The sequence below is a fragment of the Xyrauchen texanus genome, chromosome 39 (assembly GCF_025860055.1).
Source record: "Xyrauchen texanus isolate HMW12.3.18 chromosome 39, RBS_HiC_50CHRs, whole genome shotgun sequence".
NCBI classification, from domain to species: domain Eukaryota; kingdom Metazoa; phylum Chordata; class Actinopteri; order Cypriniformes; family Catostomidae; genus Xyrauchen; species Xyrauchen texanus.
The window spans coordinates 11,719,891-11,791,979 of NC_068314.1; the positions used below are offsets into that span (position 1 = coordinate 11,719,891).

The 72,089-nt window shown below is 41.8% G+C and overlaps 1 protein-coding gene across 2 annotated transcripts; it reads left to right on the forward strand.

The window, feature by feature from the left end:
* The first annotated feature begins 27,370 nt into the window (after positions 1-27,370).
* Positions 27,371-54,055, forward strand: LOC127632428 (heterogeneous nuclear ribonucleoprotein A1-like). 2 transcript variants are annotated; one of them, XM_052111013.1, is made up of 11 exons: positions 27,371-27,466; positions 28,170-28,292; positions 28,610-28,756; positions 39,061-39,271; positions 43,690-43,782; positions 43,942-43,992; positions 48,363-48,431; positions 48,528-48,677; positions 52,817-52,942; positions 53,142-53,244; positions 53,659-54,055. In XM_052111013.1, the coding sequence occupies exons 1-10, from the start codon at positions 27,455-27,457 to the stop codon at positions 53,234-53,236; spliced, it is 1,077 nt and encodes a 358-aa protein (XP_051966973.1). In that variant the 5' UTR covers positions 27,371-27,454; the 3' UTR covers positions 53,237-53,244; positions 53,659-54,055. The 2 variants fall into 2 exon arrangements, with proteins under 2 accessions (XP_051966973.1, XP_051966976.1); XM_052111016.1 differs by lacking the exon at positions 53,142-53,244.
* The last annotated feature ends 18,034 nt before the right edge of the window (positions 54,056-72,089 follow it).

Below are 72,089 nucleotides of genomic sequence, written 5' to 3' on the forward strand. Positions count from 1 at the left end.
TAAAGGTGAATGAAAATGGATGAATTGACTATAGGAGTTCCGTACAATGTCCTGTTTATGTGTGTGTGTGTGTGTTGAATCGGCCTCACCGGTTGTTATGTTATGAAACCGGGAGCTCGTTGTGAAGCAGCGCTGTTCTGTGAAGAAATCCAAGGGTGAAAAATCAACAAAAAAGTTAATCCCACAATGTCTTCTCGGTCACAGTCTGTAACAGCCTATGGTGGAGGTTTTTCGCGCGATCGATCGCTTATCCCCTTGAGCATCAACGTGTCGCCCCGAACGCTGGTTTCCCGGCTCCTTTTAAACGGAAGAAAAAGTCATACAGCTGATTTGGATTGACGTCACAGGGAATTCCCTGGAGCGACGCGACACAACTCTCGCTTGAGTAAACCGGGAACTCAAACACATAACCAGGCAATAAACACAGGTAGAATAATTAGAACATAGCAGCTGTCTTATAAGCATAATTAGAGTAATTAACAGCTATATAAATATTCATCCCTTATGTGGCTGCGCTACATAATCCCCCCACAGCCAGCGGCATATGAGGAGAGCGTCCATAATAGCGCTTCAGGTTTACCACATTTAATACATCGGTTCTTTGTGGGTTGCCCCAGCACACAGTGTAATTTATTGGCCCTGTTTTACTTTTTATTTCAGCTGGACCCTCCCACTTGGGCGCTAGCTTGGCAGAGAACTTGTTTGAGGAACTAGAGAGAGGATGGGTTTTAATCCATACCAGGTCACCCATTTGAAACTGCGCATTTTTCTACGGTAATTATAATACCTAGCTTGTTTGGCTTGGCACATCCTCATTCTATTTCTCACTTCCGCCATCATGATGTTTTGTCGTTCTACCAGGGAATATGCAGCTTGATCAGGTGAAAGTGGTTGGTGGAGAAGACGTTCCAGTGGTCCGAGAATTTGCCTCCCCAGCATGAGCTCTGTAGGTGTCTTTCCGGTGGTTTCTTGCTGGGCGGTGTTAATGGCATAGCGGAATTCAGGTAGCCACTGGTCCCAGGACTGATGTTGTTGTCCCACATAGGCAGCAATCATAGTTTTTACGGTTGGGTTGATTCTTTCTGTTAGGTTTGCCTGTGGGTGATAACTCGTGGTGAGTTTCTGAACACATCCCCATGTTTTGCACAGATCGCCCAGAAGGCTGGAAGTGAATTGGGGGCCCCTATAGGACACCAGGTATTTGGGTACCCCCCATCATGTGAATATCTCCTCCCGAAATATTTTCACTATTTTCTGGGTCTTGCTGTCTCGAAAAGGGAACATTTCCACCCACTTAGTGAAATAATCCACAATGACAAGGAGGAACGTGTTCTGTTTTTTACTGTTGGGGAAAGGTCCCATAAGGTCCACCCCTAACGTGTGTCCAGGTTCTGTGATCAATGTGCTCTGCATCAATCCCGATGGTTTGGTATTGCTGGGCTTGTATTTCTGGCATATCTCACAGGTTTTAATGTATTGGCAGACGTCCTTCCGGACGGACGGCCACCATGCCACGTCTAGGATCTTCAGCAGAGTTTTCAACCATCCGAGATGACCTCCAAGTGGATTATCATGATAGTAATGCATGAAATCAGATGTTAAGGATTGTGGTACTACCAGTTGATATTTCACTCCTTGTTTTTTTATGGGAACTTTGCGGTACCACACCCCTTAGAGGTCTTCAAAGGTGATGGGTTGGTCTTTGACTGCTCGAGGGTTCATGTTAGACTGCAGGTGAGAGATGGTATCATCCAAACTTTGAGCTTTTATTATTTCTTCCAGAGAGTGAGGTAATGTAGACGCATTGTGTGAAGATATGGACAGGCAAGGAGCATCATCAGCAACAGGTTCCTCCAGGACCCGGGACAAAGTGTCAGGTCCCTGATTGAGGCAACCTTTCCTGTGATGGACCTTAAAGTTGAACTTTTGCAGGCGGAGTGTCCAGCGGGTAAGGCGTGAGGAGGTTTTAGGGCTGTTGAACGCCCATGCAAGGGCCGCATGATCAATGAAGTCATCGAAGGTTCTTCCCTCCAGGTAATGTCTCCACTTTTCAACAGCCCAAACCACTGCTAGACATTCCTTTTCAGAAGTGCTGTAATTTTTCTCTGCTCCAGTTAGGGTCTGTGATGCATATGCTACCACCTTTTCTCCCTCCTCTGAATGCTGAGTGAGGATGGCACCCATTCCTACCTCACCTGCATCCGTATGAACCTGGAAGGGTTGGTTAATGTCAGGTTGTATCAACACTGGTGAGTTTTGTAAAGCTTGTTTAAGTGCATCCATACTAGATTGACACTCTGGCGTCCACTCCCACTTAACTCCTTTCTTTTTGAGGTGGTTCAATGGAGCAGCAATGTCAGCGAAGTGGGAAATAAACTTATGATACCACCCTGCCAGTCCCAGAAATCGTTGCAAGGCTTTCAGATCTTGCGGTGGGGGGAACTCTGCAACGGCTCTGGTCTTCTCTCGGTCAATCTCCACTCCTCTCTCAGAGACTATATGGCCGAGGAATTTGAGCTGACGCTTGAAGAAGTGGCATTTCTTCATGTTCAGCGTCAGGTTGGCTTGGGTAAGTCTATGCAGAACCATGTTGAAATGTTGAATGTGTTGTTCTAGTGACTTGGAATAGATTATTATGTCGTCAATATACACAAAACAAATTGTCCCCCTCAGATCAGACAGTACTCTCTGCATCAACCGTTGGAAGGTAGCAGCGGCATTTCTGAGCCCATACGGCATTGACTTGAATTGAAATAGCCCCTTGGTTGAGATAAAAGCAGTCTTCTCTTTACTCTGGTCATCCATCTCCACCTGCCAGTACCCAGACTGCAGATCCAAGGAACTAAACCAGGAGGCTCCTTCCAGGGATTCAAGGATGTCATGAATTAATGGCATTGGGTAAGCATCTGGTACCGTCTTGCTGTTAAGCTTCCTATAATCCACGCAGAACCTATAAGAGCCATCAGGTTTGGGGACCAGGACCACAGGTGAAGAACAAGGCGAGAAGGATGGTTCAATGATATCATCTCGCAGCATCTGATCTACTTGCTCCTCAATGATCTGCTTCTTAAGAGGAGAAACTCTGTATGCTCGGGATTTGAGAGGTATGTCATCCAATAATGTGATTTTGTGTTGTACTATTGATGTCTTACCCAGGGTGTTTGAAGTGGTGCGTGGCCAGGCAGAGATCAACTTCATTAAATCCTCCTGATTGTCAGAGTCCCACGCAGTGATCTCGGTGGAAACGGACATGAGTTCGGGAAGTCTACCAGTTGAGGGTAAGGCATAGTATAAATTCAGCTTTGCAGCCATATGAGAAAGAACTGGACCAGACGGGTTGGCTGGACCTGTTGGAATCTGTGATGGCAAGAAAGGGTAATAGGTGTATCCTTTGTCAGATCTTAACCCATACCTGCCTCGTCCCATTTCCAGGACTGCTCCCGTGGCCCTCAGGAAATCCAGACCAGCAATAAGAGGAAATGCGAGGTGAGTGTCTTTTAGGATATAAGTATCCATACTGCATTTGTGGTCATGCCATTGAAACCTAATCCTTTGCAGGTCTCTGGACTGGTGAATTGTTCCGTCTGCCATAATGAACCTCTGTGGGCTGAAGGTAACAACTGATGGAATCTCACCTCTCAACTGTTTCCACAGGTTTTCTTGCATTAAAGTGTAAGTGCTACCTGTGTCTAACACTGCCTTCACTTCTTTGCCATTTACCCTTACAGGCATCACAAGGAGAGATGACACTGGATGGGGTTGAGCTAGTGTTACTCCAGCCAGGTTTTTGTTGAAGGTACGTTCAGCAGATTTTTTGTTGGTCTTTTCTTTGCTGCTCTGAGTTCCCACTTTCTGCCAGTAGTCTTTAGCTCCCATGTAGTCCTTTTCCACCATGGATCCGATTTTCACCAGGTGTTCAACAGAGTTGACTGTTCCCCTCATACACCCGGCGACTCTGGGGTTGATGTTGTTCAGTATACGATTTACTAGCTCCTCTTCAGAGATCTCTGGCTTCCATTTCAGACATAAGGCCCAGTAGTCATATGCAAAGTCCCTCAGGTGTTGTCGTGGCTGCTGAACCATCGTCCTCAGCTTTTCCTCCACTTCTGAGAGGTAATCATCTGGAAGAAAAGCAGCCATGAATGCCCTTTTGAAGGATCTCCAATCAGTTACCTTGACCTTCTCTGCCTTCCACCAGCTCAGAGCGGGTCCCTTCAGTACCATACTCAAGGTTCCTAGTAGTTCTGCACGGGGAAGGGGCCAGATCTCCAGGAAGTTCTCACATTGCTCGATGAAGTTGAGCATCTCCGCCGTCTCACAGGAGTCTCCAAAAGAAGGGAACTCGATGCGGATAGGAGGTCGGGCACAGAATGAGGATGCACCTGCCACTACAGAGGAGGTGAGCACATTAGGATGGTGAGCAAGCACCTGAGGTTGAACAACATAAGTATCATTGAGCGATTTATGAGTGGGAATTTTGTCTCTAGATACTAGAGCTGGGGTCAGTGGTTGACGGACAGTGGAAAAACGGGAGGAATCTGGTGAGTAGGCCTGTAATCTGGAGAGTGTGGGAGTGCTAGTGAGCCTCATTTTTCTCATTTGACTTTCCCATTTTGCATCTCTCCTCAGAAAACCATCTGTTACAGCCTTTTCTAATTTTTCCAGTGCCTTAACGAAATAATCCTCCAACCCTGCCAAGCTAGAGTCCACGGCTTGCCTAAAGCTTGCTTCCCTATTCAATGTACTGTCCATTGACTGTTTGAAATCTTGTTCCAAAGTATGTAATTTTTGATTTAGAGACAATAAATTACCTTTACATTGAGTCAAGTCAGCATGCATCAATTGAACCATGCCTATATTCAGTATGCTACTTTCATCATCATCATCATCATCATCATCAGATTGTTGAGTGTCAGACATGTATAATGAACTAATCATTGAAGTTATTTCCTCAGGCGGATTACGCCTGGTTACAAATGGACCTTTGGTAAAATCCACCTCTGTCTGTTCTGTATCATTTTGGACATTTACAGATTTCACAGGATTATCAATATTCTCATCAGGAACTTCCACCAAATCAACATTTGTCACATCCATATTGCAAATTGTAAAAAAAAAAAGAGAGAGAAAAGGAAAAACCCCACCCCAAACAAACACAATAATAATAATAATAAAAAATATGTAACGCTCAGCCTAGATTATAGGAGATGATACACAAAAAAATACAGTCTTGACCCTAAGTATGTATGGTGATGGGAAGTTTATAAAAAAAATAAGGCTAGGAAGACAACAATTCGATTTAAACCCAAGGTGTATTTACAATAAGTAGAAGAAAAAAACATCAAAGTGAATCCAGAAATATATATATATATACAAATGTACAAAAGACAAACAAGAAAGCAAGAAAAAAGATAAATACTAAAGGTGAATGAAAATGGATGAATTGACTACAGGAGTCCCGTACAATGTCCTGTTTATGTGTGTGTGTGTGTGTGTTGAATCGGCCTCACCGGTTGTTATGTTATGAAACCGGGAGCTCGTTGTGAGGCAGCGCTGTTCTGTGAAGAAATCCAAGGGTGAAAAATCAACAAAAAAGATAAACCCACAATGTCTTCTCGTTCACAGTTTGTAACAGCCAATGGTGGAGGTTTTTCGTGCGATCGATCGCTTATCCCCTTGAGCATCAACGTGTCGCCCCGAACGCCGGATTCCCGGCTCCTTTTAAACCAGCGTTTCTCAACGGGGGCGGTACCGCCCCCTAGGGGGCGTTTGGACAGTGTTGGGGGGCGGTGTGAACGAGGCAGCAGAGAGGGGGGCGCTCAGGCACAAATGGGGGCGTTACTCAGAGGTACTCAACAGGCGGCCTGCGCAAAAATCTTTTCAGCTCTTCTCCTTAGCCTATGTCTTCGTCTTGCTCGGATTACTGCTGCCACTTCACCAGGAGGATATGCCAGGAGAGCCACTTCCTAAGTTACACATGCTTTTAAGAGGCGGAGAATTTTCAGCGCAAAATAGAGGCGCGCGCTTTCACCGGCTTTTTCTGTACATAACGCGGAATACATAATTAGGTGCATAATTAGTGCTCAGGGCTCACACTAATGACCGTAATTAATAAAAAAAAAGTGGCTGTTTTTGGCGTCGTTTTTTCTTCGGTTCAGTTCAGGTGGCCGAGCTGTTGTCGTCTTTGTTCGTCATTTGAAATCAAATGACCGTTTGTAGGCTATTCAAATTTGAAGCCTAGTATATATTGCCTAATTGAGTGCGTGAACAACCGCTGCTTTTTCATTGGCCATTTAGGTTAGTTACGTTATTGTTCACGTGATTTGTTCATCTTAAAAAAATGTGTGTGAGCCTGAATTTGTTTGAATTTCTAAACACATTTGCAATACCTTTCAAACAATCCATGTGTTTTTTCATTTTTTTCCAAACACAATATTACTCAACTTGAGGCTTTTACATGTAGTTTAAATACAATAAGAAACTTCTGTTTCAGTTTTTTTTTTTTTTTTTACCAAAAACTCAGGCTTCAGGTATCAGTGTTGCAATTGTTTGGCTGTAATAGTATTTCTGAAGTGTTTTTGTTTTTTTTAGGGGGGGGGGGGCCTTAAGAGGATCATGAAGAGGTCAGGGGGGCGTTTGTTCAAAAAGGTTGAGAACCACTGTTTTAAACGGAAGAAAAAGTCATACAGCTGATTTGGAGTGACGTCACGGGGAATTTCCTGGAGCGACGCGACAGAACTCTCGCGTGAGTAAAACGGGAACTCAAACACATAAGCGGGCAATAAACACAGGTAGAATAATTAGAACATAGCAGCTGTCTTATAAGCATAATTAGAGTAATTAACAGCTATATAAATATTCATCCCTTATGTGGCTGCGCTACACACTCAACAGTGCTACGGTATTGCGTTAGTAGATTGAGAAATGTACAGGTTGACTACTAGTTGTTCTGGCGGTCATCATTATCATCACTTATTTCAGGTGGGCATATGGTGTATGCCTGCATATGCCCTGGACTACACTACTGGTTTGAACAGGTAATTAGTTTTTTGCTAACAACCCCCATTTTGCTTCAAAATGTATCTCGAGGACCTGGCACTCATGGTCATGTGATCTTAACTGGTAAAATGACTTCCCCATGTGAGCACTGTCATGGAGTATTGAAGACACTTTTTCTCTCTCAGTAAGAAAACTCTTGAAGTCAGGGGTTCCAGATGTCAAAGGTTACACTTTATTGAGCAAAACAACGCCAGCTGTATTGTCTGGTCTTCTTATTCAAAGCTTACTTGTTTATACACTTCTGCTATCACACATTACCTCATAAGCACACCCCTCCTGTGTGTCCTCCAAGTCTGGATTGATGGTGGCGTAGTGGGCTAAAGCACATAACTGTTAATCAGATGGTCATTGGTTCGATCCCCACAGCCATCACCATTGTGTCCTTGAGCAAGGCACTTAACTCCAGGTTGCTCTGGGGGGATTGTCCCTGTAATAAGGGCTCTGTAAGTCACTTTGGATAAAAGCATCTGCTAAATGCATAAATGTAAATCTTAACCAATTAGCGTGCTTCTCCACTCTCCTTGTTTGCCACCATTATTTCACAGACTCTCTGACTTCTTTTTAATGCAGTTGGTCTATTTAAAAAAATGATCTTTTAAATTAATTTATTGTGAAAGTATTCAATAACTTGAACAATTGTCTGTGCCATTCACTGCTTTGAAGAGTACTCTCTCCCTAGTAGTTTTCTGTCATGGCTTAGTGCCCAGATTAATCTCAGCAAGGACACAAAGGCCTTACGGTCAGGGCCGGCCCGTGGCATAGGCGGAATAGGCAAATGCTAGGGGCGCCGCCCACCCCTTGGGGCGCCTTTTTTTAACAATACAACTTTAATACTACAGATCAAAAAATAAATAAATATATATATATATATATATATATATATATATATATATATATATATATATATATATATTAGCAGTTATATATATATATATATATAAGCGATCATCCCACAAAAACATAACTACATTGCTTCCCGGTCCGAGTGACGTATCAATCTACCCCCGCCCTGCTGCACTTAAAGACATCCATTACCTGTTTGATATTGTGACGGATGGCCGAATTCACAGATAAATTATCATTATGTCAAAAAGACCGAAGCCCTCTGGTGCCCAGGGAAGAAAAAAAAAGAAGAGAAGAGGAAGAAAAATGGGATAAAGATAGAGGTAATGAATGTGATGTATCTGTTTATCTATGTTGCATTATGCATAAGTTAGCAGTTAGTTCGACGATCGATGCTAGTAACGTTTGCTAATTTGAAATAGCTTATCATGACAGTTAGTTGAACTTGTGCACTATTTTATGGTATTTTTATTTGAATTGGCTAAATTAGCATTGTGTATTTTGTAGAACATTGCTACCATCTAACTGTTACTGGAAAACAAACACTTTCAAAATTAATTTTTTGAAAATGTAACTACTGTATGTAAGCTAGAGAAGTGCTCAATACAGTTTTGTGCATGAATACAGATGTAATTATTCTTGCTGTTTGTGTGTTTAATTGTAGTATTTAGTATTTGATTTGAATTCAACCTCTAATAAATGCGTGAAAAGAGCACATATGTGCGTTATAGCAACCACATCACAAATCGAGAATCCATAATATCTTTCTTTATATTTAAAACATTTTCAGACCTTCATTCCTCATAAAATTGAATTGGTGTTATCTTTTGAACTCTTGGCATGAAAACAAACATGAGGTTTCAAATGATATATAGTTTGTCAATATTACTTTAGGTTTTTATTAAGATATTATTGTTAAATTTGGAGTGCTCCTCAACTTTCCCAACATGTCCAAAGAAGAGTTGGTAGAGCACTGTCAGACCCTGAGCACAGCTTTAAGTCATGATGGACAGCCAGATATTGATGGCAGGGAACTTGTATTGGAAATGCAAAACTTTCCACATCTGCCATCAAAAAACATGACAAACATTGAGCTCCTGACTTTCCTGCACAAGAAGAAGCTGACGGAAATTTACCCCAATATGTGGGTCGCTCTGAGAATCTCTGCCACTCTACCTGTTACCGTCGCTGCTGCTGAAAGGAGCTTCTCTAAGCTCAAACTGATTAAAAACTACCTGAGATCTACAATGGCTCAAGAACATCTCAGTGGACTTTCAGTCATTAGCATAAATCATGTGGTCTCCCAACAGCTGTCTTATGATGATATCATAGATGACTTTGCTGCTAGAAAGTAAGGCTGTAGAACATTTGCTACATTTTGCATTCCAGTTTGTGTATAGTTATTTATTTTTTTGTGTATCTTTTTGTTTCTGTATTTTTTTTTCTGCAATAATCTTATAATATAAATTTATTTATATTATATTTATAATTTAGTTGTGTGTGTGTGTGCGTGTGTGTGCGTGTGCGTGTGTGTGCGTGTGTGTTTTTGTTTCCAAAATATTTTCAAAATAAAGAAAAACAAGACAAAGCTGCGCAGTTTGTTTCTGTGTGAGTGTATGAACACAATGATCAGTGGTGGAATTGTCTGTGATTCCAGGGGCACCAGGTGAAATCTTGCCTAGGGCAGCAAATTAGCCAGGGCCGGCCCTGCTTACGGTCTCATCCTTATTTTCCTGGATTAAAATAATGCTCAAATTATTCTATATAAACACTTTTTCTGTGTTTGATATATAAAAATATACTATAATATATAAAAATATATTATAGCACATACAACACAGGTGTTTTAACCTCAAATTGTGATTGAAACACATTGTCCCTTCCAGTCACAGGACAACTGACATTTAAAGAATCATGAAACAATTAGCCTTAACATGGCTCCTACAAGAAACATTGTAACTATGGCCTACAATAAAAGCGGGAACACAGCCACAACAACTGTTGTGAAGAACTGAAAATTTCTGGCAAACATTTGTGGTGAATCACAAGCTCATTGGCATGTGAAAATAATGAGTGGAAATTTGAGGCCTGTTTGTGGCACATTTTTGGCTAGTTTGCCAGAACTCTATATTTTTTGATAGTATCCAGCTGGTCATATGATCGTAACATGGCAGCCCTTTTAAAGAGACCATCTCACTGTAGAATAAAACGGTTGTTATATGGTTACTGATATGACACAATATAAGTCTAAATGCCATGTGAATGGTATGGAGGCATGGTAAATGGTCTGCACTTATAGAGTCCAGAACCTTGGGTCCAGCACTGTGCTTTCCAGCAGATAGCTGTATGCATCTCTTTTGTATCTGCCTAAAATATTACTGAGGATTGCTCTCTTCGTGTGAGCCACCGTCATTTGGTGTCATGCTCTGTTCAATCATGCTCTTCAGTGGCACAATGAGAGACACTGTGGGGTTCTTCTCCTCACATAAGACTGTGGTGGCTGTCTTCAAAGGATTTTTTAACCTTAGCGGTTTTTCGAAGCGCTTTACACTGTGATTCATTCACCCATTCACACACACACTCACACACCAATGATGGCAGAGCTGCCATGCAAGGTGCTAGGCTTGGGAGCAACTTGGGGTTCAGTGTCTTGCCCAAGGACACTTCGGCAATGTGAGTCATGTGGGCCAGGAATTGAACTGCCAACCCTGTGATTAGTGGCCAACCCACTCTACCACCTGAGCCACACCCACCCTGTGAGCAAGAGAAAGACACAGTGGGTGTGATGTCATGCCTCTGAGAGGCATTTATTGAAAATACTAAACATAAAATGTTCATAAATGGGGAAAATAGTTTCCAGGGGGGATGGTGATCAAACTAAAGGTTAACCTGGCATCCTCACGGTGAAATGGGGGAGTGTCTAATGAATGGCCCAGGCTTGAGTGGGAAGCGGCATCTTAGGCGTCCTGTCTTCCCAGGCCTGCAGATAAGAGGAGAAAGTGAACATGCCTCTAGCCCATTGCCTGAAACTCGTGCTGTGCTCCCTGGCAAAACATCTAATTCATGCCGGGGGTCTGAGGGGCAGGGTCAGTGATGGTTCTGACTCGGCCATAACCTCCTCGCTCTGCTCCTGGGCCTGCGAGGATGCCAGTGTGTGCACACGTGGAGAATAGAAGCCGGCTTCCTGAGAAGAGGCTCATTCTGCATTTTATTGGCAGTGGTGATAAGGCACAATCAGGTGTGCCTCATTCCCCCGCTGCCCAAAAGAGGCTTATTAAATGCCGCTTGTCTCTCCTGTCCACTCCCGTCATGCTCAGAGCACTATGCAAAGACACCTACAGAACCACCACATCTCTCAACTAAAATCAACCATGCCTGTGAAGAAGAATGGAATTTTCAGCATTGATTTAAACCCAACTTGGCATGTAACTCCTTGGCTTTTTTCATTGCCTGCAGTTGACATCCAGTTGATAGATAGAATAAATATTAAAGACAAATATGTTTCAAAGGAAGTAGTAGTATAACAATATTGGAGCAGGATTATTTTCACTATTTAAATAAAAAGAAGGCTCAAAAAACCCTGATTCTGGACACACATTCCCTATTTTAAATGTAGCATTGGGCGCTTCTTTTAGGAGCGGGTTGGTTTATTAGCAATAATTAATAAGTCAAGTCAATTTTATTTGTATAGCGCCTTTCACAACACACATCATTTCAAAGAAGCTTTACAGAAGATCAGGCATTAACAGATGATAAAACTGTAATATCTATAATGTTGATGAATCATCATTGTGTAATTAGATAAAATACGATTGTTTATCGTGTTTAAAAATAAGTAATTAAATAATAATTGTATTAATAACCCCAGTGAGCAAGCTGAAAGCAACTGTGGCAAGGAACACAAGACTCCATAAGATGTTGATTAATGGATAAAAATAACCTTGGAAGAAACCAGACTCACTGTGGGGGCCAGTTCCCCTCTGGCTAACATCATGAATATAATGTAAATATTACTTATGTATAGTTAAAGTTTAAAATTATTAAACTAAGTAATTGTTAAGGGTCAGTGTTTAAACATCGATTTTGTTTGAACTGTAAGATTAATGACCAATGTCTTTGAAGTCCATCCTGGATTAACTGCAGAAGTTCACATAGATGCAATTGTCCTGGTTAATTGGCTGATGAAGGCTTTTGTTGGCAATTGTTAGTCTATGCATTCCATTTCAAGATCGTAGTCCATCAATAGACCGAGGTGATGCAGGCAGAGATCAGGGATGTGAAACGCAGTTCAACCTGGCTGGTAATTTCAGTGAGGTTCGGTGTGGTCCATCCTAAATCCAAGGTTCAGACAATGGCATATGAAGTATCCCATGTCTTATGGTTGAAGTTGGCATCAGTTCATCCTCTGAAGTCCATCATAATAGACTGAAGTGATGTTTGGCTGGCACCGGCTGCATTTAGTCATCATCATTCAGTGACACGTAGCAGTGGAGTCCAACACGAAGCAGGAATGGTGCTGGATCCAGCCGGTTCTGGTGACCTCAGGATAGGAGTCCCCAGGTTGAGTCAGGGAAACAAATAAAATAATATAATCATAGATGCCATTCAATTTATTTCAGAGTTTGAATGATGATCAAAGTTTCTGGTTTCTGATTCCGGCAGACTAAACTAAAGCAGCCTAATTGTGAGTTGAAGGATAAATTAGGTGTATGCCTGGCTAAATAAATTAGTATTTAGTCTAGTCTTAAACTGAGGGAGTGTGTCTGCATCTCGAACAGTGTTAGGGAGACTATTCCATAGTTTAGGATCCAAATATGAAAAGGATCTACCTCCTTTTGTGGATTTTGATATTCTAGGAACTATTAACAGGCCAGAATTTTGCGATCGTAATGAACGTGATGGAATATAGCGTGGTAGAAGGTCATTTAAGTACTGCAGAGCTAGACCATTCAAAGCTTTGTACGTAGTTAACAGAATTGAAAAATGAATACGGAATTTAACTGGTAGCCAATGTATGATCATATTTCTTGGTTCTCGTTAGCACTCTGGCTGCTGCATTTTGAACCAATTGAAGTTTATTTATTGATCTTGCTGGACATCCTCCCAGTAATGCATTACAATAATCTAGCCTTGAGGTCATGAATGCATGAATTTGTTTTTCAGCATCAGCAACAGAGAGCATGTGCCGTAATTTAGCCATATTTCTTAGGTGGAAGAATGCTGTTCTACAAACATTGGTAATTTGATTTTCAAATGACAGATTGGTATAAAATATCACACCTAAGTTGTACGCTGTTGAAAATGATGTAACAGTACATCCATCGAGAGTAAAATTATTTTGTAGTGGCTTATTTTTAGCGTTTTTTGGGCCAATAATTAGTACCTCTGTTTTGTCAGAATTGAGTAGAAGGAAATTTCTGGCCATCAAATCTTTGGACTAAGATCTAAAAGCACTAGATATGTTTTTGGCACTGTCTTGATAACACAATGTACTTATCAAGAATGTATTCTGTAAGCAAGAGGAAACAACCCACATATGGAGGATTGAGAAAGTTCAAGGTAAAGGGTGTAACCACCCTTGTGTGACAAGAAACACATAAACCCCTTGCTTGCTTTTAATAAATCGAAGAACTGCTTTTGACATTCTGTGTCTATGTATTTCTTCCCACCGGTGAACTCATCTCTTGATCGAAGAGTGACTGCTAGGAAGGCAGAATAAAGCATCAATTGGTCCTATGTTGGTCCTTTGTTGTTTTTATGTAGCACCATGGTCCTGGAGGAACGTTGTCTCGTTTTGCTGTGTACTGTACTAACTGTATATGGTTGAAACGACAATAAAAACCACTTGACTTGACTTGAGCAGCCAAACCGTATTTTGCTAACTATCCTGGTGTCAGAAAGTGGGCTATCTCCAGACAGGTAAGATCTTTTTATAATTTATCTGCCTGTCTGTGAGATATCTATTAATCTCTATTGTAAAACAATACAAAAGTAAAAAAGTAAAACTATCTCTACGGTGGTCAGGATCCTAGAAATGATTTCAGTTTCAATAAAGCTATTACATGTAAAAATGTAGTACATTTTATGACTATATATATATATTGCTATATATATTTTTTATATGTATCTATATATTGCCATACATGGTTCATGCATCAAATAAATCAAATCACTGTATTGTCACACGACCATATACACAAGTGCAACAGTAGGTGAAAGCCTTGTGTGCAGTTCCGAGCAATATAGCAGTCATGACAGTGACGAGACATATACCAATTTACAATAAACAACATATTTACGCAACACAATTTACATATCAAATGTACACATAATTACACAATACAGTAATAATATACAATGTACAGTAAACAATACACACAATATAAAATGCACATACAATAAAAATAAAAAGTATATAACAAAAATATAGATATATATGCTGTAGTTCTATTGTTGAGAATATAATTATGACAGTCCAGTGTGAGATAATAGATTAATAAAGTGCAGTGCTGGTGTATATTGATCATGAGATATCAAGTGTTCAGAAGTCTGATTGCTTGGGGGAAGAAACTGTCATGTAGTCGGCTGGTGCGGGTCCTGATGCTGCGATACCGCCTGCCTGATGGTAGCAGTGAGAGAAGCCCATGACTCGGGTGGCTGGAGTCTCTGATGATCCTCTGAGCTTTTTTCACACACCGCCTGTTATATATGTCCTGGAGGGAGGGAAGCTCACCTCCGAATATGTTTCTGGCAGTTCGCACCACCCTTTGCAGGTCTTTGCGATTGTGGGCTGTGCTATTGCCGTACCAGGCGGTGATGCAGCTTGTCAGGATGCACTCTACAGTGCTGGTGTAGAACCATATGAGGATGTGTTGGTTCATTCCAAACTGGTGAGCCTTCTTCACAATGGTCTCAGTGTGGACGGACCATGTGAGTTCCTCAGTGATGTAGACACCGAGGAACTTGAAGCTGCTGACTCTCTCCACCGGTGCTCCATTAATGATGATGGGGCTGTGTTCTCTGTCTTTCCTCCTGAAGTCCACTACAAGCTCCTTGGTCTTGCTGATGTCGAGGGAGAGGTTGTGCTCCTGACACCAGTGTGTCAGTGTGTGCACCTCCTCTCTGTAGGCTGTTTCATCATTGTCAGTGATCAGACCTACCACCATCGTATCGTCAGCAAACTTCATGGTGGCATTGGAGCTATGTGTTACCACACAGTCATGTGTGTATAGGGAATACAGGGGTGGGCTGAGAACACAGCCCTGTCCAGTTGGGGCAGAGCTGACTGCTACCAACCACGTCCACAGGTGGCGGATAATGGACAACCCTTCAGATATGAAGGTAAGCTACGAAATAAGCTGGGGGCTCCGTGCGGTGGTCCCTAATCGAATAAGTAGCCGTGGACCAACAGCGGAGGTCTATCAGGTATGGAGGGACTAGATGAGTGGCATCACTAGATCCGCTGCAAAAACTCCATTGATGCCAATGATACTCCTCGACATGGCGAGTGCAGTCCGCCATCAACTAAGACCGCCTCCGCTGCTCTGTGGGTTGTCTTCCGTGAGCATTTCGTCTCCTCAAGACAAGGCCGTGTTGGGGACATGCAAGAGGCAGGCTCAACAGACAGAGACCTGGCAGCCCCCTGCAATTCCACCGTCCATCCGGTTGTCTAGAGTTCATCTCCTGCCACTGGAAACTGGATTCTGGAGTGAAGCTGTGGAGATAGGGTCTGCGCACCCCTCTCTTCACATTAAATCCACTCTTTGCATATGCTGTCATTTCACCGTACAAGTCCTTCGGCGACAGGGTAAATGTGACGGAGGCAGGTCTTGGATCAGACTGGAAGCCTCTAGCCTGAGCACTGCACAGAGGTGGCACAAGCGTGATGGTAGTTGTGTGGACGGGTTGGAACAGCGTCCACCTTTGGCAGCTTCTTGTGTGACTGAGCAGCCCTCTTCAGGGTCCGCACTGCTCACCCCCTGCCGGGGGAGGGTCTAGAAAAGGTGACCCAAACACTGCCTGTACCCTACACTCCTGGGCGGCCCACCGCTGTCGCCAAGGTATTCCATTACGCGGTCGAAAATATAAATATAAGTCTAAACTATTAATCTTGGCTACATGGAATGTACGCACACTTCTTGATGCGCAGAATGGAACTGACAGACCCCGCAGATGCACTGCTGTGGTTGTGAGCGAGCTTAACAAATACAACATTGACATTACAGCTTTGAGTGAGACCCGGCTCGCAGGAGAGGACTCGCTAATAGAAGTCGGGCAAGGATACACCTTCTTCTGAAAGAGACTTCAATGCCAGAGTAGGCACCAACAACATGCTCTGGTCCGGGGTAATTGGGAAACATGGATTAGGCAACATAAACAGGAATGGCCTGCGACTCCTTTCCCTCTGCTCTGAGCACAAACTGGTCATAACCAACACAACTTTCCAAATGAAAAACAAATACAAAGCATCATGGATGCACCCCAGATCCAAACATTGGCACCTACTTGACTACATTATAACCCGGCAACAAGATCTACATGAAATCTCTATCACCCGAGCAATGCCTGACTGACCCCACTGTCCTGCAGTGCCTCCCAGTGCTCCCACCTGTACATGAGCTTGATGACCCACCCAGGTTCTCCGAAGTCCTCACAGCAGTACGAAGCCTCAAGGACAATAAGTCTGCTGGTCCTGATGGAATCCCTGCAGAAGCTCTAAAGAAAGGTGGGTACTTGCGCACCAAAACCCTCCACCAACTCATCCAGATAATATGGGCACAAAAAACTGTTCCACAAGGCTGGAAAGACTCACACATTGTAACCATCCATAAGAAAAAGGGTGACAAGTCCATCTGTGGAAACAGTCGTGGCATATCCCTGCTCTCTGTGGCAGGGAAAGTATTAACGAGGGTCATGCTGTCCCGTCTTACCAAGAGCATCACAGAAAGGATACTTCCTGAGTCACAGTGTGGCTTCAGGAAGGATCGGTCCACCTCCGACATGATCTTTGTCCTGCGCCAATTGCAGGAGAAGGCCAGAGAACAAAACAAAGACCTGTTCATTGCCTTCATCGACCTGGCAAAGGCTTTTGACACCATTGACCGTCAAGTCCTTTGGGTCATTCTGGAGAAGTTTGGGGTGCCTCCAAGATTTATGTTCATCCTAAAACAGATTCACGTTGGCATGCAGGCTCGTGTGATTGTGGGTACATCTCAATCCCCCTCCTTTCCTGTGCAGGTAGGAGTGAAACAGGGGTGTGTACTGGCTCCAGTGATCTTCAACCTCTTCCTGGCAGCAGTCACCCTCCTCTCCCGCAACTCCCTCAGCCCCGACGAGGGTGTTTGCCTACAGTTTCGTCTGGACAGGAACCTCTTTAACCTTCGCCGCCTGCAAGCCATCACCAAGTGCACCGCCCTCACAATTCATGAACTGCAATATGACAATGACTGTGCCATCCTAGCCCACAGCCCTACCGCAATGCAGCACACATTGGATGTTGTATGCGCAGTGTATCAAGCTTGTGGCCTACAAGTCAACATCCAAAAGACAGAGATCATTGCACAGACCAGGGTCCCAACCCCTACACCCCCTGAATTCTACATTCATGGCACACCAGTAAAGGTTGTTCAGCACTTCTGCTACCTTGGAAGCATTCTAACACCCACCTGCCTCATAGACAACGAGATCCAGGCACGCATAAATCTCGCCTCCTCTGCCTTCGGCAGACTTCGATCTCAAGTCTTTGTTAATAAAGATCTCCGTACCTTCAACAAAGCGGCTGTCTACCAGGCAGTCTGCGTTTCTACCCTGCTGTTTGGTGCAGATGAACGGACTCCCTACCGCAGGCATATTCGGTGTCTTGAGGGTTTTTACATCAGATGCCTCCAGCGCATACTAGGAGTCACATGGAAAGACAAAATCCCCCACACGGACAGCCTACAGCGCACCAACTCCAGCAGCATGGAGGCAATCCTTGCTAGGCGGCAACTGCGATGGGTTGGACATGTTATCCGCATGCCCTCCCACCGCCTACCCCAGCAAGTCCTCTATGGGCAGATATACGCAGCCAACAGGAGACCTGGGGGTCAGAAGCGTCGCTACAAGGATCACCTCAAGGAGACCCTGAAAATCTGTGGCATCAACCCTGGAGTCCTGGAAACAACAGCTGCCAACCGTCAGGCATGGAGTTCTGCATGCGATCTGGGGGCCCAACAGATCGAATTACAGCGCGCTCAACACAGAACTGAGCTGCATCAGCGCAGACAGCAACGCGCACAGCCACAACTATATCCATACCCAGACTCAGCATTCACATGTCCATACTGCGGCAGGACATGTGGCTCCCGGATTGGGCTTCACAGCCACCTTCAATGGCACCGCCGACAGCAGCGGTTGCCTCAACATTCCAAAAATGCATCCTAGAAATGACGTCATCTTCTAAATCGATGGACTGCATAAGAGTGGGGCTCCAGTGTTGAGGGTCAGTGATCAGGAGATGTTGCTGCCCATTCTAACCACCAGACGTCTCCCTGTCAGGAAGTCCAGGATCCAGCTGCACAGCGAGCTGTTTAAGCCTAGAGCACTGGACCCATTGCAGTTTGACTATCGCAACAACCGCTCCACTGATGATGCCATTGCATCTACAAGACACACTGCTCGCTCCCATCTGGAAAAAAGGAACACATGTGTTCCTTTCGCTCTGTCCCTTGGTGCACGGAGAACCCCGCGTGTTCGATGGCCGAGTCTGGAATCTCTGCAGACATCCAGGTTTCTGTAAGGCAGATAATGCAGTAGTTTCTCGTCTCTCGTTGGAAAGAGATCTGCGCTCTCAGCTCGCAGAGCTTTTTGTCCAGAGACTGAACATTTGCCAACAGTATACTGGGTAGCGGGGGTCGATTTGTGCGATATCTTACTCTGATGAGAATGCCAGCTCTTTTTCCCCTTTTCCTTCTGCGTTTCCACGGCCGGCAGCCCAAACAAAGGGCTCTTCTGGCGTGTTGTAAACAGCGGGTCAGCATTGAGGAATTTGAAGTCCGGTTTTCGGTTATTAATTGCAGAACCAATGTCCAAATGCGTTTGTCTGTCATACAAGATAAGGCAGACAACATCCAAGACAAAAAAACAAAAAACTGTAAACAAAACAAACAATAAACTGCAGTGTTGTGTCGGAGCTCGTAACGCAGCAGCCATACTCGGCCCCATCTTGAGTTCTGCATATATATTGCAGTATATTGAAAAATATAAAAAGTAATTTTAATTTAATATATCACATTATATTTTCCAATATATTCCAATATATTTTGGTTTTCGTAAGTGGTGGCTGCAACAGCAGGGAACGACCTCCGACCTCGTGAGCACGGGCAGAGACTGGGGAAGAGGAGTCCTTTTCCTTCTCTTGCAGCCATCAGGGAGCATAGATACGGGTACGGTCGAGGCTACAGACACTGGGTCTGGGACGGTCGAGGCTACAGGCACTGGCTCTGGCTCGCTAACCGTGGCAGGCAAGGGCACAAGCTCGCTAACCGTGGTAGGCACGGGCACAAGCTCGCTAACCGTGGCAGGCATGGGCACAGGCTCGCTAACCTTGATCACTACCGCTGACTGCAGCAGGGATTCAACCATTGGACCCTGGAGAGGATGAGCCCCCCCCCCAAAAAAATAATATAAAATATGTAGAGTATGAACGGAAAATCATGAACTCATTAATTCTGAATGCAATGCACACATTTTTACAAACGGTCCTAAGACCCCCACACACTGTGACTCCCCATCTAAATCACCAGGTAGCGCCAGCGAGTCTGGGAGTTAGAATGCTTTCTTGATGTTTTTACAACCCAAAGAGCCTCTCCAGAGACACTCGTGATATCGCCATCTACACACTGAAAATCTTAGACACACACGTTCCTACCATTTAAAACCCAGAAATGGCTTCTTTTTAAGGAAATATGTTTTATTCCTGTATGCTTGGGTATTTCTGCTGTTATATCAAACTAGTTAAGATTGTTTAGTTGTGTAGTTAAACTCTGAGGGCTTATATAAAGAGTCTAAGAGTATATATTCACTTTTAAGTGTACCAAATACAAGTTTCTTGGTATCAAATTAAACCTTACGACTCACCCTAGCTGAATATATATATATATGGTTACATTAAAATGTATTCTGCTATGTTTTACCATCTTTTGAGTGATTCAAACCACATCCGGACCCTGTTGTAAATTAGGCAAATGGCGAGCCTTGACAAGACAAAGGGAACCATCTCGCGCCAAAACTGAGGAGCCTCATTGGGTCATTTCTCCCAAAGGAGGCATGACCTCCCTACCTTAAAAGTCAGGATCTGGTGTGGAATCGCTCTCTTGTCGCTTTTGTCCTCTCTTGTCCTCTTATCCTTACATCTCTCTCTTACACTTCTCTCTTGCTTTCTCTTCTGAACCTCTTCAAGTTTTCTTCAACTTCTCTTCAAACTCTCATCAGACATGTCTTTTGTTTTATTTGGCGTTTATCTCAGTCTTTTCCTTGTCTTCGGACAAAGCTCAACACTCTATGTTTTTGGAGCAGTCCGATATCCTCCGGGTAAAAGGACTCTCTCTCAGTTTCAACCGTTACTCCTAAGATGCTTTGAACTTCCTGCGAGCGATCCACGCTCGAGAAGCCCCAAGATAAATCCTCCATCTCACGGACGCAACGAAGACATTCACGCACACACGCAGTCTTGTTCAGCGACACAAAGGTCCATTTTGCAAGTATTATTCCATCTAAATTCAAATGCGTTAAAGTGTGTAATTCCCTTGCTGGCTCTTAAGGTTTAACTGTTGTAACAACTGTTGTAACCCAATTATACGCTTGATTGTCTGTGTTTGTTGGTCATAGATCAAAGCCTCTTTAATGTGCGATCTAAAGCTACGAGCTGATATTATCAAATTAAGTTAACGTGCTTTGATTAAGTAAGCTTATACTAAGAATAAACCTTCTGGAGAATTGATCAAGAGTATCGAGCAAAGTGGTTCAGTGGACGAACTGATTGGTTGCGGTATGGGTTAATTCCATTAAGGTGTTCTGAAAATTAATACAGCCTGTCTGCATATGATGTATATTCCTAATTAATTATAATTCGTTGTGTTTAATTATCTATATATATATCTGAAGCAGGCTTTTGGGCTATATAACCCCTGTTTTGGGGCAATTTAGAGTGTATTGTTATCTAGTTCAAACCGTATGATTAATCATTGATTACAATCATTAATATTAATTGTACATTCCCCAAACCTGAACCAAGAAACCCTACAAATATAATATAATCTGCTAGGGAAAGATTCCCCACCTCCGGAAGTGCTGTGGGTCTGAGAAAATTTAAACCCATACTGTAAATTGACTTGAAAGTATAAATCCGATATGGAGGTGTAGCAGCGCTTTGGTAGAATTTTGTAGAATATTCAAGGAGGGGAAGATCCTGCCTGAAAAGCTTAATTAATAACCTTGTTGGCTCCATGCTCAGTGACGTGCTCGCTGAGGTGAAGCTCTGTAGGAGAGGAGGATAAGTGGGAATCGCTGGAGTAGAGGAGGAAGTTTGGAAGAGCAGCTAAATATATCCGTATATTTGTGGGTCAGTCCTTCTGTAATGTTGGTATCTGGAGTGGAAGAGGAAGTGAGGAGACGCAGGAGTGGAATCTTTAAATACATTGATTATACACGCTGGAGTGGAACAAACGAAAGGCACACAATAGCAAGCGCTGGAGTAAACATAACAAAATAGCAAAGAAACATATTAACAATATAGAAATACTTCAGTAACACCACAAGGACTGACCAAAGACTGCACAAAACTAGAGGGTATTTATACATAAAAAACTAATGAGGGAATGGAAGGCAGGTGAGGATGATGATGAACAGATGGAAGTGATTAGGGCAGTGGGAAATGTAGTGCGGGGAAAACTTAAAAATAAGAGTCCTTGAAGACATGAGGGAGACAGACTATGACAACGGTCTGTTATGAAGCTATCCACAGACCAACAATCCATCTGCATAATTTGTTGGTTCTGGGCACTTTCGAGCATGACTCACATGATTGTACGGAGAGAATACAGGTTTCCACTGCATGCAGACGGGATGATTCTGCATCCGCTCTGCAAGAGGAGAGACACTGGTATGTAGATTGCTCATGCTATGAATGAAATGACAACGTGTACTGGTGTGGTTATGCAATTACAGAGCCACCCAATCAAATTATTGAAGCATACTCATTACCTTACAAATCAGCACAAGCTGCTGAACTACACTCACCTAAAGGATTATTAGGAACACCATACTAATACTGTGTTTGACCCCCTTTTGCCTTCAGAACTGCCTTAATTCTACGTGGCATTGATTCAACAAGGTGCTGAAAGCATTCTTTAGAAATGTTGGTCCATATTGATAGGATAGCGTCTTGCAGTTGATGGAGATTTATGGGATGCACATCCAGGGCACGAAGCTCCCATTCCACCACATCCCAAAGATGCTCTATTGGGTTGAGATCTGGTGACTGTGGGGGCCATTTTAGTACAGTGAACTCATTGTCATGTTCAAGAAACCAATTTGAAATGATTCAAGCTTTGTGACATGGTGCATTATCCTGCTGGAAGTAGCCATCAGAGGATGGGTACATGGTGGCCATAAAGGGATGGACATGGTCAGAAACAATGCTCAGGTAGGCCGTGGCTTTTAAACGATGCTCAATTGGCACTAAGGGGCCTAAAGTGTGCCAAGAAAACATCCCCCACACCATTACACCACCACCACCAGCCTGCACAGTGGTAACAAGGCATGATGGATCCATGTTCTCATTCTGTTTACGCCAAATTCTGACTCTACCATCTGAATGTCTCAACAGAAATCGAGACTCATCAGACCAGGCAACATTTTTCCAGTCTTCAACTGTCCAATTTTGGTGAGCTCTTGCAAATTGTAGCCTCTTTTTCCTATTTCTAGTGGAGATGAGTGGTACCCTCATGATCACCTTTCTTTCCCATTCTGACATTCAGTTTGGAGTTCAGGAGATTGTCTTGACCAGGACCACACCCCTACATGCATTGAAGCAACTGCCATGTGATTGGTTGATTAGATAATTGCATTAATGAGAAATTGAACAGGTGTTCCTAATAATCCTTTAGGTGAGTGTATGTAGTAGCATTAACAAGAGCCAGTCAATTGGCAAAAGGCCAATGCAAAAATATATATACAGATTCAAAGTATGCATATTGGATAGTCCACGATTTTGCTAAATTATGTGAAGAAAGAAATTATAAAACTTTGCATGGAAAACCAGTATCACATCACAATGTGGTAGCTGATTTGATTAAAACAGCACAGCTGCCTTCCAAATTAGCAGTAATCAAAGTGGCAGGCCATGCCACTGATGACTCAGAAGAAGCAAAGGGCAACAGGCTTGCAGATGAATTAGCAAAGTGGGCAGCAAAATAAGTTATTCATAGCCAACACATAGGTGAATGGGATGTCAAAGTGGGCATCGTACCAATGATGCATTCCACTTTGACTAGTGATCTAGACATCAAAATTTTGCAAGCAAATGCAACAGCACACGACTTAGAGCACTGGGCAGGCAATGAGGTATCAGATGATAGAGGACTGCTAAAAAGACGAACAAAAACGATTGGCACTACTTAGTGTGTGCACAAAATGACAGCAACAAACCGAAAACACACAAATCATTACCTCGTCCAGAGGCTCCATTCCAACATCTGCAAATTGATTTCACACACATGCTGGCGTGTGACAATTTTAAACTACTCCTGGTGATTATAGACCGTTTTTCAAAATGGCCAGAAGCCTTCCCATGCAGCAAAGAAAATGCACAAACAGTGGTAAAAGTTTTAACAAAAGAGATAATTGTATATTTTGCCATTGGTCACTGAAAGTGACAATGGAACTATGTTTGCTTAAAAAATAACACAACTCTTAGGTTACGAGCTAAACATGAATTGGCATTTCAACATACCCTACCATCCACTATTGGCAGAGGTGGTAGAGCACACAAACAGAACAATAAAAGATAAGTTGACTAAAGCATGCATGGAAACAGTCTGAAAATGGGTAGATATACTATCAGCAGTTTTAACAGAGATAAGAATGACTCCATCAGCAACAACAAGACTGTCTCCATTTGAAATACAAATGAGTAGGCCTTTCCCGAGCTCTTGGGTCAAAGGCTGTGCATGCTCTTTGTCAACAGATGATTTGAAGGTAGTAGTAGCTGATTACGTGAATTCCCTAGTCAAAACATTGAATTGCATATATGGTGATGTTTCCCTTCTCTCCCTATGCCCACAGAAAAGCCCAGTCATCCATTTGTTCCAAACCAGCAGGTCCTAGTGAAGTCTGAAACCAATGACGCTTGGTGAGTACAAGTATCTGGTCCAACAACAGTTCTAGCAGTAACCAGGATGGGGGTACTGACAGATCTGCAACCACAGTGGATACATGCAAGCCGCACAAAGCCTGCACCTGGGAGAGCCTGATTATTTTGAAAGCGAACGGTGAAAGTACTGATGAAGTGTGTGTGTTATCGTGGGAACAAGTTGCTGTACTTTCATTCCAGAAAATGACAAAGATAGACATGCCATAGAAATAGGCCTGAAAAACATGACGAAGATTGCGGCGGACTTGATAGCGGAGAAACTGTAGATGATGTCAACGACTTATTGACATGGTTAAATGGTTAAAAAAATATGTTTTTGAATGCTTTAATACCTATAGGAGTAATTTTAATTGTTATAGCATTACTGATTTGTTGTGTGATTCCATGTGCTAAAGCATTGGTCAATAGGACCATTGATAAAGCTTTGAATGCTAATTACGCTCTGATAAACCTTGAAGATGCTGATAGAAATGGTTATGTGACACACTGGGAGGAATATGATGGTAATGAGTAAAAGATAGAATGTAAGGTAAATAGGATGTGATTTTTTTAAATCAGGCACTTGTCTCTTCGATACAAAAGTGGGCAATGTGAGAAATAGGCCTCAGATGGAACAATGTGACCTTGAATTAGGTAAGTGGTGATTGACATTTGCAATCACCTATTAGTGAGGCAGGCTCTCCATTTAAAAAGCTGTTTGGTTGCCGATTGGAGTGCGTTACGTCCGGCTTTCCACCTTTCTTTGATGTTGGTGACTTTGACTGCAGCATGTCTGTTTGCCCATCTTGCTTATTTCCTCCAGTGTGTTCCATTAGTGGATTGGATGACTGTTTCACCCCTCAGTTAATCGGCAGGCTTATAATGAATGCTGTAAGCTTTTGCATGTGAAGGGATGGGATGGGATATTTGGGCGATTTGTCTTTTTCCGGATTCTCCCTCTCATTTCAAGCATTTTTATATATTTGTTTATGGTGATACTTTTGTGATTAAACATAACTGTTGTTTGCGTCGTGACTGAGCTGTATGAAACCATCAAACTGTGAGGCATATTTGGGTATTGCAATACTTTTGTGATTGCCCATCGCTGTTTGCTTTGTGACTGAGCTGTATGAAACCATCAAACTTTGATTTAAATTTAAGTGTTAATAGTTCAATAGTGCTGTGTAACGCCCGTTTCACACATACTCCGTGTGCAGTGCAAGTGCGTATGCGGTGCATATTTTTTTTCCAAGCCCATGTTAACAGGTTAGAGCTTTTACACTGCACGCGGATGCAGTCCGTCGATCCGTTCCAGTTGCGGTGCGTATACAGCAGTGCAGCGATCGTTTCGGCACCGAGTCTATTTTTGCTGTGCTGCACCGCACTGAATTAAAGTGGCAGCGCTTTGTTCACATTAAAATAGCCATAGATTGACAAGAAACTGTAATAATTTCATCATATACGCATAATTACAGTTAATGTGTTCTACAGTTACTAAATTACAGGGTCAAGAAAAACTAAAAAGTATGATTATAGTCCCAAAAGTTGCAAAATGCCATCACGATTTTTTTACCCTAAAAAAAGACAGAGTGAACGCAAATGCGTCTCATTCTTCTCCTTCTTAGCAACAGATATAGCGCGATAGCTTTTCTTCTGTCAACAACTCGAACTACACGTAAAACAAAGAATCACAATGATTAAAATTAATTTTCATACTGTTTCAATGTCAAAGTTAACGTTTGGATTTAAAATCAAAATTACTTACACATTTTTGATTTTGTGGCACACAGAACCTGCGGATCAGTAGCGCACTGCAAACGCAGCATATGTGAAAGCACTATAGCGCGTGCTGCTCCTGTACCGTATACGCACCGCATACGCACTGCACACGGAGTATGTGTGAAACGGGCGTAACACGTTTGAAGTGTATGATTGTGTGATTTGAGTGCACGGTGGTGTGTTTGGAAGTGTGCTTTTGGATAACTAGCTCTGGTGATCACTCCCTATGTGGGGAACCCCAACCCTGTAGGTTGGTGTAGTGTTTTTATTTTTTTGTGTGTGTTGTGTTCATTAGTCTTTATGTAAAGTGTTGTTTGTATTTTATTTTTATTATTTGGTTATTTGAAACAGAGCTGCCAGCCACTGCACCTCTAGTTTATCATTTGTGTCCATTTCTGTTTGTATGCATTTATGTAGGCTAAATTGTTTATTTGTGTTGTATTTTTTTTATTTATTTTTTTTTTTTTATTGTAGTACATTGGAAACTGAGAGCTGTCAGCCGCAGCATAGTAACACTGAGGCTATTTTTAAAGAAGTTACTTTTTTAATCAGTTTTGTACAAATAAAGTTTTGCATTTTGATATGATACCCACGTTTTCTGCCTACCATTTCGTATAAGAGAGTCGAGCCTGGGTGACCTAGTAATACTTTTTGGGTGTTCGTAATATTTCCCTGGGTGAAATTACCAAGGGTGGCTAGTCAAAATTCCTACAAGTAAAAGAAGTTGGGCTTGTGGTTAAAATCCGTACCGCTGCGCCACACTTAGCCTATGGTTATTTAATATTTACAGCTTATCTGCTTTGTATGTTTTCGGCACTGTCTTGATCACATAATGTACTTCTGTAAGTGAGAAGAAACAACCCCATATATGGAGGATTGAGAAAGTTCAATATAAAGTGTGTGACACCCTTGTGTGACAAGAACCATATAACACCCTTGCTTGCTTTTAATAAATCGAAGAACTGCTTGTGGCATTCTGTGTCCATGTATTTCTTCCCACCGGTGAACTCCTGTCCTGATCAAAGAGTGACGACGAGGAAGGCAGAAGCAGCCGATATTTAAAGATATGTTAAATAGAATTTAGGTAATTATATATCTGTTTATTTTTTATTCATGTATTTGAACAAGGTTAGGAATTAAAAATGACAGAATCACACACTGTCCAATGTCGCTTCACACTCCAGCCAATTTCACACTCCAGCCAATTTGGTTGCGGAAATGCACCATAAGCTGGTGTGCCAACCGCCATAAAACGTTAGCAGAAGAAGAAGCAGCAGCAGCTCCGCCTCTGTTTGTGACGTCATGGTAAGTCGTGATCTCACACGCTGCGAGCGGATGTGCACGTTTGTCAAGAAGTGTGTTGCAAGTCACTGAGAGACCGCCATGTCTAAAGAGGTGAAATATAAGATGATATGATTTAATATTTACATATATTTGAACTGCGGCGCTGTATGGGAGTGTTTTTTTAATCGAGTGTAACCGAAAAGAGGGAGGCAATGCATTTTGAAAGATGAGTTTTTGACATTTAGTTTGTGTGTTGCTTCATTTCGTCTCTTTGTTCGACGCAGCGGATCGAAACTATGCACGAGCTGAAACGCATATTAACACGTTTATTCTTTTTAAATGCTTCATTTACTTGTTTTGCGATCGTTTTCTTCATGTACATTTATTTGTGTACTGATTACATATTATGCCATGTGAGCGCAGTCGCCAGGTTACACGGTTGCAGATGCGCTCGTGCATCACTGATCGTTAATAATACCGATATAATATCGTTAGTGCGCAAGTGTAGTCCTGTCGCGAATGAGTGAAGAGGCCAGTAAAACTTTCGTTAATTTTATTTCATATTTTTAGGTTACTTGGCTTGTACATTGACAAAATGGCTGCTTGAAGTTGAAAACACTCAGATATTGCCTAAAATAGCGATGCTATTTAAATAAAAATATAGCCATACATTTTGTATTTTATTACATAACTACAGCAGCAAAAATTTGGCTGCGTTACAAACGCCTGAATATCTGATCAAATAGCAATTTTGTTCAATCAAAACTTTTTTTTTTTTTATGTTAAAATAAATAATTGGTTTTGATTCTCATAGCACCAGACCCCCCGTGAGCCCGAGCAGCTTCGTAAGCTGTTTATTGGGGGACTCAGTTTTGAGACAACAGATGAGAGTCTACGGGCCCATTTCGAGCAATGGGGGACCCTTACAGACTGTGTGGTGAGTACATCTGCATTTATTCATATGCTAATGAACAGGCCCAGGTGGAATCTGTGAAATGGGTTGACATTAACTAACTAAAATGTTTAATAGAGTTAAGCACTTATTTTATCTTATTGGTGGCAGAAATCATCCTCAAGTTCGCTAAAATATTTAGTGATCAAACATGTAAGAAGTGGGGAATGTGTAGCACTTTTATGAAATACAATGTCACAATTGTTGTGCTCAGAGATTTTGTCTTGACCTATGAATGAATGATAGCAATCTCTGAAACCAGCTACTGATGTGCTGCCCCCCTCCTCCCATCTGTTTGACAGGTTATGAGGGACCCCAACACAAAGAGGTCAAGAGGTTTTGGGTTTGTGACCTATAGTTCAGTGGATGAGGTGGATGCAGCGATGGATGCACGCCCGCATAAAGTGGACGGAAGAGCTGTTGAACCCAAGAGGGCTGTGTCTAGAGAAGTAGGCTAATGTTTTGGTCTTAATCCAGAGTAAACTTGAACACCAATGTTCTTATAAATGATTTTTCTCTCTTTGCATCTCTCTCTCTCTCTCTATATATATGTACACTGATCAGCCTCAACATTAAAACCACTGACAGGTGAAGTGAATAACATATATTATCTAGTCACAATGGCATTTGTTAAGGGGTGGGATATATTAGGCAGCAAGTTATCAGTCAGTTCTTGAATTTCATGTGTTGGAAGCAGGAAAAATGGGCAAGCGTAAGGATATGAGCGACTTTGTCTAGGTCCAAATTGTGATGGCTAGACCACTGGGTCCGAGCATCTCCAAAACAGCTGGTCTTGTGGGGTGTTCCCGGTATGCAGTGGTTAGTTCCTACCAAAAATGGTCCAAGAAAGGACAACCAGTGAATCAGTGACAGGGTCATGGGTGCCCTAGCCTCATTGATGCATGTGGGGAGTGAAGGCTATCCCTTCTGGTCCGATCCCACAGAAGAGCTACTGTTGCACAAATTGTTGAAAAACTTAATACTGGCCATGATAGAAAGGTGTCAGAACACACAGTGCATCGCAGCTTGCTGCGTAGCCACAGAACAGTCAGTGTCCATGCTGACCGCTGTCCACCACCGAAAGTGCCTGCACTGGGTACGTGAGCATTAGAACTGGACCATGGAGCAATGGAAAAATGTGGCCTGGTCTGATGAATCACCTTTTCTTTTAGATCATTTGGACGATCGAGTGCGTCTGCGTTGTTTACCTGGGGAATTGATGGCAGCGGGATGCACCATGGGAAGAAGGCAGGCCGGCGGAAGTAATGTGATGCACTGGGCAATGTTTTGCTGGGAAACCTTGGGTCCTGGCATTCATGTGGATGTTACTGTGACATGTACCACCTACCTTATGATTGTTGCAGACCATGTACACTCCTTCATGGTAACAGTATTCCCTGATGGCAGTGGCTTCTTTCAGCATGATAGTGCGCCCTGCCACACTGCAAAAAATATACACCGCAAATGGTTTGAGGAACATGACAAAGAGTTCAAGGTGTTGACTTGTTCTCCAATTTCCCCTCATCTCAATCTAACTGAGCATCTATGGAATGTGCTGGACCAACAAGTCCGATCCATGGAGGTTCCAACTCCCATATTACAGGACTTAAAGGATCTGCTGCTAACATCTTGGTGCCAGATACCACAGGACACCTACAGCGGTCTTGTGGAGTCCATGCCTTGATGGGTCAGAGCTGATTTGGTTGCGCGAGGGGGACCTACATGATATTAGGCAAGTGGTTTAAATGTTGTGGCTGATCGGTGTGTATATATAGTACTGTGCAAAAGTAAGATACTTCACAAAAAATATTTTTTTCAGCTTTTGTGTGTCAATAGGAAATATACATTTTAGACTCTCAATCATTTCTATTACAAATAGAATAGAATAACAGGGAGCCCTGCAACAAATGGCATGTTTCCCATAGAACCCCCCACTGTATATTGAGTCAGTCTGGGATTACAAGAAGAGACAGAAGCTATTGAGACTAAATGGATAGAAGAACTGTGGCAAATTCTCCAAGAAGCTTGGAGCATCCTATCTGCCAACAACCAATAAAAACTGTATCCAGGTGTACCTAGGATAATTGGTGCTGTTTTGAAGGCAAAGGTGGTCACACCAAATATTAATTTATCTTTTTTTTATGTTTACTAGACTTTGTATGACGTTAATTGATAAATGAAAACTATTTATAGCTTTAATTTTGACAATATTTTTCCTATGTTCCTAAAATTTTGCACAGTACTGTGTGTGTGTGTGTGTGTGTGTGTGTGTGTGTGTATATATATATATTAGGGCTGCATGATTTGGGGAAAATGTCATATTGTGATTTATTGAGGCTAATATTGCGATTGATATAATAAACAAATGGTAACATGAGTCAACTTGCTTGGTTATCAAGGAAAATGCACAAATAGATAACTGATAATGCTGAAATGTGTATTTCTCAACTCAAACATACAAACTAGCAACAACAACAACTATAAATTCAGTGTTTTCAAATTAAAATATTTTTACAAAATTAATCAACATATTTGCATTACTGCAATCTTGTTATTTTCTCAATATTACACCTAAATAAAATGGAACCATAAATAAGAACATACAAATTTTCATGAAAATAAGATTGTCCAAACAAACAGGACATCTAATCAAGATGTAACATGTACTTTCTATAAACTCTTTTGAAAAGGAAACTGGATATAACAGTGTGGTTCACTCAAACCACTAAAACTGTTGTTGCTGTTTTTTTTTTTTTAAAGGCCAATTGGTATTTCCATATCCTCTTTCTAAAAAGTTCTACTTATCGCTGGTACCTCTTTTCCAGTGTGTGGATCATTTTCTGATATCCCACTTATCATCCCACGGTGCATCATGTCTCTTTATATCTCTGTGAAGACTTGTTATATGGCGTGACACTCGCAAACACATCTGTAGTTGTGCATTGTTTTGTTTGGCTCTCTGGGCTTTTTAATGTAGTTTTAGTCAATGAAAACTGTAAACATTTTAGCCATAAGATTATTATTGATAAGCATTTGCCAATCTTGTCCATCCAAAACCAATATATATATATATTTTATACACACACACACACACACACATTTTATTGTTGTCATTTTAGTGTTATTTTTCACATAAGATTGATCTTATCATGATGATCTCATCAATGATGCTACACGTTGCAAGCTGTCAGCTGCAGACAGCGGGGTTGAGAGACGAGTGTCTCCGTGTTCGAGTGCGCATCACCCGGACGAACTTTAAATCTCTCCCGGTCTCGACTCCCGCTCAGATTTTGTCTTCCACGACTGGTTGAAGCGGCTCTGACCGCACCGAGAATGACCGTTTTGGAGTTTGTGTTTATTTACATGGTAAGCTCCCGTATTATATGAATTTTAACAATTATACACTACAGTCTTCAAAGAATTAACAAGGACAGAAAGAGATTGGAAAGGCCATATGTATAACTAAACAAGAGGATAAGTACATCAGTCTCTAGTTTGAGAAATAGACACCGCACATGTCTTCAGCTGACAGCTTCATTGAATTCTGCCTGCTCAACACCGGTTTCATGTACAACAGTTAAAGAGAAGACTCTGGTGTATACCTGATATGAAGAATTGCAAAGAAAAACCCACTTTTGAAACAGAAAAAAAAAGAAAAGGTTAGAGTGGGCAAATAAACAGACATTGGACAACAGATAATTGGGGAAAAAAGTGTTATGATCTTAACCCCATTGAGCTTTTGTGGGATCAGCTAGTCTGTAAGGTGTGTGAGAAGTGGCCGACAAGACGGCCACATCTATAACAAGTGCTGCAGGAAGTGTGAGGTGAAATGCCATTCGAGTGTCTGGACAAACGGACAGCTGGAATGCCAAGGATCTGCAAAGCTGTCATTGCTGCACGTGGAGGATTTGTTATGAGAATTCTTTGTACTTTATTTTTTTCTAATTGTAAAAGTAGTTTTTCACATTATTAATGTCAATGTCCATTGTGATCAGTTGAATGCCTCTTATGGCAAGAAATTGGTATTTTTATTCACCAAAGAGCAAAATCTGTACATTATTCCAAAATATTGGCTGCCAGTGTGTGATAAATGTATATACACACACAGAGCTTTGGAAAAGTATTTGCCACTCCTGATTTCTTCTGTTGTTGTGTATATCTCATTCTAAATTGCTTCAGAGATTCAAACAAACTCTTAACATAAAACAAAGGCAGTCTGAGTAAATGCAATTTTTATTTTTTTAAATGATAATGTGATTTAGTGTTATTTATTGAAGCAAAAATTTGTCCAATACAAACTGGGCCTGTTTGAAAAAGTATTTGCTCCCTTAGTTACTAAATTCCCAAATTTATGAAACTGCATTCATAACTGGGTTCAACTGGGCTAGACACACCCAGGCCTGATTAATTCCAGCCCTATTCAATCAAATCAACACCTATAAATAACTTTTTCAGCAGCATAAATTTATCTTCAAGTCATCCAGTAGCACACTATGCTATGTTTGAAATAAATTCCAGAAATTGAGGAAAAAGGTGATTAAAATACATTAGTCTGGGAAGGGTTTCAAAGCTATTTTAAAGGATCTGGGACTCCAAAGAACTACAGTGAGATCCTTTATCTCCAAATGGAGAAAACTTGACACAGTAGTGAACCTTCCCAGAAGTGGTCAACCTTCCAAAATTCCTCCAAGAGCACAGGGACGACTCATCCAGGAAGTCACTAAAAAGCCCAGGACAACATCCAAGGAACTGCTAGCCTCTCTTGCATCAATAAAGGTCATGAAAGGTTCATGACTCCAATGTCAGAAAGACACTGGCCAAAAATGCCATCAGTAGCCAGGCAAAAACCATGGCTAACCCAAAAGAACATTAAGGCTCATCTGAATTTTGCCAAAAAACCTTGATGGTCCTCAAAAAATTTGGGAGAATGTTCTGTGGACTGATTAGTTGAAAGGTTAACTGTTTGGAAGACAGGGGTCCCGTTATATCTGGTGTAAATTTAACACAGGATTTCACAAAAAGAACATCATACCTATGGTCTAACATGGTAATGGTAGTGTGATTGTGTGGGGATACTTTACTGCTTCAGAGCCAGGGCAACTTGCGGTAGTTGAGGGAAACATGAATTCAGCTCTCTACCAGAAAGTTTTGAATGAGAATGTCCGGTCATCAGTCTGTGAATTGAAGCTCGAGCGCATCTGGATTATGCTGCGAGACAATGATCCAAAGCATAAGTAAGTCCTCTGAATGGCTCAAAAGAAGCAAAATTAAAGTTTTTGAGTGGCCTAGTCAAGGTCCAGACTTGATCCTGATTAAGATGCTGTGGCAGCATCTGTGGTTGAACACCCAGTGGTTGAACTAAAGCAGCTCTGCAAAGAAGAGTGGGCCAAAATTCCACCACAGCATTGTGAAAGGCTGATCTCTAGTTATCAGAAGTGTTTGGTTGCAGTTGTTGCTGTTAACGGTGGCACAACCAGCTATTAAGATTTAAAGAGGCAGTTTTGTTTTTTCACATGGATACTATTGATGTTGGACAATTTTTTTGCTTCAATAAAAAAAAAAAAAAAAAAATATATATATATATATATATATATATATATATATATATATATTATTATTTGAAAACTGTATTTTGTGTTTATTCAGGTTGTCTTTGTTATGTCATATATCATTTGAAGATCTAAAAAAAATGTGTGATAAATACAGAAGAGATTCGGATGGGGCAGATACTTTTCCACAGCACTGTGTGTGTGTGTCATATATATATATTAGGGATGAAATGATTTGTTGACGTTATCGACAAAAAATTGTTGTTGGATAGTTGTTTGATGACATTTAACATAACATGAGACGCGTGTGTGTGTATACCCGATTGTGTGTGTGTGTATGTGTGTGTGTGTGTATATATATATATAAAATGATGTGTATCAAATCACTTTGTCACACTACCAGGTACACAAGTGCAATAGTAGGTGAAAGTCTTGTGTGCAGTTCCGAGCAACATAGCAGTTATGACAGTGACGAGACATATACCAATTACAATAAACAACATATTTACACAACACAATTTACATATCAAATGTACACATACTTACACAACACAATAATTATATACAATGTAGTGTTGTCACGGTACCAAAATTTGGTAGTCGGTACAATACCAGGGAAATTTCATGGTACTCGATATCATTTTGGGTACCACAGCAAAGCACAAAAACCGGTTACTGAACAACACACTTTTATTAACAAAGTTAACAAATTAACAGCTAAACTAAGAACAAAATTATAACATTGAGCAACACTTCAAGTTAAATATATTATTTTTAAAGTCGCGAGCCATCGCGTTCTAATCTAGCTGCATTAAGCGTCCGCGCTCGAGGGATGAGCGTCCTCTCAGTCTCTCTCAGCTGGGTGCAGTTTCAATCTCTTCCCCCTTATATTGGGACATTTGCGCAACTCATAGAAGAGGCAGCGACCACACTGAGAAATGCCAGTTTCTGAGTTTATAGTTATTAACATGAGCTGCCTCTGTATTATTTTAACTTTAATAAAGCTATAACACATTAAAATAACTGCATTTAATATGTAACGCATGTTTCCTTTAAAGAGCTCCGGCTCCGCTTATTCCACAATGAGAGTGCTTTTGAATTTATTTATTTTTTATAATTCCCTAATACTTTGAGATCTACATAAGATGAAGCTGTGAAAGTTTAGAGTGCATCTGGACTGTGATCTGTGTAATTGTTCTCCTCCGTCAGGCGTGAACCGCTCTCGCGCTTCATCATTACAGTTTAATGTGATTTCATGTTACGTTAAATGAGATCAAACGACTATTAGACAACGAAAAAGATTCTCGACAATTTTTTTTTTTCGCCGTTGGCGATAATGTCGACTAAACTTTTCAGCCCTATGCAAATGATAATATGCTTTTAAACTCACCTGCTTTATTTGCTTGAATAAATCCGGGTGTCTGCCTTTCAGGTGCTTTATTAAGTTTGATGTGTTTTTTGACAACACTAATACAATGTACAGTAAACAATACACACAATATAGAATACACATACAATAAAAATAAAAAATATATATATACAGTAGTTGTATTGAGGAGAATATATTTCACTGTACAGTGTGAGATATAAGATTAATAAAGTGTAGTGCTTATCATTGATCGTGAGAGATCAAATGTACAAAAGTCTGATTGCTTGGGGGAAGAAGCTGTCATGTAGTCGGCTGGTGTGGGTCCTGATGCTGCTATACCGCCTGCCTGATGGTAGCAGTGAGAGCAGCCCATGACTCGGGTGGCTGGAGTCTCTGATAATCCTCTGAGCTTTTTTCACACACATATGTCCTGGAGGGAGGGAAGCTCACCTCCGATGATGTGTCTGGCAGTTCGCACTACCCTTTGCAGGGCTTTGTGGTTGTGGGTGGTGCTATTGCCGTACCAGGCGGTGATGCAGCCAGTCAGGACGCTCTCTACAGTACTGGTGTAGAACCGTGTGAGGATGTGGTGATTCATTCCAAACTTCCTCAGGAAGAAGAGGCGCTGGTGAGCCTTCTTTACAACGGCCTCAGTGTGGACGGACCATGTGAGTTCCTCAGTGATGTGGACACCGATGAACTTGAAGCTGCTGACTCTCTCCACCGGTGCTCCATTAATGGTGATGGGGCTGTGTTCTCTGTCTTTCTTCGTGAAGTCCATCACAAGCTCCTTGGTTTTACTGACGTTGAGGGAGAGGTTGTGCTCCTGACACAAGCGTGTCAGAGTGTGCACCTCCTCTCTGTAGGCCGTTTCATCATTGTCAGTGATCAGAACTTCCACCGGCGTATCGTCAGCAAACTTAATGATGTCATTGAAGCTATGTGTTGCCACACAGCTGTACAAACAGCATTCTCACATCTGTGTTCCTTTTTTCCAGGTGGGAGAGAGCAGTGTGTATTGTGGATGCAATGGCATCATCAGTGGAGCGGTGGTTGCGGTAGGCAAACTGCAATGTGTCCAAAGACATGGGCAGCACAAAGCAGATGTGATCTCTGATTAGCCTCTCAAAGCATTTGCTGATGATGGGGGTCAGAGCAACAGGGCGTCAGTCATTTAAGCAAGTGATTTTGGCTTGCTTCGGTACAGGCTCAATGGTTGACGTATTGATGTGGGGACTACAGACAGGGAGAGGGACAGGTTGAAGATGTCCGTAAAAACACCAGCCAGTTAGTTTGCGCACGCTCTGATGACGCGGCGCGGAATGCCTTCTGGACCTGCGGCTTCACGGATGTTCACCCGTCGGAAGGATCGGGTTACATCCGCAACAGAGACTGAGAGTGAACCATCATCTGTAGCGTCAGCCGTGAGTGCTCTCTCCGTGAGGGCGGTGTTATTGTCCTCGAAACGAGCATAACATGTATTAAGCTCATCCAGGAGAGAGGCAGCGGTAGTCCGTGATGTTAATTCCCTGCCACATACTTCTGGAGTCGGTGGTGTTGAACTGTCTTTCAATTATGTGTCTGTACTGGCGTTTGGCTGCACTGATAGTGTTACGGAGGGCATAACTGGCTTGTTTATGCTCCTCCGTGTTCCCGGAATTAAAAGCGGAGGTCCGCGCATTAAGTGCTACGCGAACATCGCTGTTAACCCATGGTTTCTGGTTGGGGTAGATCCATATTGTTTTGGTTGGCACAACGTCCTCTACGCACTTCCTGTTAAAACATGTTACGCTATCGCTCGATGTTGTCATCATAGGCGGACTGGAACATCTCCCAGTCTGCGTGATCAAAACAGTCTTGTAGCGCAGAGTCTGATTGGTCCGACCAGCACTGGATCGTTCTGAGGGTGGGTGCTTCCTGTTTCAGTTTCTGTCTGTAAGTGGTCTGATTTGCCAAATGGTGGGCAGGGGAGGGATTTGTAGCCATCCCGGAAAGGAGAATAGCAATGGTCCAAAACCCGGTCCCCTCGTGTGTTCAAGCTGATGTGTTAGTGGTATTTTTTTGTGCGATTGTTTTAAAATTGGCTTTGTTAAAGTCCCCTGGAACAATGAACACGGCCTCAGGGTGCATGGTTTCCTGCTCACTTATACTCCCATACGGTTCCTGGAGTGCCCTGTCTGTGTCAGCTTGTGGGGGGATGTACACAGCTGTGATGATGACCGCTGTGAATTCCCTTGGTAGCCAGAATGGTCGACACAGAAGCATGAGAAATTCCAGATCAGGAGAGCAGAAAGACTTGATAAAATGTACGTTCCTCTGATCACATATGGTTTGTTGATCATAAAACATAAACCACCACCTCTGCTTTTACCTGAGAGGTCTTTCGCTCTGTCCGCATGGAGAACCCCGCGGGTTCGATGGCCGAGTCTGGAATCTCCGCAGCCAGCCAGGTTTCTGTAAGGCAAATAACGCAGCAGTCCCTCGTCTGTCATTGGAAAGAGATCCGCGCTTTCATCTCGCAGAGCTTGTTTTCCAGAGACTGAACATTTGCCAGTAGTATACTGGGTAGCGGGGGTTGATTTGCGCGACGTCTTACTCTGATGAGAATGCCGGCTCTTTTCCCCCTTTGCCTTCTGCATTTCCGCGGCCGGGCAGCTCAGACAAAGGGCTCTGCTAACAGCGGGTCGGCATTGAGTAGTTGAAGTCTGGTTTATGGTGTGTAATTGTAGAACCAATGTCCAAAAGCGTTTGTCTGTCATATAAAATATGGCAGACAACATCCAAGACAAAAAAAACTGTAAACTAAAAAACAATAAACTGCAGTGTTGTGTCGGAGCTCGCAACGCAGCAGCCATACTCTGTGCTAACTTGAGTCAAAACCTGTATATTAATACTACATACTAATGTAGTATTACATTAGGCGGAATATTTTCAATTTGCGCAAGTATAAATCTCAAACTGGGAGTGTTTCGTCTCTTATCTGGCAACCATGAGCATGGTAAATGCTTGTGGAGATGCGTTATGTCCCCAATGCAAGTTAACTTAGATCATCTGACTACAGAGAACCCCGAGCTCTGGGGCAGCTTTCCTTAAATATCCAGACAGAATACTAATTGTGTTCCAAATGGTATTATCCTTTGAACAATGAGAATTTGGGGGGGGGGGATGGGTTCTTGGCTGAACCTTATTAACATACAGGCAAGGAAGGGGATAGATCTCCAGAATTAATCAGTATTTGGCAGAGACCTTATAACTTTGTTATCATAACGTTTTATAAACCTGGGAAAAAAAACACTATACCAGTCGCACAGAGAACTCTTAAATTATATCATACATGCCTAGTAACATTATTTGTTTTCATGGTTTTTCTTTGCTACATTTTCACATGTATATCTTGTTTGCCTTGTGGGGGATGCCAGGGGGAGAGAGAACAGCTGGAGTTTGTTGGGGCAGAATGTGGATGGCTGGATGTCTCAGGTGGACAATGTTCGTAAAGCTGGGTTTTTCGCACATTAATGCCTTTTGTTTTCTCTGGCGTAGATCTAATTTGTGAGTGATGTTTTTCCAGGAAATTTTGTTGTTGATATGGATTACTTTAATGGGGCTTTTATGGTTCTTTAATACCTTTTTTGGAGTTTGATTTTAATGACCATGATTAACACACCTTATCGGATTTGAATTGGGCTCGTCAGAACAATATCCGATTAAAATCCTCAGAATCGGAGCGGATGCTGATCCAGGTATCAGATTGGTACATCCCTAATTTGCACCTGTTGTGAATTAATCTGGTGTTGAATTTAATTTGTGCCTCAAATTACTCATTAAATCTTTTCAGGACTCAAGCAGACCAGGTGCTCACTCCACTGTTAAAAAGATTTTTGTGGGTGGAATCAAAGAAGACACGGACGAAGAACATTTGCGTGAGTATTTCTGTCAGTTTGGTAAAATCGAGGAGGTGAACATCATGACTGAGAAGAACAGTGATAAGAGGAGGGGATTCGCCTTCATCACGTTTGATGACCACGATGCTGTTGACAGAATTGTCAGTAAGTGATTCCCCATATATATATATATATATATATATATATATATATATATATATCTTTTAATTGCTGGAGCTCAAAGGCTATTACAGTTTTTCCCATTATTTTTTTCCAGCAGTGTTGCTGTGCCCGTATCCACGAGCCCGCAAAATAATTATATTAATTACATTTGAAAACAGCGTTTTTGTTTTTTAAATGCTCTCTGTCCACACTGCCTTTTTGATCTCGATTTTTATCAAACTTATGGATGATTCACGATTGTTTTTTTTACTTTTAAATGTACTCCAACATTATTCAAATTGTATTTTTTTTTACATTTTTTTTTTTTTATGTAAGGCAGCCTGGTTAGAGAAATCCAAGTGCTTTTCATTATAGTAAACATAGGCAAAACATTTTACAAATGCACCACGGGGAAGTTGTCAACCAAAGTGTAAATGTAAAATTAATTAAAATCTATTAAAACCCAGCTGTTCGGAAATAATAGAATAAGAAAACCGCTAAATAATTATTCGCCAGTGTAGGTATTTTATCTAGAAAGTTTTGTCTAGAAATGGTTATCTATAAATGATCATGTTTATCTAGAAAGTACTCATTGTAGAAGAATTTTTTTTTTTTATCTGAGAATGTTGAATATAATATTAAAATTAAAAATATTTTTGAATATCTAAAATCCTTTAAAAAAAGATACATTCAGCTGAGAAGCAGCATATAAGATATTTATACTTTCTTTTAGAGAATAGATTTTGAATATAAATATATTTTGTCTTTACTGCACTCACAGAAGAATAACCAAGTAAAAAGTATACAGTAAGTGTATTTAAGATACATTCTCTTAAAGCAACTCTAAATATCTCATATGTTGCTTCTCAATTAAATGTATCTTGTTTTAAGGATTTCTAGACATTTTTAAATGGGAAAACAAGACAAAAACACTAACAATATTATTTTTTGCAGTGAATTCCTTTACTGAATTAAACTTATAGAAAGTATTTTTCCCCCTTTTAATTCAGTGAATGTCATTTAGAGGTATTTTTAAAAGATAATTTTTTTCCCCCCTTACCAACTCTTTATTGTTAGTAAGCACGTTTTATACAACCTTTTAAGTCGAGACACAAGCAGAATAATCAGTTAAGAGCTAATGATTAATCGTTGCAATAATTGCAGAATAGTCGAATAATCGTTCTAATAATAGTTATTAATCAATTATTAAAATATTCGTTAGTTGCAGCCCTATTGGGTGCTGCGTTAAGATGAGTGCTATGAATTATTTTCTCTTCATTATTCAGTCTTTGGTGGATTTACAATGTATCTAACAATAGCGTTTGCAATATTTTTTGCAAAATATCTTTCTCGATTACATTTCTTTTTTTGTCAAAACGTAAATTGGAATTAATCTGAAAAACCGGCCAGCCTTACGAAAAGCGTAACAATCCATGATCAAGTCAAATCGTCAACAAAGAAATCCTAATAAATCCCTAATCAACGTATGAAGAACAGGCCCTGAAGAGGTTTGGAATCCCAGGTAGTTTTATGTACTGTAGGGCTGCAACTAACGATTATTTAATAATTGATAAAAATTAACTATTATTAGAATGATTATTTGACTTAACAATGAATCACAAGCTCTTTACCGATTATTCAGCTTATGCCCAGACATAAATGGTTGTATTACACTTAATTACAAGGAAAAACATTTTAATTAAGTTGAATTCATTTAAATAATTGTTGCATAAAAAGGCTACTATAAACAAGAGTTTTTGTCTTGTTTTTCCATTTTAAATTATCTAAAAATCCTTAAAACAATATACATTTACTTAAGAAGCAACATATAAGATATTTAGACTTGGTTTAAGATAATGCATCTTTAATATGTGTATTTTGTATATAAGTGTATTTTTTTCACTTGTTCATACTTCTGCCAGTGCAGTAAAGAAAAAAATATACTTATATACAAGATATATTCTATAAAAGCAAGTCTAAATATCTTGTATTGCTTCTCAGGTAAATGTATCTTGTTAAGTGGGCTATTGTTTGATATTTTAAAATATTTAAATATTGTATTCAACATTCTCCAATAACAATTTCTTCTTCTGCAGTATAGCTCCTAAAGTAAATGTACATTGTTTTAAAGGAGTTTTAGATCATTTTTGGAAAACAAGTCAAAAAGACTAATCAAAAATGTATTTTGTTGCTATGTATAATGGGCTAAGACTACCCTCTCTCACCTTTCTTTTCACTTCGATCCATCTTTAACTCACAAAAACAAACTCTCTTAATAGAGCTGCATTTTGCTGATTTTCTTCACAATAAGATACACACACTGTGACATATACAGTATTTTATGATTCAATCCCTTCACGCGACGCATAGAAACAGTGCTGACTGCACATGGAAATGTCATTTTCAGAGTTTATTAATTTAAACTTTAATAAAGGAATCATTAAAGATATAACTCCAGGTTGTTTTAGATGCTCTGACATGCAAATGTTTTTTAGGCGGAATGCCAGATCCGGCTCTGCTTGATTTCACAATGACGGTGCTTCTGTGTTTTGTAAATTTGTATTCTAATTCCCTCATACTTTGATCTACATCACCTTTTTGACTGTTTAGAAAGTTTGGAGTGTGTCTGGTTTGTGAGCTGTTTGACGCGAGCTGCAGTGCTGCTGCAATGCGTCATCATTAGTTTCATATGACCTTATATTACGTTAAATGAGATCAAACGACTAGTCAACAACGAAAATGTGTCTACAATTTATTTTTATTGTCTATAACGGCGACTACTTGTTTCAGCCCATATGTACTCAGAATTCTGCAGTGCCACTGCTGAAAGGATACAGTTGAAGACAAAATGATTAGCCCCCTTTGAAATATTTTGTTATTTTTCAAATAATTCACAATTGCTGATTAATGGAGCAAAGATTTTTTTTCAACATAGCATTTCTAAACATAATAGTTTATTTAGGCAACTTAGAGTGTTTATACAAATAATACAAATGGAAACAAAATTATAACCAAGAATAAAAAAAAATCTACAGGTCAGAATTATTAGCCCTCTGATGTTAATAGTCAATAGTGTATCCCTTTTGCTTGATAACAGCCTTTAGTCATTTGTTTCAGTTCTCAAGTTTTAGGCATTTCTCCTGAGTCGTCGCAGCCCATTCCACCTTAGCTCCTCCAGATTTGTTGGTCTCCTGGCATGGACTCTAGTCTTAAGTGTGGCCAACAGATTTTCTATGGGATTCAAGTCTGGGCTTTGTGCAGGGCAGTCAATAGACATTCACTTTGCTCGTTTGGAGGTAGTTCTGCACCAGAAGTGAGGGTCGTTATCAGACGAAATGTCAACCCAAACCAAGTTTTTTTTGCAAATTACCTGAGGCTGTCTTTCAAAATCTTCTCGTAGTCTACCTTTTTCATGATTCCTTCAGCCCTGATTAGATTCCCAGTTCCAGACGCACTGAAACATCCCCACAGCATTATAATCCCACCGCCATGTTTCACTGTTTTGTCTCATCTACCCAAAGGACACGTTTTCAGTATGCATAATGTTTCTCTAGGTTGTCCTTGGCAAACTTCAGTCTAGCTTGGAGGTGTCTCTTCTTCAGAAGTGGTGTTTTTGTTGGTCTGCAACCTCGTTGTCCATTCCTGTGTAGGGCTCTAGTGACTGTCTTCGTTTTTACATCAATCCCATACTTTGATAAATCATTCACTAGTGTCTTGGGTCTTTAGCAACCTCTCTCACCAGTTTTCTTTCCAAGATTTTTGAAATCTTTCGCTTCCTGCCTCTGCCTTCTCCGCTGTGTGGGTCTCTTCAAACTTTTTGATTAATACTTCTCACGGCAGTTCTTGACACCTGAAAAAGCTTTGATAAACGTGTATATCCTTCTCCTGCTTTGAGCATTATTTTTCTCAAGTCTAAACATTTATTTTGTCTTTGCCATGATGACAGATTTATATTACTTCACTAGTTGTTTTGCAAGATACTAATCCTCAGTTTGAATTGCAATTTAAAAGCTTGGGGGATTCATTGGGTTAATTAGGCAGTTAGGTTAATTAGGCAAGTAATTGGATAACAGTGGTTGGTTCCATAGCCAATCAAACAGATCATTTCTTAAGAGGGCTAATAATATTGACCGTAGCATTTTTTTAAATAATAATTGTATTCCAGGCAAATTGAAATAAATAAGGCTTTCTCCAGAGGAAAAATATAAGAAGAAATACTGTGTTAAAATCCCCTTGGTCTGTTAAACATCACTTGGGAAATATTTGAAAAAGAATTGAAATTTCATAGGGGGGCTAATAATTTTGTCTTCAACTGTATATGGGAAACACAGCTAGTTTGTACACCAAAATTTACAGCAGTTGCTTACATAAATTTGTTTTTGTTGAATTTAAATATTTTTTTTTTACCTTTTAACCCACAGTTCAGAAGTACCACACAGTGAATGGACATAACTGTGAAGTCAGGAAAGCGCTCTCCAGAGAGGAAATGAACAGGGTTTCAATGAATCCACGAGGTGAGAATTGAGTACTGAAAATTGTTTTGCTCTGTTGATGTTCATTTATTGCATATTGGATATAAAGCGAACCATTTGAATTGGAGCTGTCCTGATGTGTTATGCATTACTGTAATTGTACGTTTTTATATGGTAAACTATTCTTAAAACCCTTCTTAGGTGGCCGAGGAGGCGGTGGCGGAAACTTTAGCAGAGGAGGGGGCTATGGAGGTACAGTTTTGAGTATGGCTATATTAGGGCTGGATGATAATTGTTATCATGATATATTCATTAATTTAATAATAATTCAGATATCGATATGAACAATATAAAAGCCTCAGAAAAACTGCCAAGATTGCCCACAATGGATGTCTGTACCTACAAACTTTGAAAAATGTATTTGCCACGTCCATGAAACCTCCTCCTATAAAATATTTAAGAAATCAAAACTGTACAAATAAATTAATGTTCACCTTTTATTTGCACTTAGCCTTCATACAAACAAGAAATGTAAAATAAACATAAAACTTTCACCTTTGTCAATATTAATATTTTTAACTTGAAACTACAACATAGGCTGATTAACTTTATAGACTGAAACAAAGGTTCTTCAGCTAGAATAAAGTATATTAAAGTGCTCAGAGTTGCCGCAGAAAACAAAAAAAAAAGAATGAGCTACAGCAAAAACTTGCTGGGGCAGGGACATTGTTGAGGGTTGATGCACTAGAGTTTTCTGGCAAGAAATACAAGCTAGTCTACATTATCTGGCTTCAAAGATGCCCTTTTACATGTGACAATGTTGCCACCTGTACAACCCCATCTGAACTCCCTACCCTAGTATATAAGCAGAGGTTAAATTGGGCTGGAGCGCAGCTCCGCCTCCTCAGGTCCACAACACACCCTGCCGGAGCTCAGCTCTGTCTCCTTCAGCACCAAATATTGTTATTCCACTTAAATTATTTTTCATCTCCTGACTCCTGGCAAATACATGGCATATGAGACTGAATAATTAGCAAAACTACACAGAGACACCCAGGCTACATGGAATTATCAGACGTCATAAATGCATTAATCGCTGGTTCAGCACCCCGCCCACAACCATCAAGGGAAAACTGTCACTATTCTAAGACAGCGACGTTACCATGGAATCCCGCTAACAGCTAGAGCGATCGAATGTAAAAACAGCATGTAGCTAGAACATGTTATATAACTAAAGCATGTTAGTTTACATGTTAAATGAACTACTAAATGAAGAATAACATCAGCTGCGTGAGCATTTAAAGTAATATATTGATTTTTAACAGTTTGCATATACTGTAGGTGCACGACAGTGACGCCAGACTGCTCCTGTCTGTACTTATATGAGCCCATTATTATCCCATTTGTTACCTAATATTTATACACATATTACACAGAAGGAAAGGCTCCTCATTACCATGGTTAGGTCAGTGTGCTAGTCTTAAATAATAGTAATAATAATAATAAATGAATGTATTTATGAAAAATAAATACTAGCTGAAACACATCTTGAAACTTTAAACTGCCACTGTTGATGTCTAATAAATTTTACCTTTAGATTATTTCATTTGAAACTGAAATATTTTGTCAAAATATAATAGTTCCTTTTACTGTAACATCCTGAAACAAATTTGTAAAGGTGATGTGTGTAATTATTAATATTTTTAACTATTTTGGTAAAGGGGCCACATCGGGTTTTAAGTAGTGCATGGGGGGCCACATTGTAATGCTTTTGAGATACAATGTTCTGCATTGATTTGGTTTTTGTAACTTTTAAGGCCAGAAATAGTTGTGTACTCAATTTTCTGAAGTATATCTGTGACTAATGGGACTATTCTGCAATTGCCTAAAGTATTGTATTGCGCTACAAAGATAGATACTTTTCTATCAGGCATTACAAACCTCAATAAAGGTGGAGATTATAATTTTTTTTCCAACTCTACTTCCCTGTTAATTTGTTATTCAGTTTTACTAATAATAAAAAAAAAACTTTATAGAACGTTTAATGTTTCTCGCAAAGCGGGCGAGTTTACTCTTTTTTTTTTTTTTCTTTACCCGTTTACATGCTTAAAGTGTCATGATGCGTTTCTCCTCGATGGTTTTTCAACACTCAACAGAATAACACAGGCTGCATGAATATGATAAATAATTACTCCAAGAGTTACATTTACATACAGGTGCGAAGGGACTTCAACGTTTCTAAATTGTACAAATAAAAAATACATCTACATATTCGTCTCTGGCTTGCAATATTTTCAAACATGTTCCTTTCATACATTTTACGTGAAATCTGTTGCCTGCCTGTTAACATTCAAGATAAAAAATTATAATAAAATAAGTGAATTGTAAAGTATTTGTCTTTGTTTGAATAACTACTCAACCCTACCTTACACATTGGAAAAAGAGCCCCTTTGGTGTAAAAACCCTAAGTCATTTTACGGCGGGATTTTGAATGATGACCATTCACGGTAAATAAGGGCTCCCCCTCCCTACAAAAGCCAATTTAACCACTGTATATAAGGATATATACTTAAAATAACAGTAGTAGTAAAACAATACAAACGGGACAAGAAATGTGTTTTAAGTTCAGAAACATTGAGTCCACCCTCCTCCCTGGTTTGGTTCACTGCCTGCTTTTCCCTTTTACGTCACCTACACACACAAGTCCGGTGGAGTTCGAATTGTGGAACTCCAGCAAGTAGGCTGGCAGTGGCAAAGCTATGTTATTCACTTTATGCATCAGATGAAATGATTATTTTCAGATGATACAGATGATGCTGAGTCATTAATAATTAGTCATGACAAAAAATTAGGGATGTCCCGGCTTCGATACTGACGTTTTTAGACGGATCGGGTATCGGTCTGACGAGCCCGACCCAAATCCGATACTCTGTGTTAGTCATGTTTGTTACTGTCAAGCTTAAAAAATGACATAAAAGAACTGTTAAAACACCATTAAAGCGGTTCATATGACTCGTGCATTTTATTCAAAGCCACTTGAAGACACACGATAGCTCTGTGAATTGCAATAGGCTGTGTTTAATAAGTAAACATATAAATGCATGCGCAGCTTCAGCCCGTTAGTGAATGGTGCTTCGGTTTACACACACACACACACGCGCGGCTATTTATAGCCTTCACACGTGCACAATATTTGAGCGCTACAAACGAACATCTCAGATGTAGATGCTCAGCAGTTCGGTTCACTTATAATATGGACTAAGAACGGCACTGGAGGTGCATTTAACCAGAATTTAAATAAGAAGCGAATTAAACTGTGAATAAAAAGGGTGAGGGTTTAAAAGTTAAAGCTGTCATGGAGAGTCTCACAGCAGAGATATGAACTCTGCAGGGTTTATTGAGCAGAGGATTTAAACAGTGATGTAAACATTGTGAGTAAATCCAGTTAAGCAGAGTGGCAAACAGCAGGTAAGTAATATCCAGACAGTGTATAGACACGATGAAAGAGATAACTTACAACAATTTTATGATACTTGCAGGCAATAATGAAGACACATGTTTGACATAGTATTTCTGAAACGCCAGAACTTTCTACTATCGATGAGAACAGGCACAGAGTGTGAAATTGAAAGTGAGAGAGAGAGTGTGTGTGTGTGCGTGCGCGCGCGCGGGTGAGAAAGCGGGGTATTTATGCATTCATTGATTAGCCACTAATGATATGCAGGTGCGTGTAATCAGAACTCAGGGAGTGCCAGTATCCAGTAGGCTATGCTAGTTAATAATAAAGTGTTTCTTAATAAGCTATACATTTATATTGAAATAATGTGAAGTTAAAGGTTTGTGTTTCTTTACATATTAAAGAGTACACCCAATTATTTCCACACAATAATGTAAAGATATTATAAACTGATTATGCAAAAAAACAACACTGGTGTCGGGATTGGTATCGGCCAATACTGAGATTTCCGTTATCGGAATCGGATCGGAAGTGGAAAAAGTGGTATCGGGACATCCCTACAAAAAATTATAACCGATGTAGTTTTTCATGAGTCTGCTACGATTATATATATATATATATATATATATATATATATATATATAAAATAAAATCATAGCGGACTCATGTAGTGCTATTAAACGGGTTCTATTTCCCCCATTTCACAAAAAAGTATGATCATCCACCACTAAATGCAGTTGTCAAATATTCCCACCTTCTTTCGAGCTGCACTCTAAATCAGGGGAATCAAGCACTGTGCACTTTTAAGCTAAAAACTAAAATTAATACACATGGGTCGTTTTTTTGCATAGGTGTATTTTTGAAGCGCTTTATTATGTGTGTTATATAAGCCAAAAGTCAGTTTTTACATTTAAAGAGGTGTGAAATACATACAAATATCAAGCCTACTCATTTGTAACAGTGCCTGAAGATTGTGTAATTTTAAATTTTTTATTTAGAATTGTATTCCAAAGTCTAATTTAAAATTCGGTGAAGTATGTCCGGAATCTTCATTTTCAAACAAGAATTTGTGCATCCCTAATAACATATTTCTCATTCATATGTTTCTCTGGTGGTCCTCAGGGGGTAGTGTTTCTTGTTTTTAATCAATGCTTTTCCTCTTAAGGTGGATATGGAGGAGGAGGAAGAGGAGGTTATGGTGGCGGTGATGGATTTAATGGCTATGGAGGAAATGGTATAGATGGTTTAATTCTTCAATAAATATTTGGTTTAATGTGAACCATGTATAATTAAACGGATTACAAATGAAGATACACTGTTATTTCCCTAGGTGGTGGCGGCTATGGTGGAGGCGGTCCTGGCTATGGTGGTAACCGTGGTTACGGAGGCAGCGGCGGTGGTTATGGCAACCAGGGTGGAGGCTACAGTGGCGGTGGATATGATAACTACAACAGTGGAGGTGGAGGAAACTTTGGAGGAGGTCAGTGATCTTGTTGAGCGTACGTTCTGCAGAAGCTATTTACACTAAAGTGCAAATATAACCATAGATGTTATTTACACCAAGTGTGAATAACAAAAAGTGTTGTCTTTGCACTAAGTGGCAGATACTATTTGCACCCCTATTTAAATACTAACATGCACTATAGGGGATTCACTGCAACGTGTTTGTTTATTTAGAGTCCCACCAACACCTCCCCCTTAAACTTAGTATGGTATTTTGTAGTGAAATCAAAATTAAACAAGATTGAAAAGTTTGTGGACAAATTTTAGGTTTGCTTGAAAAAGCCTAGTCTGAAGATAGATAGATCATCTTGTTGCTAGGCAGTTACCAAGGTGATACTCAGTAGGCTCCTTGCTACCCTGACTCAAATGAACAAAACCAGAAGTTTATATGATGTTCTGGTGAAGAGATTTGTAATTTGTTATTTGGTTGCTAGGCTAACCCCATCTGGTTGCTTTGACAGTTACCAAGGTGATACTCAAAAGTCTCCTTGCTACCCTTAGGTAAATGAAAGAAACCTGAAGTCTCTACAATGTTCTGGTGCAGAGATATATGATTTGTTACTTTGTTGCTAGGCAGTTACTACAGTGAAAATTAAAAGGCTCCTTGCTACCTTGAGTCAAATGAATGAAACCGGAAGTGTCTACGATATTCTGGTGCAGATACATTTGTTTTGTTATTTGGTTGCTAGGGTAACCCCATCTGGTTGCTAGGCAGTTACCAAGGTGATAATCAAAAGGCTGCTTGCTGGCCTGAGTCAGACGAGCCAACAGTGTATTCTCTATGATATTCTGATCCGGAGATATCCATCTAAGCTCATTTTAATGGAAGTCAATGGATTTTTGTTGCTAGGATGCACTAAATGATTGCTAGGGTGTGGCTAAGTATTGTTCAGCATGATATTTGAAGGCTCGTTACTGGTCTGAGTCAAATAAGACAAAGTTGAAGTCTCTACGATGTTGTGGTGCAGAGATGTGTCTTTTGCTAGACGGTTGCTAGGGTAAGTTCATCTGGTTGCTATGAATTTGTCAGGGTGATCCTACAAAGGCTGCTTGCTGGACTGAGTGTATTGAGTCAAACCTGAAGACTCTGTCATTCTTATCAGGAGATAACCATCTAAGCCATTTTGAATGGCAGTCAATGGGTTTTGGTTGCTAGGGTTCACTAAATGTTTGCTAGGTTGTATGCTGTTGCTAGTGTTAAAGTGATGGAGTGACAGAAAGAAAGAATAAAAAGAGTGTAGTGATGAAAAGATAGAAAAAGAAAGTGATGGAGTGATAGAAATTTGGTATGTTACATTAAATTATTGGTTTCCACCAAAAATATTTATTTTAAGACAAGTTAGTCTTCCTATACAATACAATGTACACACAACTGATGCTGAGCTGCAGGAGAAAGCCCTTACCCCTCTCTCTCTGGACGAGGAAGGACACACATGTGATCTTAACCGGCTCAAACCCTTCTCTCAACTCTCCAACCATGACCACATTTTTTTTTTGAAAATCTTGTAGTTGCATGTGTGTTGGCACTAAAATATTATGCACGAGGGGACCGGGTTTTGGATCATTGTTACTCTCCCTTCCGGGAAGGCTACAAATCCCTCCCCCCCCCCATTTGGCAAATCGGACCATTCTTCCGTTCTGCTTCTGCCCGCTTACAGGCAGAAACTGAAACAGGAAGCACCCACCCTCAGAACGATCCAGTGCTGGTCGGACCAATCAGACTCTGCGCTACAAGACTGTTTTGATCACGCGGACTGGGAGATGTTCCGGTCCGCCTCTGATGACGACATCGAGGTTTACGCTGACAGCGTAACGTGTTTCATCAGGAAGTGCGTAGAGGACGTTGTTCGACCAAAACTATACGGATATACCCCAACCAGAAACCATGGGTTAACGGCGATGTTCGGCGGCACTCACTGCGCGGACCTCCGCTTTAATTCTCCTAACACGGAGGAGCGTAAACAAGCCAGTTATGCCCTCCGTAACACTATCAGTGCAGCTAAACGCCAGTACAGGCACAAGCTTGAAGGCCAGTTCAACACCACTGACTCTAGAAGTATGTGGCAGGGAATTAACACAATCACGGACTACAAGCGGAATAAAGTCTCCGCCATGAACACCGCTGCATCTCTCCCGGATCGAACTTAATACATTTTATGCTCGCTTTGAGGACAGTAACACCGCCCTCGCGGAGAGAGCACTCGCTGCTGACGCTACAGAGGTTGATTCACTCTCCGTCTCTGTTGTGGATGTAACCCGATCATTCCGACGGGTGAACATCCGTAAAGCCGCGGGTCCAGACGGCATTCCGGGCCGCGTCATCAGAGCGTGCGCGAATCAACTGGCTGGTGTTTTTACGGACATTTTCAATCTGTCCCTCTCCCTGTCTGTAGTCCCCACATGCTTCAAAACATCAACCATTGTGCCTGTACCGAAGCAAGCTATAATCACATGCTTAAATGACTGGCGTCCTGTTGCTCTGACCCCCATCATCAGCAAATGCTTCGAGAGGTTAATCAGAGATCACATCTGCTCTGTTCTGCCCCCTCTTTGGACCCATTGCAGTTTGCCTACCGCAACAACCGCTCCACTGATGATGCCATTGCATCTACAATACACACTGCTCTCTCCCACCTGGAAAAAGGAACACATATGTGAGAATGCTGTTTGTAGACTACAGCTCAGCATTCAACACCATAGTGCCCTCCAAGCTTGATGAGAAACTCCGGGCTCTGGGCTTAAACAGCTCGCTGTGCAGCTGGATCCTGGATTTCCTGTCAGGCAGACGTCAGGTGGTTAGAATGGGCAGCAACACCTCCTCATCACTGACCCTCAACACTGGAGCCCCGCAGGGCTGTGTTCTCAGCCCACTCCTGTATTCCCTGTACACACATGACTGTGTGGCAACACATAGCTCCAATGCCATCATTAAGTTTGCTGACGATACGACGGTGGTAGGTCTGATCACTGACAATGATGAAAGAGCCTACAGAGAGGAGGTGCACACTCTGACACGCTGGTGTCAGGAGCACAACCTCTCCCTCAACGCCAGTAAAACCAAGGAGCTTGTTGTGGACTTCAGGAAGAAAGACGGAGAACACAGCCCCATCACCATCAATGGAGCACCGGTGGAGAGAGTCAGCAGCTTCAAGTTCCTCGGTGTCCACATTACTGAGGAACTCACATGGTCCGTCCACACTGAGGCCGTTGTGAAGAAGGCTCACCAGCGCCTCTTCTTCCTGAGACGGCTGAGGAAGTTTGGAATGAACCACCACATCCTCACACGGTTCTACACCAGCACTGTAGAGAGCATCCTGACTGGCTGCATCACCGCCTGGTACGGCAATAGCACCGCGTACAACTGCAAAGCCCTGCAAAGGGTGGTGCTGAACTGCCAGGAACATCATCGGAGGTGAGCTTCCTCCCTCCAGGACATATACACCAGGCGGTGTGTGAAAAAAGCTCGGAGGATCATCAGAGACTCCAGTCACCCAAGTCATGGGCTGTTCTCACTGCTACCATCAGGCAGGCGGTATCGCAGCATCAGGACCCGCACCAGCCGACTACATGATAGCTTTTTCCCCCAAGCAATCAGACTGTTGAACTCTTGATCTATCAGGATCAATAATTAGCACTGCACTTTATTAATCTATAATCTCACACTGGACTGTCAACATATTCTCCTCAATACAACTGCTATATATATATATATACACATATATATTTCATATACTCCCACTTATTGTATTGTATTGTATATTCTGTTCTATATTCTGCATTGTATATAATTATTGTGTTGTGTAAGTATGTGTACATCTGATTTGTAAATTGTTTTGTGTAAGTATGTGTACATTTGATATGTAAATTGTTTTGTGTAAGTATGTTGTTTATTGTAATTGGTATATGTCTCGTCACTGTCATGACTGCTATGTTGCTCGGAACTGCACACAAGAATTTCACCTACTGTTGCACTTGTGTACATGGTAGTGTGACAATAAAGTGATTTGATTTGATTTTGATTTGATAAGTTCAGTTAGTTAATACAGGTCTTAAATGTATGGTACCATGCCAATACTACTGCAAATTAAATGTTCAAAGGTCTCTGAACATTTGCAGGCAACTTTGGAGGTGGAGATTACAATGACTTTGGAAACTATAACAACCAATCCTCTAACTATGGCCCAATGAAGGGAGGAAACTATGGAGGTGGTGGTGGAAGGAGCGGTGGTGGCCCATATGGTGGTGAGTGTTCAGTTCTCAGTTTTACAAGGTACACTTCAACTAAGATGGAAGTCATAATAGACCTTTTCTATACAGTACAATCATTTTTGTGGTGTTTCTCTGTCCAAGTGCAAAACATTATCAGATTTTTATGTTTAAAGTTCATCTGGTAATGAATGTCTCAAAGCTTTAAAGAATCATCCACCCCCCCCCTCCTTAGGTGGTTATGGAGGAGGCTCCAGTGGTGGTGGTGGTTATGGTGGAGGCTCTGGTGGTGGTGGTTATGGTGGAGGTTCTGGTGGCCGGAGATTTTAGGTTCCAGGGTAAGAATTGCTCCACTTTTAAAGATGATGTCTGGACTAAGCCTTTAGTTTTAGATCACCATGCACAAATGTCTCATAAGATCCATGACCTATGTAAAAGTTAATCACTCATTAACTGGTCAGCAAACGAGTAAAACCGTGAAGTTTTCGGTGCAGGGGATCCAGCAGCAAACCTTCAAATTTATTAAGCTAAGATCGAGCATCATGAGTCAAATGTCGATTTGAGTTGCGCTCCAAAGCTTCTGGCTCCTGAACATGCCAACCCATCTGCCATTGTCCTAACCATACAGTTTTAGCTGACCTGAAGGTTTGCTTCTGTGTAATTACTACTCATTCCCCTACAGTTCAGCACTTGATAAAGGCAAAGCAAGGATGCAAAGTGTAACTGAATGTATGTTCCATATTGTCCAACAGGCCACTGTACTTAGGAGAGCCAGAGAGAGATGACAGGGAAAGGAGAGAATGAAGGAAAGAAGCAAGCAGGTTTACACCTAGATCTGCCAAGTGGCGTGGTGGCGCTATTAACATCTGCCACGTGAAGAGAACGTGTTCAATAGGGGAGGAAAATCATGTGGGGAGGTTGGGTGGGAAAGTGGGCTGTTAATGGGGGGCATGTCAAAAGTACTCTCATGCTGGCGAACCTTTACTAGTTTGTAGTTTGTCCCTTTTTTGTTTGTGAAGTGCAAAGCATTCCAGTGAGGTTTTCTACAGGGTTTAATGGTTGGAATTTCTCAAACTAGTAGGGTGTCTCTCTTTTGCTTTTTAAATGTAAGCATTTACCAATCAAGATAAAATAAACCACTCCAGTTTTTTTTTATTGTATTCGTCAGTGTTTTAATTGAGTTAAATGTGATATTAAACAGTCGCTCAGTTGTGTACAAATGATTGCATAGTACAGAACAGATGCATACCAAACTTTTGTGTGCTTTTTGTGTATTGATATCTTTCATAATCTAAAGGTTTGTCTTTAGATGTAATCCTTAAACCTTAAGTTACCTTGCCTTATAGTATAATCAATAAGGTTTGAAAGCACTATGGTCTTGATTGTTGCAAAATGAATGCAAACATTTTTCAACCATTGGTTAATCTTAATGAGGAACTTTTTTGACGGTAGAATTTCAAGTAAAGGATTTTCATTAAAGGCTTGTGATTATATTTAACTTGAGCAAACTTGAGTTGTATAGTGCTTTTTATTTTTATAATTAGGCTTAGCATTTTTCTCACATTTTGATAGTTTTATTTTTAGATTTTGCTATTGCTCGGTAGCATGTAGTTCATCTTTTGGACAAGTTCAGTGTCCTTATGTTTTATGAATGAAAGCCATAAGAGGATTTTTAGCAGCTTTGCATTGCCAACCAAAGGCGATCACACTCTTAAATGGTCAGACTATCTGATGAAGTATCAACACAAGTTCTAGCCATCGGGAGGAGCCAGCTTAAAGGATAGACAAAGAGAAGAAACTGTTGAGAAGCGCTCCAGCGAAGAGAGGCTAGCCGTTGGATTGAGCCAGCTGAGAGGCTAGCTTATTGGAATCTCCAGCTAAGGGACAGTAGCAAGATCCTCGCTTGGAGCCAGAGAAGCAGGGGGCAGCAAGCAGTCTTATTGAGAACAGATGATTGCTCTTGTAAGACTAGCGAGAAACAGCTACCAAAGTAAGGCATTTAACATTTCCAGACTGGTAGGTGAAAGGAGAATATTAGTTTTCTTTAATGTCAATTATTTGTGCACATCAAAATAAGAGATTTTGTTGCTTTGATTTCGTGGTTGTGGTAAAAAATATGGCTGCTAAACTATCACAGTGACCAAATAAAGTGAATAAAGAATGGATAGGAATCTTTAACATTTGTGTTGTAAAAAAGTACATACATGTATGTTTTTATGGTGGTGCATGAGACACTTATAACATCCTGTGCTTGACTACATGTTAGGGATGATCACTTCAAAACTTTTAAGTCAATTATTTTTACTTCTAGGTGAATAAACTGGTGAATTTGAATCCTGTGGCACATCAAGTTGCATCAACAGTGACTGGGTGATTAATCTTAAAGGTAAGTGACTCATTATTTTATCATCCCTATCATTTTTATAATGCCTAATTATTTTTTTTCTTTGCTTCCAGGGTAGCTAAAGACTGCTGCAAGCATCTACCCCAAAACAGCTGTCACATGAAAGTTTTTAAAATGTAATTTCCATTCTAAAGCTCCAGCTTTTTACCCATGTTTGAGGGTGGACAGAATGCCTGAAATGGTAATCTATCCTCTAAATACATTTTAAATGTGAAACAAGTACTATTACTAACAATTAGTCTTGCAAATTGAAATTTAGTTATATTGTGGGTTGTTAGACACATTGTTGAATTTCTTGCTGATGAGTTTTAATGCTAGGCTTAGCTTTAAAAGAAAAAGAAAACATTATGTGGTGTATATCAGCTGTGTTTGGTGTATCTATGTTGTTTTTTATTTTAGGTTATCACGGCACGGAGACAAATCATATCTGCAGGGCACTATTAGACACTTATTTTTCAACAGTTTTTTTGACAAGAGATTTTACATTTCTTTTAATAAAATTGAGATACATGCATTGGGTAATGCCTAATTTACCAATGGTCTAATGTTTAGAAACTGGGGGTTCAACATACAAAATATGGTAATAGTTGATTTAGACAAAAGAGACTTGTCCTTGGAAAATGTACTTTCTGATTGTCTTTTGATTTTTGGAATAGATTTGAATTAATGGGGAATTATGATTCTAAGAGGTTTGATGCATAATCTAGGGACACAACTGAGTATTTATAAACTGTCAACTGAAATATATGAAGACATAAAACTAGCTTTTATTTATTATTTGATTTCAAACTATGAAATCAAATAATAAATAATAGCAACAAGTTAGAAGTTTGTGTATTCAGCTCAGGAAAAACCTGTAAGTGTGTGAGAGAAAATTCTATGGTAAGAGAACATTTTTAAGTTGGAGATCAAGATTCTTATTCATTAGCATGTCAGAAACCACTTACTGAAATGGGGTTTTACCATGGCTGATACTCAAATTAATACATATGGCTGAATATAGGGTTACAGTCTTATGTGAGAGATGTTTACAAAGGAAGCAAAGAGGATTTGTTTTGTGAAATGATAAAGTGTGCTTATCTTGGAATAAACCTGAAAGATAAAGGTGGGTTTGACTGAATACAATCATACCTCAAACCCTGGTCAACAAAACAATGTTATCGAAACTCAATCTCTTCGATTGAGTGCCACACTTTTACTGTGTGTGACAGGCTTCAGGAATAGCAATAAAATGTAATTTAATATTTATTAAAATGTAATTTAGTATTTATTTCAGGCCTGTGTACTATACACCTTGGTAACCCAAAATTGGTCAAAATTTCACAAGAATTGCATTTAATTTGCTGTTAATGCCAATAGTTGGTTAACTAACAATGATGAGAACTTATTGGTAAGAGAGTCTGATGGTCTAATACAGTTCCTTTTTTTTTTTTTTTTTTTAGTGCCTGCTGCAGCAAGACTTTTTTTTGGCTGATGGTGTGGCAAGAGACTTCAACCTTTGAGAAAGCTATTTCTCTGTTGGATGACAAATTACGCAGATTCTAGATGCGGCATAACAGCAGTCAGGACAGCCTCTTATTCAGCAGGATGAATACGCTACTGTTAGTTACAGTTAGAATGTTTTTTCATGTGGTTCTTCTCTAGCCCCTTCATACTCTTCTAGGAGGCTGAAAAAAATATATATTTCTGATCTAGGAATACAAACCTGCCTGTGGTAATACACCACATTACAGATTAATGTCATAAAATAACACTTACAATTTTTCTGTGTTATCATGTAATATGATGACAGAATCCTGCATTAGTGTTTTTGTAGTTTCTATACAACCAAATGGTACTGGCCTGTTTAAAGAAAATCTAGTTTTCCATGTATCAGGATAAAATGTTATTTGCTTATAATATGGGTAACTTCTTTTTGTGAAACAAGATTGCTTGGTTTCCTGAACAATGTGGTCTTGGCACTTGTTTTCTATATTATATACTTTTACAATGTCTTAATTTTGCAATAAATAAATAAAATCATCTTGCGATTATACTCTTTGACGTCCATAATTTAGATCCAATCATTTGGAAATTTCCATAAATTCAATAAGTTGATACATTTTTCAGTTAAAATGTACTTAATTTATTTGTCCCGATTTATAGAAACTGTCAAGATAATATCAATTATATCAAACCATATAGTAATAAGTTGTCTTTTTGAATTAGTACAGAAGATAAGTCAAGTCAAATGTATTTGTTTAGACATTTCAGCTTTACACCAAATTATGCTATAACAGAAAATGAATTAATATAATGCCAATATTAGTTATTTAAGTTTGAACAGAAAGTGTTGTAGGTCAATGGTTAAACAAAATGTTGTATGAACAAAGTTTTAGTGTTAAAGTCCTTGAAGTCACCCAGAATTAACTGAGGAAATACAGGTAGATGCATTGTCCTTTGATTTTGGCTGATAAATTCTTTTATTTGTCAATTCAATTTCTGTGTAGATTTATTTTTTGAGTGTTAAGTTTATGTAGATATCATTCAGTAAGGAGTATCGCAGTCCAGCTGGAAGCTTATGGCAGGTTTTTTTGGTGAACTCAATCCTGAGCCCATGCTACAGACAGTGGCTCATGAAGAATCCAACGTCTTTGAGTTTGCAACAATTCATCCTCTGTGAAGTCCGTCTTAGTAGACTGACGTGAAGTCTGGCTGGCACATGCTGCAGTTGGTCATCACTCAGCGACAGTGGGAATCGGACATCAGGCAGGACTGGAGATGGATCTGGCAGGCTCTGGTAACCTTGGTTTACACGGAAAGAAATAGAATAAAATTTGCGTAGATGCCGACACTTCTGTCTACAGCTAATGCAGCACAGATTTTCTCATAGTCTCATTTGCAATGCTCACAAACTTAAAATGCACTTCTGTGTACACCAGATGTCAGGTTGTAAGGGATCTGCATTTCTGCTGTAAAAGGCTAATATTGTTAATATCAGTACATTATGATGTGTTAAGTATTACAGAAAATACTTTGTAGAAGGATACAAAAGTAGTTGAATTTCTTATATTTAAGGATTTGTTGACATTTCTCTCAACATGTGCACTAAGTTGTTGGCAGGGGCCGGGGGGTCCCCTTCTGCAATTTGTGGCACCGTTTCATGGACCCCTTCATTATATCGTGGCCAACTTTGGCATAGCACAGCCCCTTTTCACTGCTGGCCCACTGGGAAAATTTCTTCTGATGGCCAGTCTGCCTCTGGTCTGGGGTGTGTGTGCCCTAGGCAGAATGTTATTCTATGACCATGCACTACACTGACACATTTAGCTGTTGTGCTCAGTCTCCTTGATTACAGAAGCCTAATTTTTATACTGACAGCAAGGCCACTTGGGCACAATTTAGGCTTTCTACACCAACCCCCATCTATTAAATTTTTTTACTAAAGATTATTCTGATCATTTTGAATTTGGTTATGAAATTGAAATGCTTGTGAGTTTTAATCTTATTAGTGAGAATTTGTATTTATTTTTTTCTTAATGAGATTTGTAAAAACGACATCTAAATATGAAAAATAAAGTTGATTGATTTCAAATAACTGTGCCATGTTATATGTTGAATTCATTTGCTGGAATTTATAAAGGATACAGGGCATAGCTGCAACTACCAACAAGTGCACAAAGTGGTACATTACCGTTGGAACTGTCAGTTATTGTGTCATAATTTAGTTAGAGCAGCCAGACAGAAGTGAGACACCGCAATGCGCATGTGTCCAAGGCACTAGGCGTGATGTGGAACATGCCACTTCAGCCAGTACTTGAGAGGTTTTGTGTGTAACAGACCTAACAGTAGGATAGCAGATGCTACCGCCATAAAACCCAGCAATCTCTGAAATGACTTGATTGACAATGTATTCCCCAGTTTGAACTGAGATAGACATGGAAGAATGGTTTGTATGCGTTTGTTCGTGAGGTGCACATGCATGCTTAAGGAGTCAAGACAAACCCCTAAAAAGGAGTTTTGCTGGAAAGTGTACTTTTCGCCCAGTTGACATTCAGACCCAGATTATTCAGATTGCAAAGCAGCAAGTCTCAGAGTTTGCTCAGTAGTGCCTCTGATTGGGCTAGTAATAACCAATCATTGAGGTAATTCAAAACAGGCACACCTTTCATTTTCAATGGAGTCCAAGGAATTGTCTGTAGACCTCAGAGACAGGATTGTATCAAGGCACAGATCTGGGGAAGGGTACAGAAAAATGTCTCCTGCATTGAAGGTCCCAATGAGCAAAGTGACCTCCATCATCCGTAAATTGAAGAAGTTTGGAACCACCAGGACTCTTCCTAGAGCTGGCCACTCGGCCAAAATAAGTGATCGGGGGAGAAGGGCCTTAGTCAGGGAGGTGACCAAGAACCCGATGGTCACTCTGATCGAGCTCCAGCATTTCTCTGTGGAGAGAGGAGAACCTTCCAGAAGAACAACCATCTCTGCAGCACTCCACCAATCAGGCCTGTATGGTAGAGTGGCTAGACGGAAGCCACTCCTCAGTAAAAGGCACATAACAGCCTGCCTGGAGTTTGCCAAAATGCACCTGAAGGACTCTCAGACCATGAGATACAAAATTCTCTCTCTGGTCTGATGAAACAAATATTGAACTCTTTGGCCTGAATGGCAAGCGTCATGTCTGGAGGAAACCAGGCACCGGTCATCACCTGGCCAATACCATCCCTACAGTGAAGCATAGTGGTGGCAGCATCATGCTGTGGGGATGTTTTTCAGCGGCAGGAACTGGGAGACTAGTCAGGATCGAGGGAAAGATGAACACAGCAATGTACAGAGACATCCTTGATGAAAACCTGCCTCAGAGCGCTCTGGACCTCAGACTGGGGCTAAGCTTCATCTTCCAACAGGACAATGACCCTAAGCACACAACCAAGATAACAAAGGAGTGGCTACGGGACAACACTGTGAATGTCCTTGAGTGGCCCAGCCAGAGCCAAGACTTTAATCCGATTGAACATCTCTGGAGAGATCTGAAAATGGCTGTGCACCGATGCTCCCCATCCAACCTGATGGAGCTTGAGAGGTCCTGCAAAGAAGAATGGGAGAAACTACCCAAAAATAGGTGTGCCATGCTTGTAGCATCATACTCAAAAAGACTTGAGGCTGTAATTGGTGCCAAAGGTGCTTCAACAAAGTATTGAGCAAAGGCTGTGAATACTTATGTACATGTGATGTTTTTCGTTTTTTATTGTTAATACATTTGCAAAGATTTCAAACAAACTTCTTTAACGTTGTCATTATGGGGTATTTTTGTAGAATTTTGAGGAAAATAATGAATTTAATCCATTATGGTATAAGGCTGTAACATAACAAAATGCGGAAAAAGTAAAGGGCTGTGAATACTTTCTGGATGCATTGTACTCTGAAGTTTTTATGACATAACTGTGAAAAATAAAGTCCATGGCAGCATTGCGCCACTGTAGGTATATAAGGTGCTAAATTTAAATAAAAGTAAAAGGAACAAGTTTGCACAAGTTTGAACTTACTGGCTGTACATTTCTGTGACCTGCACTTGTGCCTGCTTTAGCTAGCTGTTTATTACAGGAGTCTCGCTTGTGCTGCTGGTCTTACTAATGAACTTAAGAATCCTAATGCTTTTCTGAATGCATAATATAGCAGACAACATGAAAGATATTTATTTCCTTAAGAAATCTGAAGCATAAAAAATATTTAAATATTCTCTAAATATGCAAACTTTGGATTAAAATTTAGGTCCAGCTTGATATTAGGTGTATTTAACTACCATGTACTACCATTAAAATACAATATAATGTACTTAATGTGTAACTGTTGTTCTGCAAAAATTATTACAAGATCATTGTAACTACAGATGTAATTAAATGCAAGCAGGGCCTACTTCAAATGTTAGTAAAACGCTACAACACATATGTACAAAATTACATTGTATCAAATGTTTAAGTAGTTGTTAAAGACACCTCATATAAAGTGGGACCTAAATTTCTGTCACAAAACAGTGGTCTTATATTGAAGCCAGAGACCTTAAGTATGAGCTTTAATAAAAATAATATAAGCTTTAAAAAATATACTTTATTTTTAGAATATTTAATATTTCGATACCTCATATTTTTACACATTACACCTACAGGAACTTTTATGACATCCCATTCTAAATCCATAGGCATTAATATCGTGTTGGTCACCCCCCCCATATCGTGTGTGTCTGTTGGAATTTTTGCAGTTTCTTCCAGAACAGCATTTGTGAGGTCAGACAATGATGTTGGATGAGAGGGCCTGTCTCGCAATCTCTGTTCTAGTTCATCCCAAAGGTGTTCGATAAGGTTGAGGTTCAGGCCAGTCAAGTTGTTCCACACCAAACTCATCCAGCCATGCTGTAATGTATTCAATGGAAAGGAGGAGACGAGAACCGGCTTGACGATGTAAATAATATTTTAATGAGAAACTTAAGACACAAACACACACATGACAGACATGTCCGTAAACGATCTCTCTCGTCGCACCACCGTCTGCCATCGGCCTTTATCCCTCTCCAAGGCTTAATTAGCCTGATAAGGGACCGGGTGTTTATGATCAGGTCCCGGCCCCGCCCTCCACCCTGCCACATTTCTCCCTCGTTCTCTCAGGCTGGGGAGCCCCCGGCCTGACATACACCCCCCCCCCCTCTCCCTGGGGGAGGGCGTGCTTCAAGCCTGGTCTGCCGGCGGGGTCATCCCCATCTACCTGGACGAGGGAGGGGACAAGGGGAAGGTTTTTAATGTTATCCATAATATTTTATATTATTACTGTTATTCTTGATGTGAATTTGAATTATTCCATGTGCATGTACACTACCAGTCAAAAGGTTTGAAACACACATTCTATATATATATATATATATATATATATATATATATATATATATATATATATATATATATATATATATTATTATTATTATTATTATTATTATTATTATGTTTTTTTCACATTTTAGAATAACAGTAAAGTCATCAAAACTATGGAATGACATTAATGGAACTATGGGAATTAAGTTGTGACTAATCAAAATGCAAAATACATAAATAACTGTTATATTTTAGCATTTTCAAAGTAGTCAGCATTTGCCTTGAATTTGCAGACATGTACTCTTGACATTTTCTCAACCAACTTCTTGAGGTATCACCTTGGGATGCTTTTTAAACAGTATTGAAGGAGTTCCCATCTATGTTTGGCACTTATATGCTGCTTTTCTTTATTATTTGGTCCAAGTAATCAATTTCAAAAAATTTTTTTATTTAATACAATTTTTGTTTTGTAATGAAATAAATGAATATGGTGGCTCAATTATATTTTTGTCTACATAACTCATTTCAAACATTTAAGCATACGCCTTCAGATCAAAAGATTTTTAGATCATGAGAAACATTTCAGTAAAGTGTTTAAAAACTTTTGATTGGTAGTGTATATCACTGTACCTTGTGCTATATATTATCCAGGCATTATTAAAAAAATATTATTGGGTTTGGGAGTTTGTGCAACATACTGTATATTTATGCAACAGCGTTCTTTACTCATTTCACTTGCAAAAAAACACAGATTCTATATTCCTCAAAATGCATCATAAACAAGAAAATAACAATGAAACAGTTATGCCAAATAAGGTTTTAATGCTTTAAAAGCGTTCAATATATTCTCTAGCATTGGTTTGTTACAACTCTATTGGCTGCTGATCACCTTATGTTTGCCTGATTTTCTCTGTGACTTTCCATTCTAGCATATCACAAAATGTTAATTTTAAATAGACAAATAAATAATTACAACAAGCAAAGTACCCTTTCATTGACAGTCAAGATTAATGATTTATTCACAATCAAACAGGTGTAAGCAGAGCTCGAGTTGAGGGAGGACGCGAGGGGATGCCATCTATCCCCCTTGTTGCAAGAAATACCAAAAAGCATCCCCTTGTAAAACCTCCATCCCCTTTTACCATCCCCTTTAGATTGTGTCATGTATTACTTAGAACTAATCTTACAAGTAAAACATTTAATTTTCTACGTTTCATAAATATCAGACTTTAAATAAGGCCGGTCAGAATAAGATTTCGACATGTGTGGGGTTGCCAAATTTCTATAGGTGAAATCCCCCAGTCAGATCTTTACACGAACACTATGGCATTAAATGTTGGACAAAACAGCGTGCAAGTGAATTACAACAGTGTGAGCACCATGACACAGTTCGCATGTAAAATGTAGACCTGCAGAACTTGCAAATACCAAACTCGGGCACCAAAAAAATATGATTGTGCGCACAAATTAACAACTCGCGAGCAGAAATAACAAAAAAGATCTGAACACACGCACAAGTTATTTTCTGCACACACGTGCAGCTGAAATCTTTAAACACACAAGTCGGTTTTGACACTCAGGGGCGGGCCCAATCCTTTCTGTTAAAAAATGCTATTGGCTGCTGACCAAATCCTGTATTGATTGGCTGCATCTCTTCGAATCTTTTGTGATTGGCTGTTGTTGGACGAGGACAGACAGAAAGAGGGACGTTTGTGAATCTTAGGATTGGGCCCTGCCCCTGAGTGTCAAAACCGACTTGTGTGCGTAAAGATTTCAGCTGCGCCTGTGTGCAGAAAATAACTAGCGCGTGTTTTTAGATCTGCGCGCATGTGTGGGACTTGTCATGACTCACGATTTTGTTATTTCTGCTGCGAGTGGTTAATTTGTGCGCACAATCATATTTTTTTGTGCTCGAATTTGGGACTTGCAAGTTCTGCAGGTCTAAATTTTACATGCAAACTGTGTCATGGTGCTCACACTGTTGTAATTCACTTGCGTGCTGTTTATGCACTTAAGCTGTTTTGTCCAACATTTAACGCTATAGAACACTTTGGTAATTTTCTTAAAATGACGCTTAAGTCACGCAATCTGGCAACCATGAGTGTGCAAGTTTTCCACTGTAAACAGGTATGTCAGAGTTTAGCGATGTGTTGATTTGTCCATCCTAGTGTTCACATGAAACTTACGCCACTGAAGGTAATGCAAACACTGAACGTTTTGCGCCCTTTCAAAAATGGCCAAGGGAACAGTTCAAGAAAATATTATGTCTTCCATTAAAAAGAGAACAGCAAGTAAGATATTGCTATAAAGTGTGTACAGTTACAACATGTACATTTTTTAAATTCAACCAATTTTCAGGGGTTTGCCCATAAAATGCTTTTGTGTGAATAACAACTTTTTTACACCACTGTTTAAGCATTCTTCATATAAACAGCCCAATCTTCCTTTATTAGTTCAGGTATTGGAGTACACTGAGAATTTTTTTGTAGGACTGCACATGTGCACTGGCATCACATTTGGCGCTCAGACATAGAGAGACGGTTGAGCAGGCAAGTTGTCCAACGAAAATCTCTTCACCTTCATTTATCTCTTTCAACTAAGGTAAGTGGTAGCCATTTGAGAGAATCTTTGCTAACGAAGACATTTAGTAACATTTGCTGGCTTAAAGCGGTCGGACCCCTGACTAGAATCTGACAAGGCACAAGTATCAAACACAAGGCACGTCGAAGCAGTTCACACTAAAGTTACAAAGGTTTTCACCTTCTTCACGAATGAACAACGCTAGAGTAAATAATCTCCTGTGATAATATTCTCAAGAGGTGAACTATTCATTTCTAGTTCCTGTACAGCCTATGCTGTTCGTACATGACTAAAGAACGAACGAACGAACTGTACAGGAATACGTATAGGAAACAGAAATGATTAGTTCACCTTCTGAGTCATTTCATTCTTGAACGAAATGATTTAGCGCACGCGTGTTCGCTCTGACGTATTTGAAATAGGCGGCAACGTTAGCTGCTGACGTCCGTGGTGCGGTTCCCTGAGATGTTTGGAGTTCAACTGAATGAGACACAAGTGCTTTTTCCTCCGCGCTCACTGGCGAGTGAAATGTTAAAATGTACTTGCCAGTGGCTAATAACTGAAGTTTTTGGTCGCATAGTGCGAAATTTACTATAGAAAATATATTTTAAGTGACTACTACTAACAGAAACGCGTGTTGTAATATATATCATGTTTGGGTGGGTGGGGACAAAAAGTAAACGACTTACGGTGCTGCCGTCTTGACAAGTGATCCAGGATGCGCTTCAAGTGTTCGTTCATGGCGGTTGTATGGTTGTGATAAGCCATTTGCATATCTTACACAGCACCACATCGTTGGGGTTCCGGCTAAAATACTCCCATGCTTTAGATCTGCATGGACAATTTTTTTAGCTGCAGTTTGTTCGTCGGGGAATCCATGCTTAAACCGGTTGATGCCATTTTAATTATTCCATTGCGACGCACCGACGCATGGAAATCGACTACGTCCATGAATCGTCCCAGCCCTAGCTGCATGACAATATAAATATCCTTTCCACAGATTGAGGATTCACCATTTAGTTGAAGCAGCTTATTCAAGGTAAGTTGACCATACACACTCACTCTACTACATATACAATACGGATTCATTTTACACTACTGTACATGTTTAGATAGATAGATCTACAGACAGATAGATAGATATTTAGATAGACAAACATGACACAGTCTGTATTTTTTTCTTTCCCCGTTGGTGACATGTTGTGAGATGGGTGTGTAAAAAGGCCCTCAGCTTGCTTATCCAGAGCTGGAGGTAAAAAGTAAAAAAAAGATGTAAATGAAAAGGCTCCGCCCAAAGTTATGAAAAGGGCCAAGAAGGCTGAAGTAAACTACTTGCCACCATTTCCATTTGGGGAAACTTTAGAGAAGGAGAGAGTTGATCTACTCAGTGCAATTCAGAAGAAAAACAATCAGAGGGTTATTGGTGAGAAAATGGAGAAGATTCGAATTCGTTAACCACTGCCCTGCTGTTCCAGACCTTATGAAGGGTTGGCTTGCTCTGTTCAATTCATCTCAGGTAAACCTTAGTTCTCTTTGTCCAGTCCCTTTATAGTAGTGTAGATCTTCATGCAAGTATGGTTGCAAGATTACTAGAAAGTAATTTCTGCAAGTATATGTTTATTTCATTATAGTGTACATGGTTCACAAAAAAGTAAAATGTAATTATAAAAAAAATATATATTAATAATAAAATCTGCAACCAAATTTAAAGGTGTACATCATTTTGATTGTCACTGTAATACATGTCATTTTGTTTTAATCTTTGTCTTAGGTCAAGAATGAGTTCAGGAGGATAACGTCTAGGTTACCTATGTAACCTCCGTTCCCCGATGGAGGGAACGAGACGTTGTGTCAGAGAAGCGACACTAGGGGTCTCTCTTGAGCGCCGATATTCACCTCTGGACAATGAAAAAAGGCCAATGAGAGTTGGCAACCAGTATTTGCATGTCCCGCCCCCGGACATACGGGTATTTAAGCGGCGCAAATACGGGAGTTCATTCAGTATTGTTCTGAGGAGCCGGAAATGGTCCGGCCACATCAGTGGCTCGGCTCAGCGACGTGGCAGGGGAGACACAACGTCTCGTTCCCTCCATCGGGGAACGGAGGTTACATACGTAACCTAGACGTTCCCCTTCTGTCTCTCTCTCCACGTTGTGTCAGAGAAGCGACACTAGGGGTCCGCTTATAAAAGCGCCACGCGCTGAGCCGTGTACGTGAACTGCTGATACAGGAGCCAGCAGGTATTCTTACGTGCAGGACGACCAACTGTATCAGGCTGCACGTACCCTTCCCCCATGCCCCATTTAAGTCATCAGGATTCCTTATCGTTACCCCGGAAGGGGGAACAAGGTGCTGGCTGCCAACCTTGGAACGGGCCAAGCCTAGCCGGGCCTCTTTTCTCTCTATGTTTCTCGCATAGAGCAACTTAGGCCGGGGCCCTTACATGCATTGAGGGAAGGGGGTCTTAGCCCTTATTCAGGACGGAGAAAACCCTGCGGAGGCCACACCTACCCGAGAGGGGAGGCAAGTTTAAGTGGCAAAACCATCAGAGGCCTGACTTAGGGCCTATGTGGAAAAGTTGGTGCGGTGGTGGATCCAGCCTATAGAGGGGGGAACATACAGCACGGCAACCGAGGCAGCCGTGACTGCCTAAGGGAAGCACGGGAGTCCGCTCGCCAGAGGGGACAGAACCGATGGCGTTACACACAGGGGGAGTCCGAAGGAGGCCTTACCTGTGGCGCACCTACACCAGTGCAGGGTAGCTTGCGGTACCCGCAGTGGCTTGGGTCGGCGAGTTCCTCCGCTGAACTGCGACCCACGAGGGCTAGGGAGGAATCAACCAGAGTCCCAAACCTGAGATCTCCTGGGAATGAAGGCACACTGTTTCCCCTGGTTAGGGGGAAGGGCGCTAGGTGCAAGTGATTCACCCGGTTAGATCGTGAGCGTGCCACCAAGTTCTACGGGTTCGGTACCTGAGAGAACACGGGACGATACTGACCCAACTCGGAGATTGTAGAATCTTGCGAAAGTGTTAGGTGTTGCCCAGCCCGCTGCTCTACAAATGTCTGCTAGGGCAGTGCCTGGGTGTGATAAGCCAGGGAAATGGCATCGACAACCCAGTGGGCGAGTCTCTGCTTGGAGACAGCATTCCCTTTCTGCTGTCCCCCAAAGCAGACGAAGAGCTGCTCAGAGCGTCTAGTGCTCTGTGTGCGGTCCAGGTAGATACGTAAGGCACGTACTGGACACAGCAGTGAAAGGGCTGGATCTGCCTCCTCCCGGGGCAGCGCTTGCAGGTTCACTACCTGATCCCTGAAGGGTGTGGTAGGAACCTTGGGCACATAGCCCGGTCGCGGTCTTAGGATCACGAAAGTGTCTACCGGACCGAACTCCAGGCAAGCGTCGCTAACAGAGAACGCATGCAGGTCCCCGACCCTCTTGATGGAAGTGAGCGCGATCAGCAGGGCGGTCTTGAGAGAGAGGGCCCTGAGTCCAACTGAGTCAAGCGGCTTGAAGGGGGGTCTCTGGAGTCCCGTAAGGACGAGGAGAGACCCCAGGAGGGGAACAGGTTAGGCCGGGAGGGAGCTATCCTCCGGGCACCTTTTAGGAACCTGACGATTAAGTCGTGCTTACCAAGAGACTTTCCGTCTACCATGTCATGGTGGGCCGCGATAGCGGCGACATACACCTTGAGGGTGGAGGGGGACAGCCTCCTCTCCAGCCTCTCCTGAAGAAACACGAGCACTGACCTAACTGTGCACTTCTGCAGGTCTTCGGCTCGGGAAGAACACCAGTCCGCGAACAGACGCCACTTTAGGGCGTAAAGATGCCTGGTAGAGGGGGCTCTGGCTTGGCTGATTGTATCTACGACGGTAGATGGTAGACCGGCTAGATCTTCCACATCCCGTCCAGGGGCCAGACGTGGAGGTTCCAGAGGTCTGGGTGCGGGTGCCAGAGCGTGCCCCGTCCCTGAGAAAGAAGGTCCTTCCTCAGGGGAATTCGCCAGGGAAGGGCTGTCGTGAGGAGCGTGAGGTCTGAAAACCAAGTCCGGGTAGGCCAATAGGGGGCTACCAGAATGACTTGCTCCTCGTCCTCCCTGACCTTGCATAGCACCTGTGCAAGAAGGCTCACTGGGGGAAATGCGTACTTGCGCAGCCCCGTGGGCCAGCTGTATGCCAGCACATCTGCCCCGAGGGGAGCCTCTGTCCGGGCATACCAGAGCGGGCAGTGGGAGGTTTCTTGGGAGGCAAACAGGTCTACCTGAGCCTTGCCGAACCGGTCCCAAATCAGCTGGACCGACTGGGGGTGGAGCCTCCTCTCCCCGCCAGGCAAGCTTTGTCTTGACAGCGCGTCCGCTATCACATTGAGGTTGCCGGGGATGTGAGTGGCGCGCAGTGACTCCAGTCGCTGCTGACTCCAAAGGAGGACACGACGGGCGAGCTGTGACGTGGGGGGAACGTACTCCGCCTTGGCGGTTTATGTAGGCTACGACCGTGGTGCTGTCTGTCCTGACTAGGACGTGTTTGTTCCGAGTTAACGGGAGAAACTTCTGCAGGGCCAGAAAAACAGCCAGCAGCTCCAGGCAGTTGATGTGCCAGCGCAGCGGGCCTCGGTTTCACCGGCCTGCGGCTGCGCGCCCGTTGCACACGGCGCCCCAACCCAATTTGGAAGCGTCGGTTGTGACCAGAACGCGTCGGGACACCTGCTGCAAGGGTACACCTGCCCTTAGAAAGCAGAGGTCTGTCCAGGGTTTGAAGGTTTAGCGGCAGGCAGAAGTAACTTTTACGTTGTGCGTGCCACGGCGCCATGCTCGTCTCGGGACTCGAGTCCAGAGCCAGTGCTGAAGTGGTCTCATATGCATCAACCCCAGCGGCGCGGCCGCCGTGGAGGATACCATATGCCCCAGGAGCTGTTGGAAACGTTTTAGCGGGACCATGGCACCTGGCTTGAAGGAAGCGAGGCATTTCAGCACTGACTGAGCACGCTCGTTGGAGAGACGTGCTGTCATTGAGACTTAGTCTAACTCCAGACCGAGAAAAGATATGCTCTGGACTGGGGAGAGCTTGCTCTTTTCCCGGATGACCTGAAGCCCCAAACGGCTGAGGTGCCTGAGCACCTGGTCTCTGTGTGCGCATAGTAACTCTCGAGAGTGAGCCAGTATGAGCCAGTCGTTGAGGTAATTGAGTATGCGTATGCCGGCTACTCGGAGCGGGGCAAGAGATGCCTCTGCGACTTTCGTGAAGACGCGAGGGGACAGAGACAGGCCGAAGGGGAGGACTTTGTACTGATACGCCTGACCTCGAACGCGAACCGTAGGAAGGGTCGATGTCGAGGGCAAATTGAGACGTGGAAGTATGCGTCCTTCAGGTCTACCGCTGCGAAACAATCTAGATGCCGGATTCCAAATAGAATTTGTTTCTGGGTGAGCATTTTGAACGGGAGTTTGGACAAGGTCTGATTGAAAACTCGCAGGTCCAAGATCGGTCGTAAGCCACCGCCATTCTTGGGACCACAAAGTAAGGGCTGTAGACACCCTTCTTCATTTTGGTTGGAGGGACAGGCTCTATCGCATCCTTTAATAGAAGGGAGGTGATTTCTTCGTGCAGGGAATGGGCATGTTGGCCGTGTACTGCGGAAAAATGTATGCCCACAAAGGGGGGCGGAGACCTGGCAAACTGAATTGCGTAACCGAGTCGAATGGTCCGGTGCAGCCAGCGTGACGGGTTGGGCAGTGAAAGCCAGGCCTCTAAGCTCCGCGCTTAGACCCGGCGGGGCTTCGCAGCGGTGCGGAACAGGTAACACGGCGTCGGGAGGCAACGTGGCGTCCCGAGGCTCCGGTGCTGAGAATAAACTCAAAGCACTTACCTTGCTCCGCGCACCCGGCAGGGGGCGGGTTCGTGACTGAGGAGGAGGTCTGATGCTGGCGTCCTCTGGACTCGTCTTAACCGGCCGGCCGGGGAACAGTCGTGATGTTGAAGGCGGGGACACCGCGTCCATGGAGCCGGGACTGTTGAGGCCTGAAAGCAGAGTGCCGTAAGAACGGCATTTGCGGGCCAGGTGACCCCAGAGACAACAAGGAAATAGCTCTATAGAGTGTAACAAATTTAACAAAAAATTCTCCTCCCGGCCCTCCACCGGGGAACGGAGTGGTCTTACCAGCTCCGGAGCTAACGTCTCGGTCTCTGGGTCTGTCATATCAGGAGCGCCTGGGAGCCTTCTGGGTCCTCAAGGGGGTCCGTGAGACGATGGGCGTCCAACTTCTGCGGGGGGGCTCAACGCTGGGGCTGAGAGCTGGGCCCACTCACTTGTTAGTTGAGGCGGAGCACAACTTTCTTTCTTTCTTGAAAGCCGCAGGAGGACGCCCTCGGCGAGCAGACAGGGCATGGCCCCTGGCAGCAGGTTTGCGGCAGGGCAGGATGCTTTTTTTGCTTGAAAATAGCCTTCGTCTGTTTCTTCACCACTGAAGAGTGCTGGGTGAAGTCGTCAAGTGGTGTCGCCGAATGGACGGAGCTGGCAGACGGGGGCGTTTGAGAAAGCGTGGTTTGTCTGCCTCCCGTACTGCCTGACCATCGTTGCGTTTCTGGACCACGGAGTGGCCATCGCCTGTTCGAGTGCAGTTCCTGCAGCACGTCAAGAACAGGACTACCCAAGTGCAGATTTTGAAGTGCCCTGGCCCGGTGGACTTGCAGGAGGGGGCCATGGCGTGGAGGGGGGAGCGGTCTGGGACCGTTCTACCACCGAGGGTAGCGAGAGCGGAGGAGCGAGGAAGCTGGGCTTGCTCAGCTCGTCATGCACGACCGGGAAGGAATCCAGGGGGGGGGGCACGGCTGTGAGCGGCGCACATGCCTGCGGAACCAATTAAGCCCGGGGAAGCATAGCGGACCTTCTTGCGTCAGGCTCAGACTGGGCGGAGACCCGAAGGTGGCGGCCCAGGCAAGTTATCCGCATCCGACGCCGCTGTTACGCTCTCCGATGCAGCGGTGATGTCATCGTCCAATGCTGGGGAGCTCGAGGGACCGGACGGTAGGCCGTTAAGCGGACCGCACTAATCCCGAGCTCGAGGGAAGCAGGCAAGCGTGCCGGGGAGGTGGGAGGTTTTCGGGGGGATTTACCCGGTGAAAGCGTCCCGTTATTCTCCCCAGATCGTTCTCCATCGCCCGCGGTGCCTGCCTCAATCCCGTAGGAAGGAGGCGAGGCGCGGGGGGCGGCTGAGATGGCTACAAGAGAAAGCAGAGATCGCAACGCTGCCGCGGCTATGTTCTCACACTGCAAACATAACCCATTGGAGAGAATGCTCATCCCGAGCTCGGACAGAAACAAGCAAGCGTGCCGGGGAGGCGGGGGGTTTCGAGGGGGGTTC

Excerpts from the sequence above, each read along its gene's own strand:
- LOC127632428 (XM_052111013.1), top strand. Across the intron at positions 39,272-43,689 it reads TGCTGTTGACAGAATTGTCA|TTCAGAAGTACCACACAGTG; the intron begins GTAAGTGATTCC and ends TTTAACCCACAG. Across the intron at positions 52,943-53,141 it reads CGGTGGTGGCCCATATGGTG|GTGGTTATGGAGGAGGCTCC; the intron begins GTGAGTGTTCAG and ends CCCCCTCCTTAG.